The sequence below is a fragment of the Elaeis guineensis genome, chromosome 1 (assembly GCF_000442705.2).
Source record: "Elaeis guineensis isolate ETL-2024a chromosome 1, EG11, whole genome shotgun sequence".
NCBI lineage: Eukaryota > Viridiplantae > Streptophyta > Magnoliopsida > Arecales > Arecaceae > Elaeis > Elaeis guineensis.
The window spans coordinates 19,299,611-19,361,751 of record NC_025993.2 but is presented as its reverse complement, the minus strand read 5'-3'; the positions used below and the strand labels follow the sequence as shown (position 1 = coordinate 19,361,751).

At 38.6% G+C, this 62,141-nt stretch overlaps 2 protein-coding genes across 4 annotated transcripts; one reads left to right on the top strand and one right to left on the bottom strand.

Annotated features, from left to right (window-relative positions):
- The first annotated feature begins 15,416 nt into the window (after window positions 1-15,416).
- Window positions 15,417-19,011, top strand: LOC105035063 (probable glycosyltransferase At5g25310). The gene is made up of 4 exons (XM_010910459.4): window positions 15,417-15,860; window positions 15,973-16,145; window positions 16,849-17,209; window positions 18,093-19,011. The coding sequence occupies exons 1-4, from the start codon at window positions 15,639-15,641 to the stop codon at window positions 18,759-18,761; spliced, it is 1,425 nt and encodes a 474-aa protein (XP_010908761.1). The 5' UTR covers window positions 15,417-15,638; the 3' UTR covers window positions 18,762-19,011.
- A 404-nt stretch (window positions 19,012-19,415) lies between these two features.
- On the bottom strand, window positions 19,416-50,907 carry LOC105035061 (flowering time control protein FCA). Of its 3 annotated transcripts, none has more exons than XM_029261819.2 (18): window positions 50,530-50,907; window positions 47,673-47,743; window positions 45,670-45,748; window positions 40,137-40,267; window positions 40,002-40,053; window positions 38,539-38,600; window positions 38,088-38,154; window positions 37,919-37,998; window positions 37,770-37,834; window positions 37,625-37,687; window positions 22,686-22,878; window positions 21,614-22,042; window positions 21,166-21,366; window positions 20,863-21,069; window positions 20,748-20,786; window positions 20,366-20,428; window positions 20,226-20,271; window positions 19,416-19,773 (listed from the first exon to the last, which is right to left on the bottom strand). In XM_029261819.2, exons 1-18 carry the CDS (start codon window positions 50,828-50,830, stop codon window positions 19,763-19,765), a joined length of 2,160 nt encoding a protein of 719 aa, XP_029117652.1. In that variant the 5' UTR covers window positions 50,831-50,907; the 3' UTR covers window positions 19,416-19,762. The 3 variants fall into 3 exon arrangements, with proteins under 3 accessions (XP_029117652.1, XP_019702756.1, XP_010908759.1); XM_019847197.3 differs by having other exon boundaries at window positions 38,539-38,606; window positions 50,530-50,906; XM_010910457.4 differs by having other exon boundaries at window positions 38,539-38,606; window positions 40,137-40,219; window positions 50,530-50,905.
- Between the last annotated feature and the right edge of the window lie 11,234 nt (window positions 50,908-62,141).

The following is a 62,141-nucleotide window of genomic DNA, read 5'->3' as shown; positions in this document are numbered from 1 at the left end:
TGCACAGATCTTGATGGAGATCGAAGGAGCGAAATATTTGCAACGGCCTCCGCCTCTAAAGGCAAAGGGCCGTGACCGGAGAAAATACTGTCGATTCCATCGGGGCCACGGTCACAACACCGAGCAATGCATCCAACTCAAGGATGAAATAGAGACCCTCATACGACGAGGATATCTCGAAAAGTATCGAAGGGACCCACCGGCTCGACTCCTTCCCAACCGACTGAAGAGGTAGCAAACAATCAGCCTACTGCCAGAGTCATCAACGTAATCTCCAGACGACTGGACTAAGGGATGACTACTGAAGGAGAGTCGACGAAGGCAGAAGTCTCGAAGCCTCAGGATCAAGGAAAACTGTCCCTGAACTGGGAAGGACCCTACAAGATAGCGGACACCTGCAGGCCGGACGCCTACCGACTCGAGACCCTGGAAGGGATGGCTATTTTCCAGACTTGGAATGCCGACAACTTGAAATTGTACCTTCAGTGAATTCTGTGTGCCCGCTTGGAATACAACTCAATTTTGAAACCTCAAAGTCTACAAAGTTCGGCTCTCCACCGTGGGTCGACCCTTGCCAGATGTACGAGCCCCGACACCCCGACTTGGGCCCAATGTCTCGTTGGAAACCTATGGCTCGATCGTCGAACCGACAGCTCGATCATCGAACTAACGGCTCAATCGTCAAACCGATGGTCCGATCGCTGAATCGATGGCCCGATTGCCAAACTGACGGCCCGATCATCGAACCGACGATCCGATTGCTCGCAGGCTAATTGAAGCTCGACCTTCGAGGCAGCTAGGCCGTTGGTGAGTCAGAAAATCTTCTCCTCGAGCCTAGTCTCGCGATCGACCGACAGCTTCAGCTGGTCCACCAGCATCGTCTTCTCGGCTTCGATGGTTTCGGCCCTATTCTTCCAGGCCGCCCGAACGTCACCGAACCTCCGGTACCCAGCCTCTGGCTCGGACATGTTGTAGATCAGCTGCAAGTAGAAGGCCGATCGTCAGGAAAATAATAATGAAGAAGAAAGAAAAAGAAGAAGAGCTCACCTGGATCATGGTCGGGTAAAAGGAATAGAGCATCTCGGTCACCGGCCGACTCTTCAAGAGCTCCCAGTCGGCCAGGAGAATGGTTGCCTGACACAACCTCCGAGCCAAATTATGGTTGGCCAGGGCCGACGCTCCTTCGGGAACCCGAACATCGGACGATGCGACGTGGTCCGCCGACCTTGTGTCGTCCGCCGATGCCATCGGAGCCTTCCTTCGATCAGTCACCCAGACCCGAAGATCGGAGAGAAATGGGAAGCTTGAACTCGACTGTGTTCCTCCCGAAGATGCGACGGGAGCCACCGCAGGTCGTTCGGGCTCGTGCTTCGGCCCAAACCTCTTCCATAGGCGGGGGCACTGATGCTCCTTCGGCTGCCCCCTCTGCCGCCCCTTCCTCGGATGGTGCCTCGGGTGGCACCATCGGTGCCGACAGGGTGATGATCGGTTCAAAGCCCGATGCCCGTTCGGGGTCGGGCTACACCGCCGCCATCGCAATGTCGGTCGGGGATGATGTCTGAGGCCTCTTGGGGGGCCGCGAAGGTCCGGCCCCAGGCGCCGGTCTCTTCCTCACCGCATGCTGCCGAATGTCGGCATCTGTCAGTCTTACTCTCGGCGGCATGCCTACAATTTCAACAAAAAATTAGCACAAGTCCGAAGATGGATGAAAAAGCCAAAAGATGACCGACAGATCGAATAGTACCGAAGCGGGGAATCAAACTAAGGCCGACGTCGTACAGAGCTTGCTTGGTGACGAGCTCTCTCTGCTTCGGCACCGACACATCCTTCAGTTGGTGAAAGTCCTCTCGGTCTCCAGCCTCCACCCAACTATTTTCATTCGGCTGAGTCCGAGGGTCGCCCCAGTGAGAAGGGAACCCACAAGGTAGCGAAGAAGAAGTAAAGAAAAATTAATTTTTCCACCCGTGGATCGATGATGAAAAATCGATAATGAACGAAAGATCATTCTGGAGATTGAAGAACCACCACCCTCGGGCCTTCGGGTGGGGTCGGAGGATGAAGAATGCCCGGAAGAGAAAGATGCGGGGAAAGGTCAGCAAAAGCCGACACAATAAAGCAAAGCTGATTATTAACCGGACTGAGTTCGATGCCAGTTGCGCCGGACAAAGCCTGTAATAATCCAGGACATTTCGGATGAACTCCGAAATCGAAAAGTGAAGACCTGCCCGAAAGTCCTCGACATAAAAGGCCACCTGGCCCGGAGGTGGGTTGTTAACCTGACCCTCAGCCCTAGGGGCGAAAAGTTCGAACTGCTCCGAGATACCGTATTGCTCCCTGAGTCATTTGACATTCAACCTCGAAAGTGAAGAAGCCTCCACCTCCGGGGTCAACCGGGAATCATCGGTCGGGTTCTCCGACTGACTTTCTCGAGGAGAGGTTCTAGCCATAACGCTAGCCCCAAAAAGGAGAACAAAAAGAAAAATACTAAAGGAGAAAGGATGCAAGGAGACAAGAATGAAAAAAACTTCGAGAAGAGCTTTCAAAGGAGGACGAAAATGACTATCTAGAACTGGGAGACAACTCGACAGAGCTTCAATGCCAGAAACAGGGCAACAAAAAGTGAAGTTCTGGATGTAAGTGGCCGCATATATATAAGGTCCTTCGACGATCGAGATGAAAGCACGTCGAACGAGGATTTTTCGAATGTCGACACATGGCAGCGCCTGGGCCCTTCCTCGGTCTGACGGTTCGACGCACCTGCCCCAGATCGAGCCACGTTGCCTCCATCCGCATGAGCGGTTCCGGCCCAATAGCCCCCTGACACGTGGCGAAAAAATTATATCTCGAAATTAATTAACCGACGGTGGTTTGCGTTCCCAATGAGACGGCGATCTGCGTTCCCAATGAGACGGCGGTTTACATTCCCAAGGAGACGTCTGACATCCGATCGTTCGTTGGTACGGTCGCCAGAGTTAGAGCATGACGTGATGGAAAACCACTCTTTTCGCCTGAAGCCGTCATCCATGTGGAAATGTGGGCCAACACGACATCCGACTCAGGAGTGGGGGGCAACTATTGGGATATACCGACTGACCCCTGTATGCCGACTTACCCTCGGACCGATCCAACCGATGCCCGACTCTACCCACCGGACCGACGGACGACTCCAACAATGACTCCGACAATGGCTGCCGATAATGTCCGACCGAAGGTATGCCGGCCAAACAGACCAATACTGCTTCCAACCGGTCGAACAGTCGAACCGACATCACCGACTCACTGTCGGGGGTGGCAGCCGACGTCCGACTTCTACAAGGCACCAGATCAGCCGACAGTGCCTCCGAGTTACCACCTGACGTCTCGACAGCCAAATACCGACATATAGTCGGCCAACCCGTCCGAACGCTGTACAACCGCTATGGGCTGTTGCCCCGCCAGGGATATGCGGTACGGCCGCCCTGGGCATTATCCTGCCAAAGACATGGATTAATTTCAATGACTTGACAACCCATGATGATTTGACAGCCTCCGATGATTTGACAACTCTCCAGTTGTCTGCATCATTAATGGCGAGACCATACCGCATTCTACTATAAAATAGGGTAAGGCAACAGTTTTGGTAAGCACCTTTAAGCTCTTGAGCTCTCTAGCTCGCTCTCTCCCCCACTGAGCTCCTGATTTTTCACTGTTGCCTAGTCTCCTCTCTGACTTGACCATCAGAGGGTCCCCACCGGAGGCATCTCTGGTCAGTGAGGACTTTTCTTGCAGGTGCGCGACCCCGACGATCGGACGATGGAGGGATTGGCCGCAACAGATACATATATATACACACACACACATATGTATATATATGTACGTATATATATATATATATATATATATATATAGACACACACACACTGATATATATATATAGACACACACACACACACACACACACACACACACATATATATATATATATAGACACACACACATACATACATACATACATATATATATACATACATACATTGATATATATATATATATATATATACATTCATGCATATGTATATATATATATATATATATATATATATATACACGCATGCATGCATACATACATAGATATATGCATATACTTATACTTATACATACATATACATATACTTATACATACATACATAGGTATATATATATATTTTTTATTTATTTATTTATTTATTTATATATTTATATATGTTTGTTTGTATGTATGTATGTATGTATAAATTTCTAATCTTTTTGATTTATTTGCTAAATTTTGTTACAATATTTTGTCAGAAGATGATTTTAAATTTTTATATTTAACAGTCTATTCTTATTAAATGTTGGTGAGGAATGACAAAGAGAAAAGGTTTTTGTCATAAAATTTTTATTATATATCTTTATTATATGAAGTCACCAAAAAAGGAAATGCTTTTGTATATATTTTGTTCATAAAATGTTTTTGATATTTATCTATTTATGCTCACAAGATGAATTAAAATTTTTATTTATTCATTCATTTATTATCATTAAACATTGGTGAAAAAATAATACAAAGAAATAATTTTTTTTCATATGAAATCACCAAAATATAACTACTTTATTATATTTTACTTTATGTATTTATAGTTGGTATTTTTTATTTTTCTTATTTTATTCTCATAATTTCTTTTGTTGTGAGCCTTTCCTTACATGTTTATGACTGGTTTTTTTTATTTTTTTCTTATTTCATTGGCATATGAGATTCTTTCTCATTATTTATTGCTACAATTGTGATTCGATGAAATTTCTTTATTTGTCTAAAATGGTGTTTCAATGTCATTTACCTTTTTATATGGCCATGATTGTGTACGTAATCTAGAAAAAGTGGAAAGATATTTTAGGGATAAAAAATGAGAGGAATATGCATATATTTTAGAACTCATATTTATATAATAAAGATATAGATTAATTAAAATCATTCAATCCATAAACTATTTATGGGTTGTCTAATTTATTCAATATTACAAATTATAAATAAGTAACATAATACTAGGACTGTCAAAATGGGCTTGGCCCACAGGGTCGGCCCGACCCAACCCTGTAAATAGGGTGGGCTGGGCTGCTATATGAATAGCCCAAATAACAACCGAGCCTATTTGATAGACTGAATCAATGATAGTATCCTTTTGTTTATTATATTTTATAATTTTTATTTAAAAATTTTGAAAAATCATGGAATCTCAGTCGTCAGAAATTTTAATCGAAATTGAAATTAAATCTAATATTTCTGGATCAATGTTTAAGAAGTAGAAATAAGAACATCAGATGTTTGAAAATTTTTCACAAAAATTAGTAAAGCAAAAGATGGAATTGAAAGAGCAATATGTAATGGTTGCAAGCATGAGTATAAAGTTGGTCCTAAACCTGGTGGTTCAAATTATGAAACTTCACATTTGCATTGTCATTTGCAAAATTGTAAAATGGTTGAATATCATAATGTGAGAGAAATGATCATTGATCAAGTAGAAAAAATAAGGTCTAAAAAAATAGATCAAATGATTTCTCATGAAATACTTGCAAAAGCTATCTTTAAACATGACTTGTCTTATAATTTTATTGAATATGATAAGATTAGAGCTTGGACAAAATATATAAATCCAGATGTGGTGATAAATTCTAGGAATACTATTATGGCTGATGTTCAAAAATTTCATTTGAAAGAGAAAGAGAAGCTTAAACAAGCTATGGCTAAGATTTCTAATAGAGTATGTTTGACTTCTGATGTATGGATAGTATACACTACTGAGGGTTACTTTTATTTAACTGCTCACTTTGTTGATAAAAATTAAAAATTAAATAGTAAAATTCTCAATTTTACTCGCATGGAACCTCCCCACACTGGAGTTGAATTGGCTTTAACTATATATGATTGCTTGAAAAAATGAGGTATGGAGAAAAAATTTTTTTCTATTACCTTCGATAATGCTTCATCTAATGACAACATGATAGATATTTTGAAAGATCATCTTCGTTTGCAAAATAGCTTATTGTGTGATAAAGAATTTATTCACATGCATTGCTCTGCTCACATACTGAATCTCATTGTTCAAGAAGGTTTGAAGGTGGCTAGTGAATTTCTATATAAAATCAGAGAGAGTGTCAAATATGTGAGGGGATCAGATGGGAGACTGAGAAAATTTCAAGAATGTATTAAGCAAATGGGTCTTGATGTAGAACTTGGTTTAAGGTTAGATATATCAACTAGATGGAATTCAATATATTTGATACTTGATAGTGTACTCAAATATGAAAAGACTTTTGCTAGTTTCTAATTGGTTGATAGAAATTTCATATATTGTCCAACAGATGATGAATGGAGGAGAGAAGAGAAAATATATAAATTCTTGGAACTATTTTATGAGACTACTAATAAGATCTCTGGCTCATCTTATCCGACCTCCAACTTATATTTTTTGCAAGTTTGAAAATTTGAATGTATGTTGAATGATAATTTGTATTGTGAAGATGGGATTATCAAGGACATGACTCAAAAAAAGAAAGAAAAGTTTGATAAATATTGAAAGAAGTATAGTGTAGTGCTTGCATTTGGAGCTATTCTTGACCCATGCATGAAGCTTGAATTTTTAGAATTTTGTTACTCAAAGATTGATCCTCTATTGCTGAAGAAACAAGAGATTTTATGAAGATGAAATTGTATAAGCTCTATGAACAATATACAAGCAAATCCAGTGCATCATCAAGTGCAAGTGCAAGTGCAAGTGATTCTCAATCCAATATTTTGCCTAGGCCAAGTGGAGAAGCTAAAACCAAAGATACAAAAGTTTTTAGTATAAGTTTTGAACATTCTTTAAAATTTATTGTTTTAAAATTTTAATTCCTTTTCAACTATATATTATTTGATATCTGATATCTCATCTGTTTTTCTTTTTTTGTTGTGAATGTGTTAAAATTTTTTAAGAGTTCAAGAAATATAGGAGTGTAATTAAATCTGAATTGGATCTTTATTTGAAAGAGCGAACACTTGATTATGACTACTTTAGTAATTTGAATATACTCAAGTATTGGAGGGATACTACACAATATCCTGATCTTTTAATTATGGCATGTGATGTGCTAAGCATTTTAATTACTACAGTAGCATCTGAATCTGCCTTTAGTATTGGAGGTCATATTCTGAACAAGTATAGAAGCTCTCTCCTTTCTAAAAATGTCCAAATTTTTATTTGCATGTGAAATTGGTTGCATGGTTTTGCTTCAAATGATATTTTTTTTATATTTTTTGAATTTATTTTAATATCTTGACAAATGATTAATTTTTATTTTTCAATTGGATTGATTATCTAATTCTTTTATTATTGTGAATTTTAGATGAAGAGAATACCTTGAGACAAGTGTATCAAAAGCAGATTCAAATATTGTGCAGCTTGAGGAAGAGGCCAATGAAGATAGTGAAATATGATTTGTTGTGGACATTGAATTTTAGTATTTTACATAGTTTAGTGTGATAAATTATTGAATTGGTGGTGTTTGAAACTTTTAATTTCTACTTTATTAATGTTTGGGTGGAATTTTTGAATTTTAGATGTTTAAATTAATAATGTTTCAACTTTTAATTGAGGATATGTTGATTTTTTTTATCGGGTTATTGATTTTTACTTTGAATTGCAAGTAGATAAAATACTCAATATATGTTGGTTTTTACTTGATAGTGTTATCAATGCATAGACTATGTTAGTTGGTTCTCTGCTTCAAGTAGGCCATGAAAAATGAATTGAGTTAGGAAATATTAGTATTCAAAAACTTTATGTAACAAAAGAAGAAAAGACAGAGAGTCATCAATAATCACGAGCAATTAGCTTTTTTGTCACTTGAATATGCAACTTTCATTTTTTCCATAGAACAACAGAACAATATCTATTTAACTAAAATTCTACAAGCAATTCACGCATCAAAGATTAGGAACAGTCAAGTTTTGAATATTTTTTTTTCACTCTTCACTCTTCAGTCATTTGAGATTCAAGGCCCATGGACTGGCCCAGCCCGGCCCACAGCCCTTAAAGGGTTGGGCTAGGCCAGTTATATTGTGTCCTATTTTTTGGCTGAGCCGGCCCACGGCCCTTAAAGGGCTGGGCTGGGTCAGCTATATTGTATCCCATTTTTTGGCTGGGCCTAGTCCTGCCCAGCTCATCAAATTTTAAGCCCTTATGGGCTAGGTCGGGCCGGACCGGCTAGGCCCAGCTCATCAAATTTTAGGCCCTTAGAGGCTAGGCCGGGCCGGACCGGACCAGCCTATTTTGATAGTACCACATAATACATCGGTGTTGATGGTCTAGTTTTTGTTATTGTGCAGTCTCTTGCATCATCATGCTTATATTATATAACAAAAAAAATATTTTAATAATCTTGTTGGTGCAGAATTCCGTCGAAGCCAGAGAAGCTGGAGTTGGGATGACCGCAGTCGCCACCAGGACCTGCAAGAGAAGTCTAAACCAGAGTTGGGGGTGCTCCAGCAAGATCCTCCGACACTCAAGTCAGTACTCTGCTTTAACAGAAATGGAGTGCTCGAAGAAAATTTTAGTAGAGTTTTGAGATAGAGTTTAGAGCTTCCAGAAGAACGTATCTGGGGATCCCTTTTTATAGACAGAGAGCGTAACTGATTGACAGTGACGTCTGTAATCGAGCCACGATCATTATTGTGTCGTACCTAGAGCCATGCTCCAGTGAAAATTCTAAAAAAATCTTTTCGGTTCGCCTTGATTTGAAAGGACTCCAGCACCAGTGCGCCAAATGCCAAAATATCTGGAAACCACCGAGTGCGAAAGTCAAGGGAGGCAACTTCGGCTGTAAGAATTTCTCTATACTTCCTTCATTCAGAATTTGAACTCAGAAGTAGGAGAACTGGTGTTGGGTATAAAATACCCCCAGCCGAAGTTTGCAAAAAGCCGATCCTTCCAGGGTTTTACCGGCCTCCGACCTTATGTGACGTCTTTCTGAACTCCCTCAACCATCCAGACTTCTCCGACAAAGAGCTTCTCCATTCATCTATCGGGCCGCTCCAAAGGCTCTCTGGACTTCACTATCAGTCGATCTTCTATAGTGATCGACTATTCTCCGAATTCCTTCCAGACTTCTTCCGGCCACGGACGACCCTACTACGAACTTCTCCCAGACTTCGTTAATAACCGAGCTTCTCCGACAACGAGATTTCTACAGTAACCAGACTCTATCCAAGTTTCTACGACGGTCGGCCGCCTTCCGAATTCCACCCGAGCTCCTGCGAGAACCGAACTTCTACAGCAAGCAGTCTACTCCGAACCCCTACTGCAGGCGGTCTACTTCGGATATCTACTCTGGATCCCAGACGAGCTTCTACAATGGGACAGGCTCCATCGGCCAGGTCACTACTCTGAGCTTCCATGACAACCGATCTTCGATCGAGCTTATACAATAAGCGGCCTCCTTTCAGCCTTCTGCAAGAACCGGACTCCGTCCGAACTTCCATAGCGGATGGATTCCGGACGAGCTTCTACAACAGACGGGCTCCAGCAGTGAAATTTCTATAACGACTGATCGCCTTCGATGTCTGTCGAACCTCCCCAGCCATCAACCTTCAATAGCGTCAGCCGGGCTTCAACAACGCCACAGGATCTCCAAACTCCTCCAGCGGACGAACCTCCCCAATGTCATCCGAAGTCCACCACCGACCGACCCTCTGCCAGATTCTTCATGAAATCGGACTTCTCTAACGAAAAGTCTCCGTCTGAGCTTCTACAGTAGATGGTTCTCGCCTGCAGCATCAGTGCTCTAGGCACCCAACAACTGTAAAACCGTCACAACCTCAGAAACATCCGAGCTTCTCCTGGATCGACGAGATAGAGAGCCATTCCACTCCATCAGACATCCCAGCCGAGCTTCAGCCGACAGATCCAAACTCTCTGGCAAGTCACGACAACAGTTGCTACCCTACCCCACACTCTGTAGCGGATTCTGCATGGCTCCAGCACTCTCTGGCAAATCGCGACAACGGACACCACTCCACTCTCCGTAACAAACTCCACGTGGCCCTGAACGACCTCTGACGCCACTACTCTCCATAACAAACTCCACGTGGCTCTGAACGACCCACTGCCAGGCGGTTACAGATGTCACTGTCAATCAGTTATGCTCTCCATTTATAAAAACGGACCCCCAGATACGTTCTTCTGGAAGCTCGAAACTCTATTTCAAAACTCTGCTAAAATTTTTCTCGAGCACTCCATTTCTGTTGAAGCAGAGTATTGACTTGAGCATTGGAGGGTCTTGTCGGAGCACCCCCAACTCCAGTTTAGACTTCCCTTGCAGGTCCTGATGGCGGTCGCGGTCATCCCAACTCCAGCTTCTCCGACTTCTAGCGCCAATTCTGTTGGTGCAGAATTTCGTCGAAGCCGGAGAAGCTGGAGTTGGGATGACCGCGGCCGCCGCCAGGACCTGCAAGGAAAGTCTAAACCGGAGTTGGGGGTGCTCCAGCAAGACCCTCCGACGCTCAAGTCAATACTCTGCTTCAACAGAAATGGAGTGCTCGAGGAGAATTTTAGCAGAGTTTTGAGATAGAGTTTTGAGCTTCCAGAAGAACGTATCTGGGGGTCCCTTTTTATAGACGGAGAGCGTAACTGATTGACAGCGACGTCTGTAATCGCCTGACAGTGGATCGTTCAGAGCCACGTAGAGTTTGTTACGGAGAGTAGTGACGTCAGGGGCCGTTCAGGGCCATGTGGAGTTTGTTACGGAGAGTGGAGTGGTGTCCGTTGTCGCGACTTGCTAGAGAGTGGTGGAGCCATGCGGAATCCGCTACAGAGTGTGGGGTAGGGTAGCAACCGTTGTCGTGACTTGCTAGAGACTTCGGATCTGTCGGCTGAAGCTCGGCTGGGATATCTGATGGAGCGGAATGGCTCTCTATCTCGTCGATCTAGGAGAAGCTCGGATGTTTTCGAGGTTGTGACGGTTCTACAGTTGTTGGGTGTCTAGAGCACTAATGCTACAGGCGAGAACCATCTACTGTAGAAGCTCGGACGGGGACTTTTCATTGGAAAAGTCTGGTTTCATGAAGAATCTGGCAGAGGGTCGGCCGGCGGTGGACTTCGGATGACGTTGGGGAGGTTGATCCACTGGAGGAGTCTGGGGATCCTGTGGCATTGTTGAAGCCCGGCTGATGCTATTGAAAGTTGATGGCTGGGGAGGTTCGGCAGACATCGGAGGTGATCGGCCGTTGTAGAAATTCCGCTACTGGAGCCTGCCTGTTGTAGAAGCTCGTCCGAAATCCATCCGCTATGGAAGTTCGGACGGAGTCCGGTTCTTGCAGAAGGCTGAAAGGAGGCTGCTTATTGTAGAAGCTCGGTCAAAGATCGGTTGTCATGGAAGCTCGAAGTAGTGACCTGACCGGTGGAGCCTGTCCCGTTGTAGAAGCTCATCTGGGATCCGGAGTAGATATCCGAAGTAGACCGTCTGCAGTAGGGGTTCGGAGTAGACTGCTTGCTGTAGAAGTTTGGTTCTCGCAAGAGCTCGGGTGGAAACTGGAAGGCGGCCGACCGTCGTAGAAACTTGGATGGAGTCTGGTTACTGTAGAAATCTCATTGTCGGAGAAACTCGGATATTGACGAAGTCCGGAAGAAATTCGAAGTAGGGTCGTTCGCGGCCGGAAGAAGTCTGGAAGGGATTCGGAGAATAGTTGATCACTGTAGAAGATCAGCTAATAGTGAATCCCAGAGAGCCTTTGGAGCTGCCCGGTAGATGAATGGAGAAGCTCCTTGTCGGAGAAGTCCAGATGGTTGAGAGAGTTCAGAAAGACGTCACATAAGGTCGGAGGCCGGTAAAGCCCTGGAAGGGTCGGCTTTTTGCAAACTTCGGCTGGGGGTATTTTATACCCAACAAATCCCATTTTCTTTTTTTAATTGTTGTTATTTTAAATTTTAAGTTATTTGCATTTTTGAGCTTCTTAATAATTTTCTAAAAAATTTCTTGGGCTCTAAGTCTTTATCCCAAGCCAAGCCAAATTGTTCGTGATTTTAAAAACTTTTTTGCTAAAAAGTCACCATGACCAATTACATTTAACAATCAAAAGCACTTATATTTAACAGCTCATCAGCATAAATGGATTCAATACATTCAAGAATTATTTGGTGACTTCAAACGGAGGGACTGGTGATGTATAAGACAATTTTGGCAAGCATACCAGTATACAGCGAAACCCTTACATTTGATGGGCGGCAGAATCGTTCTTGGGTGTAGTAGAACCTAGGCTTGAGCAAGAAATAGTAGAAATTAAGAGATTGAATAGGAAAAGGAATCCAATAATCTTTGTATTGTTTCCTCCTAGATTTTGTTGAACAACAGCACTTTCCACTGCTATCACCGGCACCAGATTCCGACCTGAACCGATCTATGCTTGAAGCAGGTGGAATACTTGGGAATCCGGAAGCATTTCGTGGTTCAAGAAAATTCTTTGCAAGTGAAACGCAAAGCCACCGCTTATCATGAAATTTGGGGACCCTAGCTTGTAAGGTCACTGGCCTCCTTAAGTCTGAAGTGCAAACATCATGCAAATTACTCCCCATATATCTTTTTTTTTGAAAAAATTATTGTCTACACTGTATGCACCAAGTGGCCATGCAAGCAGCCAATCACAATCACTGGTTGTTATAGACTCCATTCATCAATCACATATCTCAACACACCATCACGGAGACCAGCGGTCATGATTTGCTATGTGCTCAACCATGTGGTGCATACGGTGAAGACAATAATTTCTCCTTTTGTTATTTCATTTTGGATTTGGTGCACATGAACATGTCAACCTCCCAGCTAAATTTCATTAACTCTAAGAAGAGCCAAACTTGATCTGAAATTTTTTAGCTCAGGTTTGGTTAGGCCTTTGAAATACCATGAGTTGAGCTCGAGTTAATATGCTCATCAACCCTATTTAGAAACAACATGATCAGGTGACCCATCCTAACTTACCCCGGCTAAAATATTCGGTCAGATGACTTCTTGGTGAGATCATCCACCCAAGTTGCAATCCTGTAGTAGTAATTATGAAGTATGATAACATAAATGTTGAAGCATTAGATAAACTATAGCTAGATAATCTTTGTGAAGTTTCATCATAACTGGAGGTACATTCTCTTCCTTTGAATAAAATCAGGTGGCCACTAGTCTTGCACCATTAGTCTCCTCTTTTCATCAAACCAAAAAAAAAAAATCTTTGTGGGTTGTTACCATAACATAAGCTGCATTTAATTAGATGGAGGGACAATTCAAGAGGTGGACCTACAAAGCAGACAAATCATCTTTGATGCACAGCCCCACCCATGCAAGCGAATTAATTCATAGGATTACTCTCACATCGTGCATAATCCCCAGCCTATGCTATTAATTTTGGTATAGGACATGTAATTGAGTTCTTTGGAAGCCAGTAAACCTAATTTTGAGCAATCATCTCACCTACAAATCTTTCAAGCATATAGGAAACTAATATTTAATTGCCTCTGCCCCCCATATTTTTGGTATTTATTATTGTTTTAGCCATTAGTGTTTCTAATTTCCAACGACAACTCACCCGAAGGGCCAGATAGAAATAACGGGGCTTGTAACTTGTCCGTAAATATAGTTGAAGCAAAGGGCGGAAAAACATAAGAATCTTCGATGCTTATATTAGAGGTTACTTTGCTAATAATTTGGAAAATAGTGAAGTAGGCATTGGGGTGGTTGGGCCCCTCCAACGAAAAAGAGGCAGATACGGGTTCAATTTGCCTATAGTACATTCTCTAACAAAATTAAGTAGATTGGAAATGTTCATCATGTAGATAATCCACCAAGTCCATATTTTGAAAAAAAAATATATGGATATTGTATTAATATAAAATACATTTATAATACCATGTCATATTACACTTGTTTTGAGCAATATTTAGATAATCCAAGAAAAAGCTCCAATAAATATCTCTTCGACTGCACATAGAAATAAAGAGTACAGCTTGAGGATTGCATCATTAACCCCTATTTTGGGAAAGAATCAAATTATATAGGTCTTTGAAGGATTTCTATATACTTCTAATAGGATTCATAAATCATAGCTAATTAATAATTTTCATTCATTTACATATCCTATGAAAAAGATACCTAAATAAAAGATGAAGGTGGAGTGACCCTCTATGTTCTTTTTCCTAGTTCTTTGGTCTAAAAAATATTTCTTAAAGAATACAAATAGAAAAGGATAGACTTGACATAAAGCTACGATGCCTATGGCCAAAAGAAGGCCAAATTCAAATTCAAAAGCCCAACGCCGTACAATATCCCAAAATATGATATAAGAAATATTTATTATCAAGATAAATAAAAAATGATCGATCTAAAAGTGCAAATGAGTTGAGCAATTCGTAGCTACTCAAATTCGACTCATATCCAAGATCAGCTATTATCGAGCTCCAGTCGAATTCAAATAGCTAGAATAGTTTTTTGAGTCGAATCCGAATATCAAAATACTCTATTCAATTGCTGGCAAGCCTAGTAGAATATATACACGCACACATAAATATACATATATATTTTTAATAATATTATATTTTATTTATAATATATTATAAATTTAATATTTTAAAATATAATATCTTATTTTATTTTAGTAATATTTTTATAATTATGATCAAGATTCGGATTCGAGCTTAAACTCAAACTTGAATATTTCTTGATTGATATTCGAGTTGAACCGAATCAATTTTGAGTATTATTCCTATTAAGCCGAGTCCGTCTTTAAATATTAAAACTCATCATTTGATCCTAAGTCTCAAGCCCAAATTTTCAAAATGAGACGAGCGTGAGCCTCTAGCTATCCAATTTGACTTGGCTCTATTACATCCGTAGATCAATTAATAAAAATCAATAAATATTTAGTGAGAGAGAGAGAGAGAGCTCACAACCATAGCGCGAAATCTACCTAGGTTGAATTCAAGCCCATAGCTTGCTTGTGTGATCGTCCCTCCATCTTCTTCAGCGAGTGGCATACCTGTAGATTTATAACATGATTTATTCAAGTCCATAGCATTTGTGCGATCGGCTCTTTATCTTCTTCACGTAGTGGCATACCTGTAGATTTATCAGACTTGGCGGTCAATAATTTACCACTAAAGAATGAACTCGAATCATCATACACTTCAATACAGCTGGCTCAACCCTCTCACCCGAATTCGGTTATCCGTCCTTCTTCTCAATGGCATATTTGTAATTTCACCGCATTTAACGACCAATCACAAAACCATGAACAACAACGTCGGCCTCTCCCCTTCCCCTCTCTCCCTTCAAAATAACTTAAACCAACAGCATATATACTCTGCCCCCCGCCCCTCCCCATCCCCCTACGTCTCTCTCTCTCTCTCTCTCTCTCTCTCTATTATTTTAATATATAACGTGAGAGAGCCCCCTCCTTCTTCTTGTCTCCATGATGGCGGCTTCGAATCTCTGAATTCGTGCAAGCAAAGAATAGAGGTAGCCAGAGATCGAAGGGAAACGAATCGAATCCTCTCTCTAACTATTCTTAATCCTGCTCTCTCTCCCTCTGACTCCCCAGATCCATCTCTTTCTAATTTGTTAGAAGAATGGAATGTCAGTCTTTTGGTTCATGGAATCGGACCCTCGTCCTCCTCCTCCTCCTCTCCTCTGCCATCATTCTCTTCTTTGCCTCCGGCCGCGGCGGCGGCTCCGCCACCTTCGATCTCACCTCTTCCTCGTCCCTCCGATTGCTGGCCAGGAACCCGAGGCCCGTCCTTAACCAATTTCCCCGCGCTCTCCATCAAGAACCCGATCGCCTCGTCCTCCAAGTATATCTGCATCTACTTCTACTACTACTACTACTACTAATACTTTCTTTCGGTCATTTGATCTTGCTTTTTTTTAATGGATGAGCTTTTTTAATGGATGAGCGGGTTTCAGAGAAAGAAGGCCAAGGAGAGAACGCGAAGTAGAGTAGAGGAAGAGCTCGCGAAGGCGCGACGCGCGATCCGCAAAACCTCCTCCTCCTCCAAGAGAAACGTGTCGGGAAACGTTTTTCATGGAGAAGACGTCCCCATCGCTGGCATCTACCGCAACCCCGCCGCCTTCTTCCAGTATCTCTCTTAATCCGCACATTCTCGCTTGCTTTCTTTCCTTTAATTTTTTTTATATTTTTAGCAAAAGAAAAGATATTTGATTTTAGAAAAATTTATACCTTTCTCATAAAGTGGAGCTACGAGGGCCCATTGGCATGCACACGTGTCACGTGTGGGCGGTACAAAAATGGGAAAAGGGAACCAAATGAAGAGAGAGAGAAGGGGAAGGAGGGGGGGGGGGGGGGGCTCAGCACGCGCGCCGGGGGGCGCTTGCGACCACACCCTAGCTGGCATCATTTCACCTGACCGCATCGCTTAGGATCATCCGCGGAGCAACGAAATGTAGATGAATCCAGTTCCGTTGTTCATTCTGATTCTCGCCTTATTTGAACCAGAATTATCAGATAGACGTTGAGCTGGCAGACGAGTATAACGGAGTGGTTCATGATTCCACGCCACCTTTTAATATTTAATCCTTGTTCTATGGTTGGAGGTATGGTTGGAGGTAGGGTGGCAAGCAGTAGTACGAGTAGGCTCGTGGGTTTAACTAGCGCCTAAATTTTCGTCGGCTCTTTTTTTTTTTTTTTTTTCTTCTGGAAAAAAAGAAATTATGATCCTTATTAGAAACGTTGCAATGGTCATTATAAATTATGATCTTGTGGAATAAATGGGGGTATAACGAAAAAAATCGGAAGTTAATTGCATGCACCTTGGCATGCAGGAGTTACGTGGAGATGGAGAAGCGGTTCAAGGTGTACGTGTACGAGGAAGGGGAGCCGCCGCTGGTGCACGAGGGACCCTGCAAGGACATCTACACCACGGAGGGCCGCTTCATCGAGGAGCTCGAGCAGCAGCAGGAGGAGGTGGGAGGCGTGAGGACGTGGGACCCGGCGAGGGCCCATGCCTTCTTCCTGCCCTTCAGCGTGGCCAAGATGGTGCGGTACGTGTACAAGGACAAGAGCTGGGACCACACCCCCATCAAGCGCTTCGTCACCGACTACCTCCGGGTGATCGCCTCCAAGCACCCCTTCTGGAATCGCACCGCCGGGGCCGACCACTTCATGCTCTCCTGCCACGACTGGGTAACGTTGCTTCTACTCTTTACTTCTCCATGATGAGTTGAGATCATGAGATGATGGTGGTGGTAAGATTAATTTTTTACAATCATATAAACTAATTATGGGTAAAATAGAAAGTGGACTTGTTTCGATTTTTCACAATGAAAAACGAATGAATTAACTGGTTATAAAAGTGGATAAGATATGAATAGGTGAAATATTTATATAAAAAAAAAAGAAGCATGCTAAGAAATCCGTATATTCTGTTAGGATTATTGAGTTTAGTCGCCAGTTAATCAGAAGTTTGTATATCTAAGTTCAATTAGGATTTTTACTTATCCAATTCTGGTAACGTGATCTCTGAATTGATTCCGTGAAACCCAAACAATAAGATAACGTACAGTAATTTCAAAATATAGATAACTACCTAATCATTATCTCAGATCACCGATTTCAGTTTTAGTCTATCTGAATTATTGTATAATATTCAAATTACATCTAAAGTTCTTTAGCGACAAACTGGAGAGAAACCCAGAGAATACCATATCGCATACAATGATGCCTGGTTTCATGAGGTGAACATGAGAGCTTGAAATCCTTCGAAGGAAAGCAAACTCTTTTTGACTCCCGACCCCATCTAGAGTGAGTCATTATATGACGTCATTCACCCTAGCTATTATATGGGGTGCCATCTGGATAATTCCATACCCGGTCTCAAAGGCATTTCTTGTCTAAGTTTTTGACTCCAAGAAATTTTGGGAAATGACTGAAACAGTGCTAAAATTATAGAAACACCAACGATAACAACTTGCATAACGTTATCTTTGGGAAATAACTAGAACACCTATGCTACTACGCAACAGTGTGTACGTATCTCTAATAATAATTAATAAGCGTTAAAACGCAGGGTCCTCATGCATCCAGAGCCAACCAAGAGCTTTACCACAACTCCATCCGGGCCCTCTGCAACGCCAACACCTCGGAGGGCTTCCTCCCCCACAAGGATGTCAGCATCCCGGAGATCCACCTCCACGACGGCAACATTCCCCGCCAGCTCCTCTCCCCTCCCTTCCCGGACCTCTCCGACCGCCCCTACCTAGCCTTCTTCGCCGGTGGCAACCACGGCCCCATCCGCCCCCTCCTCCTCCACCACTGGAAGGGCCGCCACGACGACCTCCCCGTCTACGAGTACCTCCCCAAGGGCCTCGACTACTACTCCTTCATGCTCAAGTCTCGCTTCTGCCTCTGCCCCAGCGGCCATGAGGTGGCGAGCCCGAGGATCGTCGAGGCCATCTACGCGGAGTGCGTACCGGTGCTGATATCGGAGAGCTATGCGTTGCCATTCAGTGATGTCTTGAGGTGGGAGGCGTTCTCGGTGTCGGTCCCGGTGGCGGAGATCCCGAGGGTGAGGGAGGTGCTGGAGAGGGTGGGAGAGGAGGAGCTGAGGCGGCTGAGGGAAGGAGTGAAGGCAGTGAGGAGGCATTTTGTGCTCAACAATCCGGTCAAGAGGCTTGATGCGTTCAATATGATACTGCACTCGGTGTGGCTCAGGAGGCTCAACGTTAAGCTCGATTAATGTAGTCCGTTCGTGGTATCAGCTGGTACAAGGAGAAAACCTTCCGTTTTTTGTGGGTTGTTTTATTTTGATGAGAAATAGTCGCCTTGTAGTCCTCTCTCCCCGCTTTTTCCTTTCTTCTCATCTTAATCTTGATGTCGGCGTTTGCACATAATTATGAAGCTAATATATCATTCGAGGAATCGTAATTTTATGCCCCTGGGAATGTGGCTGTGGCACATCATTGTCTCCCAGTATGGTCTTTACCTTTTGTAATGATTCTATGGGACATTTTCAAAACGGGTTCAGACACGAAGCTGTTCATCCTAAAAGCAACGAGTACGCAAAGAAGAAACCTTGCTCCTTGGTAGCTTCAGTACGATTTAATTGCTAGCTTGAGTCAAGAAAACAGAGAACTCTATAATAGTAGCTCAAGCTCAATTCAGACTATGTTTCCACACAGAATCATGACGGAGCTGACACCAAACACATCTCAAATTTACCTGAATACTGAAAAACTCAAAGCCCGGTCATTAGTAAACATCATAATGTAAACATCATGACGAAAGCCTAGTTCCCCAATCCCACTGAACTGTAAAGAATACCTTTTCCTTCTATCATAAATTCAGCACCTTGTTAAGAGGCTAACAAAGTTCAAGAAACACAGGCAAGAGATGTTAGACATGTAGAAGGATGATCACATAACAGAGTAGATCCTGGGAATGTACCCATAGGAGAATAAATAAACAGAATTCTTATTGATCTATATGTTTGAATTAAATAATTATCCTACAAATTCTATCACTAAAAAAAAACAAAAAAAAAAACATTTCCACTCCTTCAAAGTTAGTTAAGGTGCAGATGAAATGCAGCCCCCATCCCTTCCTCTTCAGATTCATCACACTTCTCACTCCGCAAGCTCATCTTCTTGATGTTTTATGGCATCGATATACTGCTTTACTGCACCTCTGATGGCACTATCAAGAACCTAAAGAGGACGCCAAGCTCGTGTCATGAATGAACTACTGGTTGCCTGATAAACGACAGCAACTTAATTAAAAAAAAACCGCTGCATAAATCTTCCAGCTTTAAAAAGAAAAAGAAAAAAAGTGCACTCAGCAGTATTGTAATCAAGTGTATCCACCAGTTGATAAAGCAGTTAGATAACATTTATCTAGAACTTGCAATTAGGTTAAGCAATTCAAGAAGCTATTAAGAAGAATAACTTCTCAAGCAATTCAAGAACTACGTAACTGGACCCACAAGCACCAAATTTGTGACCCCTTACACGGATGTGAGAAATTAATAAATCTCAGACGTAGGCACCTTAGTCAAAGCAAATCAAGTTAGGGGATGAGAAGAGTACTCATTTCAAAGAAACAGACAGTGAGTTTCGTGAAACAGGGAGAACTAACTACTTACAGATACACAGGAATATAAACTAATGAGCATAACGTTAAGGGTGGCAAAAAGAATGTAGCAAACCTGGGCCCATGTTTTTCCACATCACCTCCTGTCCAGCCTGCATTGCCTGCAAAAATTGCAATACAGGAAGAAAATATGGCAACAGAAATAGGAAATGAATCTAGAAGCCCAAGAAAACAGGCTGATTCACAAGTAAATACCTGGTGGACTCGAGCTGAATCATTGATTGAATTGGCAGCTTGAAATTGTGCATAATTGAAATCCTAAAGAAGGGATTTTATAGGATCAGTCCTAAGCGCAGTTGTAATAGTGATAATCAATTCTATCACCACTAAATGTTTGTGTTTGTTAAGCCCTTGTTTCATTCTACAAATGGTAACTTTTGGTCACCATTAAATGAGAAAGTGATTCAACATTGACTCCTGAAATATTCTCAATAATCAAACTGTCATGAGGGATTATTTGGTTATGCAACACCAGATTCCCTAGCATATGTCCACATTGGATGGACATGATGCCATGAAAGCAACCATGAAGTAATATAATTATACAAAATTAGAATAATAAATCATCAGAATTTACCTGATTGTTTTGCTGGCTAGCCAAACCAGAAGCTTGATACTGTGATAACAATTTTCCGCATTAATAAATGAAGTGAGTTTTACATTACAACTGGACCGAGTAAAATGCCACTGACCGGCAAAGGCTGAAGGACCTGCACTGATGCCTGCTGCCTGAGCTGCACTTGAGATTGTGTTTGTTGTGTTTGAGACACTTGGGTAGACTGTATTGGTGATTGTGACTGGGCTTGAGATGGTGGCTGAAGATGTTGTGCAGCTAGTTTCATCTGTTGTTGCGATTTCTTCTGTTCTTCAAAACGTGTCAACTCCTCGGGTTTCTCCCACTATAAAAACAAGAAAATACATTTTCTCATATCTAGAGAGATACAAAGAATAATATGATGGACCAACAAGGCAACAAAAGTAATAAGAATGATCACCCTGCTTTCACGAGTAACACAGTTGTAGTAGTATTTATATCCATCAGGAGAGGTGTGCTCTGACCAGTCACAGGACATTGGAACTGCAGATTGAGTAGCTACTGGAGGCGGAGTTGTGGATACATTTGAAGACGTCACAGCAGTAGGTGTACTAACAGGATTGCTGGGAGCTGATTGAGATACAGCTGCACTCCATGGAGACTGTAGAATGCAATTAACAAAATTCTGTATCAGTCAAAAAGAGTGCAACATGAAAAGTGACGATATAGGTAGCTTCATGGTTTTTCCAGAAACAGTGGCATAATGATAGGAAAAGCATGTTCAAGCAAATGTGATGATTAAAACACACTGCATAGAATTTTTTACTAAGATATCAGTGAAAAGCCCAAGTCTAGCGCACACCCGCCCCCACCCCCCGCCCCCCCCAAAAAAAAAAACTAAGGATGACCTGCTGTTTCGTAGTCTGAGAATTTTGCTGCTGACTTGCACCTGAGGGCTGTATCATCTGCAGCTGTTGCTGAAGCTGGGAAATTGCCTGTTGTGATGATTGAAAACTTAATTGTAAAGCTTGTGCCTGTTGTTGCAGAAGCGCCTGTGTGAGTTGTGATGGCAATTGTTGGACAGGCTGCTGAAGCTGTTGCTGAGAGATGGTAGATGCAGGCATCTGCTGTTGGCTAGAAGCAGCAGCCATACCTGGCTGCTGTAGATTTAATGGAATCTGCAGACCATTGGCAGTGGCAGTCTGCGGGAATAAAGCTTGTGAAGCAGGCAGTTGTGCACCCAAATTAAGTAACTGCTGGGAAGGCAGGTCCTGGCTAATGGAGGGAAACCCCATAGTTTGAGGGATTTGAGCCTTGCCAAGCTGCTGTATCGGCATCTGCAAGTTTATATCAGGGAATGAGAAGCCAAGTTTCTTACATATTAAAATGCATTGGCCTGTAAAGGAGATTGTGGGGCCCTCCTGTTTCCACTATGAAGTCCAAAACTTATGCACATGCCCGTCCAAACCAAGTGTTGAGTAAGGATGTGAAATTCCTAATTGATGCTGGATACCTCAGCATATGCCAAGAAGTACATGTCCAGTTAATTATTGGCTCAGATGACTTGGCAAAAGAGGAAGAGTAAATCATGTTTCATATGCACATTAAATTTTTGTATCTTTTTAATTTCCACCCATATAAATTTAACTTTTCCTGCAACAAAATATGCATATAATCACCATCTTTTTTGGATGTACATTTAGTTCTGTTCTTATTCCTTAAAATTTTACTTGCCCGCACATATTTCATATATCTGCTGTTGTGCATCTGAGTATCAGGTTTCGAACTTTTTGTGTGTCAACTTTTCCAACTGTTTATAATAAATAATTAATGAAGTGATAATTAATTTTTATGAATATAAGTAAACAACAGATCTATTAAAGATTTATGCAGTAAGACTAATAATTAATGAATAAAAAGCTTGTTCCACTGTGCTACACAAAAAGGTTCACATAATCAAAAAGAAACTGAGAGACTTACAGAAACTGAAGATGTTGTCAAGTCACCAAGTTTGGCAGCTAGATTACTGCCAAATCCCTGACCACTAGCTTGAGGAGATGGTTCCATTGACTCACGACTTGCTGGGTGCCAAGTATTAGGTCGCACTCCTCCACTCATTGGCTCAGCAAATTTGGGTGGTCCACCAATTGGCTCACTGATTGTAGGTACTGGCCTGCATAAATAGATTATGGAACAGACAAGAATAAGAAATTTGAACAATGAACAAAAGAAAGATACCTTTACATATATGGCAAAAATAATTCACGCTTCTCTTTTGAAAAGGCAAAGACAAACGAAAGAATTCAAAATTCTTGGATTAAGGCAATAAATGAGCCTCAAGACCATAGGCAAAAACCACACACACACACACACACGGAGAGAGAGAGAGAGAGAGAGAGAGAGAGAGACTACACTCAAATCGATCCGGAAGCAAACCTATCGCTTCCGGAGCCATCTGATACCACATCAATCCCAAAGTAATAAGGGCACTGGTTAACATGTTAACAGGAGCTGTTAAGTGGGGGAAAGGCATTAATGAGCCGCTCGTACACTCTCCCCCTTCCTCTATATTACAGCAGTGACATGTTTCAGAGAAGAAAAAAAAACACTTCATTAATTGTTGAGACAGCAGTGCTATGTTTGGAAAAAAAAAAAACACTTCATTAATTGTTGGGACCCATGTCTCTAATATTTTTGTAGTGTTTTTTTTTTTTTAATTGCCACAGACTGGGTGTTTATCCTTAAGCATTTATGTTTACTGACAAGGGCTTAGTGTTTATTCTCCAAGTATTTCTGTTTATCTCTAGAGGGAAGCGCAAGAAGGTACCTCACAAGTTTCTGCTTATCATGGCCTGTTTGTGTTTATTTTAGACTGCTTTATGTTTATTGCATCCAAACTTTATGTTTATCCTTCGTCCTTATTGTTTATCATAAGCAAGCCCTGACTTGACCAAAGGTGAGGGGGTCGAGTTACTGTTTGTTTCTACCATGTTTCTATTTATCGGCACAGACTAGATGTTGATCCTAAAAGATTTGTATTTATCCTAAAGGGGTTAGTATTTTATTCTTTAGATGTTTCAGTTTATTTCTGCACGTGCAGGTTTCTGTTTATCCACGACCAGTTTGTATTTACTCTTAGAAATTAATGAAGGGGATCCCAACAATTAATGAAGCGGCCAGTCTGCAAGAGTGAGCGGAGATCATACACCCTTTTACCCTCTCTCTCCATTATAGCAGCACCACATTTACAAGAAAACACTCCCCTGCAGCACGTGCCATCCCATTAATGCTCTCTTTTTCCCTTTTTCCTTGGCAGCTTCCATTAATCTGTTAACCGGGGCCCTTGTTACTTTGGGATTCGTCCAAGATCGACAGCTCTAGAAGCAATAAGATCTGCTTCCAAATCCATTCAAATAGTCTCTCTCTCTCTCTCTCTCTTCTCTACCCCCCTTTCTCTCTATCTATCTATCTACCTATATGTAGATATAGATATCGATATAGATATAGATATAGATATAGATATGAATGGTTGCTAATATCTAGATAAGCCTATATTATGAAACTTGTATTTAGATTCACCTAGTGTACCAAACTGAGGTAAATAAATTTCAAAAAACTAAATCCCAAACAATGACAACTTTGGTTAATATTGTGTTAGATGTCCTTCAAATCCTAAGACAAGATGGATATCCTACAAAAACTTAAGTGTACCAAATGAGCCCGTCCTCATGCAAAAAATAAATAAGTTCATCCCTCTCCTTTCCTTGTTCTTGACCATTGACATTACCAAAGGTTGATATATGACTTCAGCATGACTCCATTATAAGGCAATAATGGTATCTTGAATAAGCTTATGGGATGATTATGCTTCATTTCATATGGCATCTCCCATGATCCTTCGTTCCTTGCTCTGAAATTTTGGTTGAAATTAAAATATTTTAGCCTAAATAGATCAATCTCCACTAGAACCAAAACAACATTATTTGGTGTTAAGTCATGTATCCTTGACACATCGGTCCTTGCTTTGAAATTTTGGTTGACATTAAAACACTTTAGCCTAAACAGATCAGTCTATATTAGAACCAACTACAACATTATTTGTTGTTAGCCATGTTTCAATTGCTATTAGGTCTATTGGTCTCATCTTCAATCTAAAGTGGAAGCTTATTTATTGGGGACATATTGAACATCTAGAAATCCCATTGTATGATGAGTATGGATGCCATTCTATGAATTTTTAACTCATCTTTGGAAGAAGTTTTTAAAATCAGCAGTGCTTAAACTATCTTCAATTTAATGAAATCCTCACTTTTTCATGTTATTGTTCTACTTTCGAAAAGAAATATGAATCAAGGATTTCTAGAGTCTTAACATGAACAAACATACTTTGGTGTATAAGCTAGCTAAATCAACAGATGTAGTAGTTTTTGTAGTAATTGCATACATTTTTAATTCATATATATGGAACAGTAAGAACTGATACATGCTTTACAAATAACTTATCATTTGTGTTTGTTGCAGTTTTAGAGATTGCCAAATCAGGGTCATTCCTTTGCAGTAATTATACTTCTTAGTTGATTTATAGTCCTTAGTTGAATTAACGCTTCAAATAAAAACACACTGTTTTAACCATTAATGGGCAAAAATTATTATGCCTGACTCAAACAGCTAACATGTCACACCACTTAATGGTGATATGTTGTCAATTTCACATTAAAATTTTTATTATTTTCTATTATTTCTCTTTTTTTCTTACATTTTTACTTAAGACTTATCATTTTATTATCTCATAGCAAAGCTGTTAAATGTATGTCCTAGAAGCCAATATGACTGATACATTGTAATATATCTAGGGTACAAATTTATACTTAATATATTGATATGATCAATAAAAGAGGTAAGTTTTTTTTCATTCAAGTGTAATATGTCCTTGAATCGTCTATGTAATTAGCTTCGATACATATTCTCAAAGTGTTGAGAATTGAGACATGTATTTCATTCCTAAATGCTCCCGATCATAAGATCATCATGAGAACGATGATGGATCCGGACAAACTGGCGCACAAATCACTTTTTTTGAAAAAGATGGATCTCTAGTCTACTGTGTAGAGACACAGAGCGACAAGTGCGGATGGTTGTTAGAGAACAACTAACACTGAGCGTGACCATACGAGAGATCACTTGGATTTCTATTCGATCATCAGTGATTATCTCGATGCTATAGTTGTGTGACTGGTCCTTTGACTTGAGATGGTACTGCTACTCGCAGTGAGGCTGCTGGAGTTTGATTAACACATAAACATGGGTCTCAATGAGCCCTTGTAGTGGATGTTGGCGACAGTTAGTCCACTGTAGGAGCGGGATGCACATCAAAATAGGATCTATCGACCTTGATAGAGAGAAGTAGTCCTATGAGATTTGAGAGGCTAAGTCCAAAAGTCTGTGGCCACAGCAGTGTGATTGATAGAAAAGAATTTCTATAGAAGTCACAACTAGACTTGAGCTAATCAATCTATCATATGATTGATGTTGAGGTTTGACGATTTATCCATGATCTATCATCTAGTCGGGACTCACAATAGAGGGACTAAATCACATGTTAACTACACCTAGAGGTTCATTTCAGTTCTACTAAATTGCCACTACATACTGCTAGGTGTCACTGGTGGATTGTGAGAGCTCACCAGGGTTGTTCCAGATCAACAATCCTTGTTGAGTTAGAGTAGAATTATTCCGATTCATTGAAAAGAGTTTCAATGATACGATGATAAAGATCATTGTATGTCTCACTAATAGATAGAATTGAATCTATGAGGTCACGTAACAAAGAGATTAGGCCTGAAATAAGTAATTGAGCTTATGAAGTATCCATTGAGTTTAGAAAAACCTATTAGGTTCATGGTAACCTTGCTAGCACATGATTGGACCCAATTTCTCTTTCCATTAGGATTACTTATTTGATAAGCTAATTCTAACTTAATTACCTGTTAATTACCTACATGAATAAGATTCATGAGACTCCAATTATTGGGTGTCTAAGGTTATGAATCACATAAATTAAGGGTGCAAGTCTCTTATGAATCTCCTTGATAGTTATTATGGGACGCCACTTTGATTTGATCAATTTGTGCGTGTCCATTAATTAGAAAGCCTTTGATTTTCATATAGGATGTCTCTTGGGTGCAAAAGATGTCTAATTATGGATGCAAGGGCTCCAATAGTTGGCACCTAATGGGCTTTCTAATGTAAGTTGGATAACTTAAGTTAATAGGAATCTTAATGCAAGTAGGACTTGTATTATGAGATTGAATAGGATTCAATCCTTATGCCTATTTAAAGGAACCTCCTCTTAGATCCCTAGAGCATCAAAACCAGCAGCCTCTCACACCCAAAGGTTCTCCCCACGCCCTCTCTTCCTCTCCCTTTCTCTTCTCTTGGGTGTTCTATACACTCCTTCCTTGGGACGCACGTCCCAAGGAGTTCCATGCCCAAAGGAGTTTGGGTGTCTCTTTCTTGCGATTTCTAGCATCTGATAGCAGCACATAGCAAGGAGAAACTCTAGAAAAGTAGAGAAAAAGAAGATCAAAAAAAAAGATCAAGTATTGATCGTGATCCAAACTTCGTTCAGATTCAGCAGGCTAAATTTTGGAGAATCAAAATTCCAATTACAGAGCGCTATTCCAGACTTATCCCGAGTGGATACTCATAGAGGCTGGACACTTGTGCGGCTAACAGAGAGCTTCATCTCTTTCAGATCCAGTTTTGAAGAAAAAGATTGTGAAACAGGTATGTAATTTGATCACAATCTGAATTTCAGCACATATCAATTTCAACATATGAAATAGATCCATGTGGTTTTATATTTTTATGTATGCAAAATTCAGATTAAAAGTATTTTAATCTTATTCTCCACTGCGGTGTTTAGAAAATAAAAGTTTTGAAACACATGCATGCACCAAACCCAAAATTCCAACAGTGATATTAAAGCCACGGATTTTCATATGCTGAATTTTGACATACATGTTTTTAAAAAAGTTTCAATCAATTTTTTCCTTGATACATAAGATATATGGATGGATTTTCAAATCTGAAATTTGATTTTGGATTTAATTTTAGAACATATAGTTGATATGTTATAGCATGCATAGATCTGAATTTTGATTTAGAAAGAGTTCTAGTCCATGTTCATGTAATACATATATGCATGCATAAAATCTGAAATTTTTATATGATCTAAATTTTGATGTATATATATGATATATGATGGCATTTTTAGATCACAAATTTATTTTTAATCTGATCCATGATTAGTATATGAGATATATGACATTATGCTAAGATCTGAAATTTTGTTTAGATCTGATTTTACATGCATATATATATGATATATATTTGTATGCTAAAATCTGAAAATTATTTTCATGTTCTAAAACTTACTTTCATGCAATGAATTTAAATTTGAAATATGATTTTAGAATCTGAAATTTGTGTTTGTGCATGAGAATTTTTGTCATGGAAAAATCATAAATTAGGTCATGTAATAGGATTGCATTTAATGTTTTTGATTTGAGTCATATGGGTCTAATTCGATTAAGTAATTGATCAAACCAAGTCAAGTGTTGATAAGAGTCAGATCAATTAAGTTAATGATCATACAATTATTGTTGATCAAATCGATTGAATCCCATATGTAGAATCGATCAACCTAAGGACCTAATTTGGCTCGTTGGTTTGAGCCTGATTTGCTTGAGCTAACCAATTATGTTCAATCGACCTATTGGTGTTTAAGGCAAATTAATGAGATGTGATTATTTAATTGGTTCCTTTAGCCGACCTGACCAATTTATTGGTGTCTTAGGAAAACAACAGGGGGACCCCACCGATCTCCACTTACCTGGCCAATTTGAAAGATTGGGACTTGAATTAGATTGCTTAGCAATCTGATTTAGCCCATGCCACTTAGATCGGTTATACGATGACTGATTAGATGAGATCTAAACCCAAACCTCTCCACAAATATTAAATCCGTAAGTTTCCACCATTGTAGATGTGCGGATGTGTTACCAGCATTGATTGTTCTCGACTGGTCACAATGGTTCAGTGCATCGGAAACACGCAACCACTCTATTAGCAAAGAGTTGCTCTAAGGTAGGGATAAGGTTGGACCCAATAACTGTTAGGTGAGGGACCCAATGACGGCCTTGCACCTGCTTGCGAACAGTGGGTCGGGCTTAACTAAGAAGTGTGGGCAATAACTGTTAGATGAGCCCACATGACTTAGAGACCAAATGGCTGCAACATGCTTAGTGAAGCATCTGGACAAAGAGTCGCCTACAAATCGGTGTGCATGTTATCAATAACTGTTAGGTGAGATGCATGTCATCGGTGAGACCGCAGCACCCACTAAGAATCTTTTATCGCGTTAGGATTTTCATTTTCTTCCAAGGGAGTAGAAGGACCGAAAAATTAGTGTGAGTCATTATTTGCATCTTAAAGTCCCTATAAGCAAATTAAAATATTAAGTACAAAAATCTAACTTGAATCTCTACTCTTATAGTTAAATCATCATGTCAGCCTCAAACCCTCTATCTCGCATCCTTGAAATCAATCGTTTGACTGGTAATAATTACAAAGGCTAGCTCAGAAACCTCAGGATTGTCCTGACCTCAGAAAAATTAAGCCATGTGCTTGATCAAGATCCCGTTGTGTTACCAAACCATCCTACTGCTGAGCAGAGAGTTGCTTTCGAGAAGTGGACAGATGAAGACAATCGGACCAAGTGTTATGTACTGACGTCCATGTCAAACGAGTTGCAAAGCCAGCACGAGCATATGCCCACTGTCCGGACTATGATCACTCACCTGCAAGAATTGTATGATGAGTAAAGCCATACTACATGTTTCAAAGTGTCCAAAAGACTCTTTAACCTGAAGATGCGCGATGAGCAGTCTGTCCATGAGTACCGTATAACAGTGATCAAGAACATTGAGGAGCTTGGAAAGCTCGGGCTAGAAATACAAAAGGAATTGCAGATGGATCTGATCTTTCAATCCCTTACTGGTTCAAATAGTCAATTCATCATGAATTTTTATATGAACAAACTTGACTGCACTATTCTCAAACTAGTCAACATGTTGGTCACTACGGAGGATACCTTGAAGAGTTCAAGGGACATTGTTCTCGCTGTGGAGCGGACTTCTTCTTTCAAAAGAAAGTCTGTTGAAAGGAAGAAAGCTAAATCCGCAAAGAAACAGAAGAGAGAGAACAAGCCAAAGAAGGATGGTCCTAAGACGGTTGAAGCAAAGAGAAAGTGTTTCCATTGTCATGCTGAAGGCCACTGGAGGAGGAATTATCCGAAATACCTGGAGAGCCTAAAGATCAAAAAGGATGACAAACCTTCTGAAGGTATGCTCATAATTGAATTTAACCTTACGGTTTCTTCTACTTTTAGTTGGGTATTAGACTCTGACTCGAGTGCTCATATATGTACCTCAATGCAAGGTCTGATAGAAAGTAGAAGGTTAAGAGAAGATAACATGATCCTTCGGATCGGCAATGGAACAAAGATTGCTGCAGAGACCGTTGGCACTTACCCTCTTCGATCACCGTCTGGCGTTAGATTAGATTTGAAAGACTGTTATTATGTTTCTGTAGCTAATCAGAATTTAATTTCCATGTCTGTGCTAGCACAGGAAGGTTTTGAAATTTGTTTCAATAAAGATTTTTGTTCCATTTATTTACGAAATAAATTGATTGCACGGGGTATTTTAATTGACAGTCTTTATCACTTGCATGTTGATGCGAATGTGAGCCTAAACGAGCAAATAGTGAGTGCCGTAAGCCAAAAGAGACCCAGAGATGAAATTAACTAGAAGTACTTGTGGCACTATAGACTAGGCCATATTGGAGAAGACAAGATAAACAGACTGGAGAAAGATGGAATCCTTGGCTCTCTTATCCCAAAGCCGTATCCAGCTTGCGAATCCTGCCTTCGAGGAAAGATGGCCAAGTTGCCCATTGTAAGACATGGGAAAAGGGCTACAGAGCTACTTGCCCTGGTACACGCCGACGTGTGTGAGCCATTTGATGTGCAGGCCAGGAATGGTTACACCTACTTCATTACCTTTATCGATGATTTGTCTAGGTACGGATGTGTTTCTAATGAAACACATGTTTGAGGCCTTTGAAAAGTTCAAAGAATTCAGACATGAAATAGAGAAGCAGACGAATAAACCCATTAAGGTTCTTCGATCTGATCGAGGTAAATATTTTAGTCGGAATTTTCTGGAATATCTTAAGGACAACGGCATAGTCTCTCAGTGGACCCCTCCTGGAACACCTCAACTTAACGGGATATCCGAAAGGAGGAACAGGATCCTGTTGGATATGATCAGGTCCATGATGAGCTTCACCGATCTACCTTTATTTTTTTGGAGACATGCCTTGTTAACTGCCATTCACTTGTTGAATAAGGTTCCTTCAAAGTCTGTTCCTACTACACCGTATGAGATATGGTTCGGTAAGAAGTCGAGTCTAGATTATCTTAAGACTTGGGGATGTCCGATCTATGTCAAAAGACGGAGAAAAAATTGAAGGATAAATCTATTATAGCTCGCTTTATAGGATACCCAAAAGAATCCATGGGATACTACTACTTTCCACAAGATCACAATGTGATTGTGAGTTGTGTTCCTAAAAAAACAGTTTATCCAAGATGACGGTAGTGGGAGGTTAGTGGAACTCGAAGAGAAGGTCTCTGAAGAGTCTAAAGCTATAGATCCTCAGAAATTCGTAGTCCATGAGCTAGTAGTTGATGTTCCTCTACCACCTCGTAGATCTAGCAGGATCTCCCGACCTCCTGAAAAGTACATAGGTATATTTACGGAGGAAGTAAAAAAAATATTCTTTATGGGAGATAGGGGTCATGGTGATGATCCCAATACTTTTGACGAAGCGATGTCTGACATCGATTCTGAGAAATGATTAGATACTATGAAGTCAAAAATTGACTCGATGCACTCGAACCAAATCTGGAGTTTAGTGGATCCACCTGAAGGTATTGTACCTATTGGATGACATTCTCCTTATTGGGAATGATATTCCCATGCTGACCACGATCAAAAGATGGTTGTCCAAAAAATTCTCCATGAAAGACCTAGGAGAAGCATCCTATATTCTCGGAATAAGTCTATAAAGATAGATCTAAACGGATGCTTGGCCTATCACAAAAACTGTACATAGAGAAGGTGCTGAAGAAGTTCAGCATGAAAAACTTCAAGAGAAATCTTTTATCTCTTAAGCATGGTATTCGTCTCTCCAAGACAATGTGTCCGACTACATCTGAGGAGATTCAGTGCATAAATAGGATTCCTTATGCTTCGACAATAGGAAGCCTCATGTATGTCATGCTATGTACTCGACCTGATATTACCCTTGCCGTGAGTGTCACGAGCAGGTATCAATCGAATCCAGATGAGGAATACTGGATAGCTGTAAAGAACATCCTTAAGTACTTAAGGACTAAGGATCTGTTCTTGATCTTTGGAGGTAATTCTGACTTGCGATTCGAAGGTGTATTCTTGTTCGATATATTAGAAGAGTTCTGAATATACGATCAATGGAGGCTGAATATGCTGTAGATGTGTATGATGAATTCTGCCTCTAATATTAGTTGTAGAATTGAATGTCATGCCATGACACAGTATTACAAAGACAATAACACTATAGCCCTTGCTAAGGAGCCCAAGATCTCACCAGAAGTTCAAACACATAGAGCAGCAGTGTACGCGACTACCTCATATCGAGGTGCGAAGAGTAGACTCCGCGAATAACGTGACAGACCAACTGACTAAGCAGTTGAGCCAATCAAAAGATGAAAGTCCACCTTGAAAAGAAGGGACTTAGATTTGTGACCAATTGACTTTAATCCAAGTAAGAGATTGTTAGATGTATGTCCTACAAGCCAATATGGCTGACACATTGTAATATATCCAAGACACAAATTTGTACTTAATATATTGATATGATCAATAAAATGATAAATTTTTTTTTATTCAAATGTAATGTGTCCTTGAATCATCCATGAAATTAGCTTCGATATATATTCTCAAAGTATTGAGAATTAGAAACATGTATTTCATTCCTAAATACTCCCGATCATATGATCATCATGAGGACGATGATGGATCCGGACAGACTAGCGCACAAATTACTTCCTTCGAAAAAAATGGATCTCTAGTCTACTATGTAGAGACACAGGACGACAAGTGCGGGTGGTTGTTAGAGAACTAACACTGAACATGACCATACGAGAGATCACTTGGATTTCTATTCGATCGTCAGTGATTATCTCGATGCTATAGTTGTGTGACTGATCCTTTGACTTGAGATGGTACTGCTACTCGCAGTGAGGCTGCTGGAATTTGACTGATACATAAATATGGATCTCACTAAGCCCTTGTAGTGGATGTTGGCGACAGTTGGTCCACTGTAGAAGTGGGATGCGCATCAAGATAGGATCTATCGACCTTGATAGAGAAAAGTAGTCCTGTGGAATTTGAGAGATTAAGTCCAAAAGTCTGGCCACAGCAGTGTGATTGATGGAAAAGAATTTTCATAGAAGTCACAACTGAACTTGAGCTAATCAATCTATCATATGACTGATGTTGAGGTTTGACGATTTATCCATGATCTGCCATCTAGTCGGGATTCACGATAGAAGGACTAAATCACACGTTAACTACACCTAGAGGTCCATTTCAGTTCTACTGGATTGCCACTACATACTGCTAGATGTCATTGATAGATTGTGAGAGCTCACTAAGGTTGTTCCGGATCGACAATCATTATTGAGAGTGAAATTGTTCCGACCCATTGAAAAGAGTTTCAATGATACAATGATAGAGATCATTATATATCTCACTACCAGATAGAATTGAATCTATAAGGTCACACAACAAAAAGATTAGATCTGGAATAAGTAATTGAGCTTATGAAGTGTCAATTGAGTTTAAAAAAACCCATTGGGTTCATGGTAACCTTGTTAGCACATGATTGGATCCAATTTCTCTTTCCGTTAGGATTACTTATTTGATAAGCTAATTCTAACTTAATCACCTGCTAATTACTATGAGACTCGAATTGTTGGATGTCTAAGGTTATGGATCACATAAATTAAGGGTGCAAGTCCCTTATGAATCTCCTTGATAGTTATTATGGGGTGCTACTTTGATTTGATCAATTTGGACGTGTCCATTAATTAGAGGACCTTTGATTTTCATATGGGGTATCTCTTGGATGAAAAAGAGGGTGTCTAATTATGGGTGCAAGAGCTCCAATAATTGACGCCTAATGGGCTTCCTAATGTAAGTTGGATAATTTAAGTTAATAGAAATCCTAATGCAAATAGGACTTGTATTATGAGATTAAATAGGATTCAATCTTTATGCCTATTTAAAGGGACCTCCCCTAAGGTCCCTAGAGCATCAAAATCAGCAGCTCCTCACACCCAAAGGCTCTCCCCACGCCCTCTCTTCCTCTCCCTTTCTTTTCTCTTGGGTGTTCTATACACTCCTTCCTTGGGACGCGTGTCCCAAGGAGTTCCATGCCCAAAGAAGTTTGGGTGCCTCTTCCTTGCTGGTTTCTAGCATCTGATAGCAGCACATAGCAAGGAGAAACTCTAGAGAAAAGGAGAAAAAGAAGATCAAGGAGAAAGATCAAGTGTTGATTACGATCCAAACTTCGTTCAGATTCAGTAGGCTGAATTTTGAAGAATCAAAATTCAAATTATAGAGGGCTGTTCCAAGCTGATCCCGAGTGGATACTCGTAGAGGCCGAACACTTGTGCGGCTAACAGAGAGCCTCATCTCTTCCAGATTCAATTTTGAAGAAAAATATTGCGAAATAGGTATGTGATTTGATCACAATTTGAAATTCAGCATATATCAATTTTAGCATATGAAATAGATCCATATGGTTTTATATTTTTATGTGTGCAAAATTCAGATTAAAAATATTTTAATCTTATTCTCCACTGCGGTGTTTAGAAAATAAAAATTTTGAAATATATATGCATACACCAAACCCAAAATTCCAACAAAAGCTACTAAAATTAGGCTCAAACAAAATACTAATCGCAAAAATAATCAGCAAATCATTTTGTTTAACTTGTATTGCTTTTATTTTCTTTAATTTCTTCCTTCATCGCTGAGTTCTTCAATATTTTTATATTTTTCTGTAAATATTGTTGTACACATCTTTCTAATTAAAGACAACAAAGCCTGAGCCCAAGTTGACAAACCACCCAAAGAGTTCCGCTTTGGACTTGAACAAAAACTACAACCAAGTATCCAATCCTTGCTCCATGCATCTTCCCAAGTGCCTCAAGCAAGGATCACCAACTCGAAATCAGACCACACGCCGGCTGACCAACGATACAAGTCAGTACGCCTCTGTATTGGACCATACCAGACCCAAAATAACATGAAAACAAGAGATGAACTCGAAAGAAAAAGAGAGAAGGGGGGAGGGAGGGAAAGGCCAGTGGAGATGCCAGCGGTAGCCACTGAGGCCTCTCGGGATCACGGTCCTCCACCAGAGAAAATGAGAGCAGAGAGAAAGGGAGAAGGGAGAGAAGGGAGGGGAAGGTGGCGGGGAGATCGTCGGAGGGCCACCCGGTAGCCACTAGATGGTCGTCATGGCCATCGAATGGTCCAAAATAGCCTACAGCCGCCACATATTTGAAATAGAGGCGAAGCCCTTATTTTAAGTAAATTCGACAAACCCATTGCCAGCTTCACTGTATATCATGTTTTTTAAAATATACAACAAAACAGGGGTTTCGCCCCTATTTCAAACCCGCAACCGCTACTAGCTGTTTTGGGCTACCAGCGGCCTCCCCGCCACCTTCTCCTCCCTATTCTTCTCTTCTTTCCCCTCTTTCTATCTCTCTCTCTCTTCTCATATCTCGCAGAGGATCGCGAAAATTCGGAGACCTCAGCAGCCCTCTGACAGCCTCGAGAGGCCACCGTCGGCCTTTTGCTTTCCTTCTCTCCCCTCCTCTCTCTCTCGTACTCTCTTTTCTTCTCTCTCGCTCCATTTTCTCCGGAATTCCGAATCAAATGTCCGAACCACACTGATTAACCGTCAGTGCAGTTCGGCATACCCAAAACTGCTGGACCGTCTAGCTGTCCGGCCCCTAGTTCAAGGTGGTTCGGTGAACCTCAAGTTGAGGTGAGGTAAGCAAGCCTTAAGCCTTTTAAATAATTGTCTTTCAAAAAGTTTTAAGGGCATATATAAGGAATAAAAAGTACCACAATGGGCATGGCAAATAGTGTTTAGCATCAGAAGTATGAGCACCACAACAGTTCTCTAAGTCAAGAGCAAGTGCAGTGTGAACTTTGGTGAGCTCTCAAAATTTAGAATGGAGAAGTGACAGTGGACTAAAAAAATTATAAAAACTACTCAATGATTGTAATTTTAAGAATTGCATCATATAACGGCTGAAAGAATGATGAAGCAATAAATGGTGTAATTACAATTGGAAAAAGATTGACTTTGACAAAATGCAACAGAAAAGATCCAAAGGAAGATACTTGAATGAAAAGGGGCTTGATCACATTAGAAAGAGCGCACCAGCAGGGTCTGGAGCAGGTGCATGACACCTAGATGGAAAATTTTTGGCTACTAAAAGTCTTTCAAAGTCTGAAGCATTACTTGTATATCTTGCAACTTTTACTTCATTGGTTGAAGTTCATTTTTGTCACAGATAACTAAAGAGAAAGGAAGTAATGCTTTATGAGTATATTTTTTTAATATTCAGCTTTGCATACAAGCAAATGGATCACTTGTGAAACATGGCAATGAGAAAACAACTGGCACTGTAGGTTCTGATTTGGTCAGGTAAAGGTTTTACAAAATATAACAGGGGATCCAGGCCAATGCTTCCAACCACTGCTCGACATTTCTCAAAGGAGTAAATCTATAAATGGACAATTCACTGTTTCACCCTTCTTGGATGCCAAGAGACAATAGAGAAAAGCATACATATTGTGTGCAAAATAACATATCAAATTATGGTGTGAGAGAATATCAGAGCACAACATAAGCTATATGCAAGTTTTATAACATAATTATGTAGATCCCAAGAAAGATTTTATGTAATTCATCCTCTTGCATGTGGAGAACAATTCTAGTATACCAAAGATTGACACTTAACTGCAGATTCATTCTTGGTTCAAAGTACTAGTAGTGACACGTGTTATGCACATAACCGTTCAACAGAGAGTATTTGATGGTGGCTGCAATGCCATAAACCAGTAAAATGTCAGGAATCTTAAATTTCTTGTCACAATCTCTTTCTTTTAATATGTGTTTTACATAAGCTGTTAGCTACACCTCTATTTCAGAGCAGCAAGATAACTCTCTCTATTGTAAAATTATTATTTCTAGATGTAAGTTCACAGCTGAGAGCACTCCAGCTATTTATGTTGCCCCTTGTGTGTATCTCCTTCCAAAATTTGGTAGAGTCATGTCTAATTCAGCTGTAACAAAAGGAGAGTCAATGTATCCTTTTTAGATCAAAATATCTAAGGTTTCCAGGCTGCCCTTGGCATTGGTCAGATGAAGGTGAAGTCACACTCCAGAGTTGAAATTATAACAAAGAATTTAAATTAGCTTCTTTTTCTTGACATTTTTCCATATATAATTCATTATCCTCAACATTCATGGGGAAAAACTACGGGAAACCATGAAGCTTATGCCTTTTCTTTTATATAAAAAAATACAGATATATCAAACAATATCTGTCAACACTACCAAAAAAACACACCATCTCCCATGTCACATCATGAAGCTTTTGGTTATGCCCCCACCTTCTAATTCAGAGTTATAAAATGGAGCACATAAGTTTCAAAACATACCTGACCCCTATTGGTGCTTGCAGTTGAGGACCAAAACCAGGGCCACCAAATGCAGGACCACCCCTGAAATAGAAAACAAACAGGTGAATTTACAATAGTATTGTTAATAAATAAGAAAGAATATAATCTTGAAAGCATATGAGACCTTGACTCGCCAGGCCTAGGCCTTTTAGGATCAGCAAACCGAACAATCAATGGCTGATTGCAACCCTAGCAGAAAATGAAACAAATTTGGGCACTGTCCGTAAGCTCAAGAAATGTACCTTTTCATCATGGTATAAAAAGCTAGCTTACCCTCATCACGAAGGTTCCATTAAGGCCATTTATAGCTGCTGCTGCCATCTCTCGATTTGAGAATTTCACAAAGCCACATCCTTCATAAATTATTTAAATATAAAAATAAGAAGCAAGAAGTTACAAATATTTAAGAAAGCTTATATACTTATACTGTGAAAGGACGCACCACGGCTTTGCTTCCTATCATCTCTCATAATGTAGATATCTTCAACATGACCATATGGAGAAAATATCTGCCATCAAAATATAACACTTAAAGGATGTGACAAGAAGTAGAAAGCAACATTTCATGCTCAAATGTTTTATCAAGCATAGGATTTTCTGTATTGCCATATTTCGCAATTTGCTAAAGATGTCTAAATGACCTATTTTTGCATGGGAATAATATCAACCAAAAGAAGGAAATGCCAGTGGAAACCTTAGTGCCCGTATCACTTTATCGGGACCATGTGCATGCAGCATATGCATGTACAAAATACAGAAGAAGAGACTTAACTTTAGTCAAAATTTACTGGATTGCCCAATCCAATACAAAGAATTGCTACACTAAAAAATGTACATATGTTGAGCTACAATATCATCTTCCTCGTGAAAATGTTGTGCAAACAAAAGCTTACTTCCTCAATTTCCATTTCTGTGGCTTGCTTATTAAGTGATCCAACAAACAACTTGTGCTCAACTGCACCTGACATAGGGGAAGAGGTCAGACTAAAAAGCATAAACAATTCCAAATAGTGAATCGGAGCATGTGCTGATACAATATAACAGACAAGCAATATATTTCTGGAATGCTATCGGTCATCCAAACATGCATCACAAGAAAATATTTTTGTACAAGCAACATAAACATCTACATACATGTAAATTAAGTACAGTCAACAGCATTCACTGAATTATTGTCTCTAGATTCAGGCAATTGCGGATGATATAACTAATAAATATGTTCCTCCTCATGTCAACATATTTTATTGTTTAGGGGGGATCACACTTACTTGTTTTTTAGTACAAGTAGCTACAGGTTTTGCTATGACTTTTTACCATCATCCAACCATTACAAAAGCTCTTTCCTCTGTTCAATACATAATGACTGAGGCCAATTTGCTGTAAAATATGTTATAAAGTTCGCTATGTCATATTTGCCATATCTCGTATTGCATGCTTTCTGAGTCTAACTTTTAGGAGCCTATGTACTTTGACATCCACTTCCGTGTGTGTGTGCGCGCGTGTGTGTGAGAGAGAGAGAGAGAGGGAACAGTGATACCAGAATCTTATAACCAACTGGATTATCCCATTATTGACTAGTGGTGGGAAAAATATCGATAACCTTCTATTTGTCCTTGCAATAAGAGCTGTAATCTTATGACTTCTTTTACAGAAGTTTTTCATGGATGCAATTAAGCATTAAGTAAATCAAATCCATTGTGTTTGAAATGATCAGTAATGTCTCCCAAGAATAAGGATGCTTAACCTAGGGATTGAACCAGTAACAGGAAACCAGCACCATCAATAACTTGTAGCAATTTGTGACCACAAACCTATATGCTAACCTATAATTTGTGATGGCATCTCAAATGGTCAATCAGCAATTCCAAAGAATTCTACATATGAAGCATTTAACGTCTTGAAAGCTAAATTTAGATTTTTAGATGCCAGAGTTTATTTTCACATGAAAATATTTCTGATTTGAAAACTTAACCCTGCACAGCAATGAACCTCGACTTTCATGCAAAAATGACTTAAATTCATGACTAACTGAAAACTTTTTTCCATATGTTTAGCCACACAAACACAATCTTAAGCCAATAAGGACTGTAACTAGCTACTCTACAAGTTCTGATTTAGATTTATGATGACTAAATTTTAGTAGATAAACCTACAGCGACAATATATACAAAAGGACCACTGCATGCAGGCATATATTCAGAACATTGCACATACATTGAATAGAAAGCATGTAGATAGGGAGGGCAGTTGCACGTTAACATACTTAACAATCTTTCCTATCACCTAGACTTGATATATAAATAATATTTACAAGCTCAAAGAAGTGCAATAAAAAACTAACAGCTCAGGTAATTACCAAGGCGTTCCCGTTCCCCATCAGCATATCTTACTTGAATAGGACCTGATCCCTGACAAAAAAACAAAAAGATAAATCTCTCAGATGAAATATATTGCAGAGAGGGTACAGGACACAGAACAGATGCAAACCCACCCCAGGCAAAGTATACTGATTATGCAAAGCTTTGATGGCTCTGTCAGCCTCCTCTGAAGTTGCATATTTTACAAAACAACAACCTGCATATGTCAAGGTTCTGCATCTTGATCCACTGTGTCTTTGAAAATCTTTTGCAGTGATCATACAGCATGATTACAGTAAGTTTCTTTTACTTAAAATAAGAGTGAAGAACAATGAACAACTAGATAACGAACAAGATTGAAAGTTTATGAACAACACAATTTTTTTTCTAAAAAGTGTCAAAATGAATGCTATATTTTCAGTTTTGATTATACTATCGAAGTTAAGCACCTCATTCTCAGAAACCAAGAACCTTGTAACACATCACAGCTAACTGGACTTAAGTCCACTAATAAGCACCCTCCACCTCAGTGCATGTGATGGGAGGCAAATCTGGGTAGATGGTTCAAACCAAGAAGGGGGCGCACCTACCATTTATCTCAAAAATTATCAGGATGTTATGCTTAGAGGAACATGCATGTGGATGCTCATACATAGATACCAGAAATGCACATCTAATTCAGAACTCTGCCAACAGATTCCTTATGTTGTACAATTTAAATCCATATCAACATTCATTCTGTTGTTTCATAAGTTAAACAAATAGAAATCTGCCCTTTTAAACCCATAAATGATGGAGCTTGGAATTTGTGTTAGAAACTTTGACACATGTCTTAGAATGTGTATCATTCTAGATTTTATATGGCCTGCCATGCATTGTGCTTCCCAGGTCATCAATGCCATCCATTAAATGTCTACTTCATCACTACCTTATAAGGTGCAAGTCACAATCATGATCGATTTTGTATTCTCAATTTCAATGGACCACCTTATCTTTTCCACTAACAAGATCAGTAACTTATTGGAACATGTTCAACCAATAACATTAATTCAGTGACTTAGATAAGACAATTTTTTTATCAGGGTAGAAACTTCCATGTTCCATTGTATAAGCAAAAGACATTAGACAATCCTCTGACAATGTCTGAGAGGATTGTCAGATCAACAGTCCATCTGGTGTCATTGGATCCTATACACCCGTCTGCATTTATGTCTCACAGATAATTTTACCAATTAAACATTTTATTATGAAGAAAAATTGAAAAACAATTATCTAATAGTAAACTATATATTATCTGTATTAAATATTTCACATATCAATACCTATGAATGCAAAAAATGTTGTTAATTGTAGTGCTTATCAGGCAATAAAATATAGCATTTATAAAAATTTTTTAGATGCTTGCTAAGATCTTTTACCACAACAAAAAAATATGTTGTTATAACAAACCATGTAGAATCAGCAATATATAGGACCACACAAAAGGTGTCGGTGGAGAAGGATTGCTTATTCAATTCCATCCCTAAAAGAAAATGCCCTAAGCACCCTCACTCATTGCAATTTCTCCTGGATTCCCAAAGTAACAGCAAGACAAAACATTCCAAGAAATGCTAGATTCGTGTTCCCATAATCAACTAAAATGTAATTTATTCTTGTGGTTACATGTATGAGGATATGAACTATTATGCATATATATTACATGTACAAGTTACGTTTTCCAAAAGAATCAATAAAATTCCGGAACATTAGACATTTTCATGATGCATAGTATGTTAAAAATGAAAATTTTGGAACTTAGAATATTCAATCAAAAAAGCATGTAATACTATTGACCCAAAAAAAGAAAAAGAAAAGGTAAGCGACATCTCCTGAGTCTTCTCATTGTCGCACAAACATTCAAAATTGGAAGAAAAAGATATAGTGACTAAAATTAGATGCCTTACTAAGTTTCAGTTAATATGTCAGCCTACCACAAATATAGATAAATCCTGTCTATTCCAGTCATATCTCATCTTACCATAGATGCACTCGCCTCTCCTATATTCAGATCAAAGTGGGTTGATATCCCATATAACCATAAGTTTATATGCCTCGCTATCCTGAACAAGTTAGGTTAACATCTCTTATTAACGAAAATATAGAAGGCTCACATCTATCACAACCAATTTTTTGCCTTATCACAAAAATAAATGCCTCTCTATTCCATCCAAATTGGTGATGTAGCGATCCATAAAGATCAGATAATGTTCCAAGTTTCGTTATTTATCTTCTCTTCCTTGATTTTTTCTCGTAGGGTAAGCAGAAAGATATGAAAAAACTGTAAGACAAGGAAAAAAAGAGTGTATTTTGAAACAATTCATATATACATAGAAGTAAATAAGTGATTCTAAATATGACAATTCTTGATGACATCACAGTCATCTATCAAATTTTTTTTATTTTACTTTTTTTCTATTTTATTCAATTTTCCATTTTCATTCTTGTTTTGCATTTATGTTTATGTTTTATTTTTCTGCAATTTTTTGTCTTTATGCTAAGTTGCTTTTGTTCTCTATTTCCTATTCAATTTTATATTTTAATCATTTCCTCTGACTGTATTACAGATATCAGCTTAGTAACACATAAAATACAAAGTTCTCTTTGACCATGTACAAGTTTTTATGCCATACATGTGCCATAATAGAAATCCTTGAGATAAACATCAGTGTTATCGAATATCAACTTGCAAAATAACTAGAGATTATGAATGGAATGCAAACTTGGCCAAAAATGAAAAAAGCACTAATAAACAGAATTTATGATATAAAACCAGAAGAAAAATGTCACTTTGGGGGAAGGATGAGAAAATGCACCAATGTAATCCAGAAATCAACTTAATATTTTGATAATATGTGAGGTTTGATAGAAAAAAACTCCAATGTTTGTGTGTGTGTGTGTATACATGCATGCATGCTCCATTGATCTAGCAATCTACACATAGAAAGGCATAAAGACACACTAAATGTTTTCCCAAAAACAAAGACAAAGTAAATGATGTATTGGAGGCAGTGAAAGTTTATAACAAGTAATGGCATTACCAGTGATGCCCAACATAAAGCCAAATAATTTTAAATCAGTTCCTGTCTATGTCTTGGACCATTCTGATGATCCAAAACAAATTGTTCTCGAATACAACGAGACTAAGATCTTATTAGGCATGAATTAACTATAACAATAAAGCAATAGAAAATCTGAATAATATGGCAATGCATCATCATTTCTTATAATGTGAGTCCAAAAATATAGTATTATCTCAAGCCACAGTTCGAATTGCCAATAACTTGAAGTTGTACAAAATTTCATTTCTTAAAATTCCAGGCATACAATGTCCAAGATATTGGCCTCCTGAACCTTCAACGGACAATGCAATGCGTCCATTAGCAAAATTGCACCAGATCGCAGGGATAAAAATGAAACAAACAGGAAATAAGCAACTCGATTGCCAGTAGAACAAATATAGGTGCGGGAACAATGAGGATAACATAGAAGGCCTTTGATAAACACTTGAGAGGTTTCTTTTCTCAAAGCATATCCAGATAAATTTTAATAAATTGGAGAAACTGAAGATCACATTCCTGCCCACGAATCATGAATACAACTTGTGAACTGGAAGCTGGACAACTTGACAGGAGCTGGCAAAGTATAAAATATGATTACCAATAGTCTAGAAAAGCTATCAAATCAACGAGCAGTTAAGCTCTCCTGTATGCTTATGAATTGTTGCTGTCGCAATTTTAATGCATTGTAAAATTATTCACAAGTATATTTAATATTCATTATGGGACTGACTGACAGGAAATTATGTGAGAAAATAAAGCATTTTATATGCTGGTGTAGCAACAAATAAACTGTAGTAACCCTGGAACGATGAACAACCTATGAAGCAAAGGTCACACTATCCATGTCCCATAGTAGAATCTGTGCAGGATCTCATTCTAAATCTCCCAATCAAAAAAGTCTCAAAAACAAGAGACAACAAAACTAACTAACAAGAGTGTCATATGGAATTTGCATGAGCAAGCAATCATTCACAATACATTGATAGCCAACTTAAAGTTGGCATATAATGCAATGTATGTCATCTCCATGGTCAAGCATTTGACACAATATCACAAATGCATGCTATGGCAGACCAATTTTCAGGTAGCAACATTATTTGCAATTATTAATGAAAAGGAAGAACTAGTTTAAGCTCAACTCATCTGTTCATATGTAAAGCATTTTATTTAATTTAGCAATTTGGAATTGTGGACAATGACCTTGCAGATTTACTCAAAAATAGAGGGGGCGGGGAATGGGGTGGGCCAGAGATAGAGAGAGAGGAAGAATAAAGAGAGGAAAATACTGGAATTTGACCCACAGGGATGCGCAAACACCTATATCATCATTTGCAACACACGATACTCATGAATCAAAACCATCAATTTCACAGAAAAAGTAATCAAAACAAAACCAGAAACATCCCTCTGCACAATATAGACAGCATTCTATGAGTAAAAGGCAGCTTTAGCAGGACTGGCTCTTTTTATAAGATGATTGCATCAAGCAAATCCAGCACCATGTGTCATCTTTCATCAAAATGCCAACATAAGACATATTAATCATCAAATATCATATATCCTTACCCATCACTTTCCACAATCCACATAATGAAGGAAATTATGACGAAATATGCATAACTGTGACTCTCAAGTGAACATCGCATAGAAATACAATCCATCCATGCCCAACAAAGATATTAGAAGCACATATAATCACCATTGATCTGTCTCCAACTAAAGTTGTGAATGCAATGCACATAAAGCAACAACCATCCATGCAAACTCCAGAAAGAAAATATCACATGCACAACAAACCACATTAATCTATTTCATTTTCCAAGATGTGTTATCCACAAGACATGCCTAACAGGGAAAAAAATGGACGAAACCATCGTACTTTGAAATGTTAATACAAAAGATACTTGATGTCCTCAGTTTATCTTAATTTCATCAACATAAGAGAAGAGCCTAATAGGTGGAGACAAAAACAACCATATCCATAATCATAATTAATCAACTCAATGATAGTTTAATGACCTCAAACCATCCAACAATATTATCTGGGTGTAGAAATTCCATTTCAAAGACATGAATTGAAACCCTGGTAACCTCGATGATGAGAAATATACTGGTCATTGAGATCTTCCACACTCTGGCTATGGTGGTTAACATCCCACTCAGAAACATCCATGGCATTCCGCTTTCACTTGCAGTACAACAATTTCACAGGACTAAATACCATGCTATTACTACAAAATTTTGAGGACTTAATTATTGTTCAGAGACTCTCTTTGGTAACGCTGTCAAAAATTCGAAGATGCACTAAGTGGCACTGGAGAAAGATTATTTTGCATTCCAGAATTTCGCTGCTATTTGCAAATGACTTTTATCATTTCTGTAGTCTTGAGTTCTTCAGAATGCATAGAAAGGACAAAGTAGGAAGGTTGCCAACCAAAAACCAACATGATTTCGACAATGGTCCAAAAAACTGAGGAAAAATGACCTTATTGCTCCTGTTAGCCCCTCAGAGGACCTGAAAAAGACACAAGTACCAACATATTAAATCAAAAGAAGCATTAGAACATACCTTGTTGTTGACCAGTTCTCTTGTCCTTGATCAAAGCCACTTCAATAACATCTCCATGCTCCTCAAATACAGGTCGGATCTGAAGCAAAATAAAGAAGCATAGTATTATATCATCAATAACAATATTAAATGAGGGACATTACATATATATATAAAGAAGAAGAACCCAGTTGAGACAAGCATGTGCATCAGTGCTCAAGCAAGCTAAAGCACTGGCAAGACACCTTAAAATAACGTGAGTGAAGTGACCTTAACAAGCATCGCATAGGTGAGCACCTTAGTCAAGGTGAAAGGCGCTGCAGCATTCACCTCAGTGGAACATTCTTCTTTGAAACTTCTTAGATATCCCTTTTTGAATTAAGCTTCTTAAAATTTTAAATGGAATGCAATTCTATCCTGCTTCATTTCATTACGAAAGATCTCAAACAATTGAAAATAACAGCCCAAGTCCACTCCCAGTGTTTATTATCCAGGTACGAGTTTTGATGCCAAATGAGGTCTTTATGTAAATATGCATGGATGAGGGAAAAATCAACTTGCCTAATCAAGAAGGAGAAAAGGTGTGCTGCCTCCACCACCGCCTTGCTTCTTTATTTTTTTTTCCTTCTCCTTTCCCTTTTTTTTCTTTTTTGTTTTTCAATATCTGGTTTCTCCATGCATTTTTCAGATTCACAGATTCTTTTTTCTTTAATTTGTTTCTTCTGTTCCTCTAATTCTAGTTCTAAGTTTTGCAACTAAATCCTTTCTTTTACTGCAGTTATCCATGCAGTTGTATCAGTTTTATTGTTACACTTATGAGTAGTCTATTTTATGGTTTCATAGAAATTTGTGAATCAAATTCCTTTTTTATATTACTCGTATGAAGTAATGTTTTTAATCTAAATTATAGCCTTTTAGTTTGCTTATATGCTTGAATAATTAACTTACTGATAAGTTTATCCTTCAAATTAGATACAGATATACAATTAATTTCTAATAAATTTACCAAAGATCTTTATTAGCTCATTTCTTTCTCCAGTAATCGACTAGTGGCACCTATAGCCCCACATGATATGAGTCCTAGCACCTCAAGGGCACCTTTCGCCCTTAATTATACTAGGGTAGTCACCAGTATAGTCGAAATGCCAGAAAAGATGAAAACAGTAGGTATGAAGAGATCCCTGAAATGTAAGATATATACAAGGACACATGTATCTAATGTTACATGTAATCTTCACTTTTTCTCAATCTGAACAAGAAAAAATTACTCATCTAACATACTCTTATCAACTGAACACATAAAAAACAACATGAGTTTACTTGATTTGACAAGGATAAAAAGCATTTCGAGCAACAATCCATACTTTGCAAGGGATAGGGATTCTCGGTCATGTTTTTCTGTCCATTTCCAAATGACATACGATTTAACAAGTTAATTGCAAAAGCATATGCCTATTGACTTTATCATTCATGAATCTCAGCAAAATATGTCTGCAATTTCCTCGAGAACATAGGGTTCGCACATGCACTTTAAGACAAATATGGCCCAAAATTTTTTGAATTTTTGAAGGTGTTTAGATGGATATTCCAAACTTGATAAAACAGAACAGAGAACAAAAGAAAAGCCTGCTAGGACTATAGGTGTGTGCACATACAGATACACATACACCTGTATATACCTGCATACATACAGATACATCCATTCATGCATGCATATTAAAATCCCTGTCCATGCTTATTATTTTGTGTTTTCACCAAAAGCCATACAATTTCATTATTTAATTATTCAACATTTTGACATTGCGATCATGCAATTCCCACCAATCACTTGAACAATCTAAAAATATACAAAACAGTACCAGTGAAAATTTCAATTATATAGAAGTTTACAGATTTAACAGTAGAACAAAGTTTTAAAAGATGACAGGCATAAAGTGTGGATCATTATAAATAATTGTTGGTGCAAGCACGTAGCATGCTCAAGCCATATGGGGGGAATTAGTGCTAGTGCAATAACAACTGACCTCTTCTTCAGTTGCAGTCCTTGGCACTGATCCAATAAAAAGTTTGGCAAACTTACTCCTGTCAGCATTATCTGATAATAATAAAAAGGAAAATAAGTCATGAAGATCCTTCTCCAAATAAGTGACAAATAACAATGGCGAGGAAGAAAAAAAGAACATGTGGCTACACTAGAGGATCCATATTCTAATCATGTCACTTGCTTATTTCAAAATATGTTTTATGTCTGAACTAAATACTAATAAACTATCTGGCAAAATTTTAAAAAGTTTAAAACAAGATATGAGATAAATGTCTTCATAAAGTAAATGTTTGTTTAAGAGGGAAAGAATTATGGTTTTTTAATGATACATACTGGATTTTATATTCCTCATTATGCGGCCAATTATGTCAATATCACCTCATTAGACAATGATTGTGTATAAAACATGACAGTATCAACTAGATGACAGCTATCCTTCCCATTAATATATTGACAGATCTTATATCTTCCTTGGGATGTCTGATCAACTTTTACAATGTACGCTTAAATTTTATGAGTTCTAAAAATTCAGGATCCCTTCAAGTTCCACAGTAAGAAAAGAATATCTTAACAATGCTTCTAGTTCAAAGAATCTCAAAGAATATCCACTAAATTGAAAGTTCTATATGTCAGTATACATGAATTTCACATAACAATTTCAAAGAATGACTGTCGACTAAATAGCAGAAATTATCATCTAGCTATCCATACTCTAATTATAGATGCCAATTCAACAAAATATCCTCAAGCATGAATTCACGCAACTGCAACTGACAATGATGGAGTCCAGTAAAGCTGGAAAGAGCTTCTTGAAACCTCTAACCTTTAAAGCATGATCTTTAACTGATGCATCATCACAATAGGGTTAGTTCTTGTAGTGCAGCTTGGCATTTAATACAGATAGCCTGAAAAGGATTTCAAAGTCTTGTGAAGGAAAAGCATGGCATTGGGTCAGTCCAGTTGCTCTGCTGCCACTTCACACAGGAGGAAGGAGCTCTTTTTTTTGGCATACTAATATTTGAAACCTCCTTGCACACATCATGGTTATCTCTTTTCTTCAGCCATCCTGAAGGCTTTTAAGTAGTCAACCTTCAATATTAAATTTTAAGCCATTAGCAGAGCTAGGCCAAGAGGAAAACTTGCCCATACAGGTGATGGTCGCCATAGTAGTATCTCAGATGAGCTAAAATGTTAAGTATTTGATTTTCCCTTCTTCTCCTTCCTGCATCCTTCCTCCCCGTTAATCTTTGCTATTCTTATCTCACACATGGTATGAAGTTTAGGCCAAGGCAAAATTTACCATCTGAAGTTGACATAACTAAGGGCAGCTACACTCATTAAGGATGCTTCTTCAATGTTTTAAGTTGGAACAAGGGGATGTTGTATGTGGATCATAGATTAGCTCTTAAGTGTTGCAAAATTAAACTTAAGTTAATGTTATCAATTTTCATGTTACTTTTAGAAATCTAGACTCTCAAAGATTCAAGGGAAGCATTAAATTTGCTAATGATGAACTAGTTTTTGTCATTTTTGTCGGTACTTGATACTTTAGTGATTCATACTTCTATAATAAACAAAGCTGATTTTTCATAAATAGTATCGCAGTGATTCATATCTTTTTGATCATATTTAGCAAAATGTGATGGGTCTACTAATGATGAAACAACTTCCTATAAGAATAAACATTCCTTTGAGGTCAAATTTTATTTCTTCAAATTCTTATTTTCATAGCTAATTCAGATCTTTCATACTACCCTAGTCACTCTAGTCAGTTCTGCCATAAAGACAAAATTTTCCCAGGATTAATCATAATCAGGTCTATATTGGAACCAAAGCAAAATGAATTCAGTAATAAAACCACAAATAGTCATACGACCAAAAGCAGACTGTGGTATGTGATAGTTCATGGCTATGTTCCAGAGCTCAAATAACCACATTACATGCACATGAGGTGAACAAAGAGAGCATCACCCTACCACATATGCTTGAAAGCAATTCCACAACATGACTACTTTTATGCCCTGTTTGGATGCTTGAAACTCATGTCCGCACATTATCCCTTATGGAAGTAGTGACAGTGAAATAGAGAAAGCTATTGAAGATGGAGGTGCGGCACAACAAGAGCCTCCAAAATTCTCCAAGTTTTATGCCACCAAAGTCGTCTGTATCCTGATATCAGATTTCAAAATTTCACGATTGACAGGTCACGATCAGCTCCAAAACCCACTATCGAAGTCTTCTGTAAAGTGATGTCTGGTTTCTCTAAAAATTTCGGGATTGGCGGATCACCACCAGCTGCCACACCCTCCTCCCTCCTCCTGCTCTCTCTTCATCCCATGCCATCCATCATGGAAGCATCACCACTTCACTAAACTCAGGCATCCAAAATGCACTTAAAACGGTCTCTCCCCCGCCACCTCCATATCAGCTGACGCCGAAATACCGAACTCTTTAATTTAGTTCCATAGAAGAGATTGAGATACAGCTCAAATTCGATTTAGAAACCCTAATTCTTCATTAGTTATGTTAAAAGGGGAAGACAACCCTCGAATCGTTGCACCTCGGGAGGTAAATCATCAACCCTACGGGGATTTTTTTTTCCATCAATAGGTATATCATCAACAGTAAAGGGTGAAAGCCTCGATTTTTAATGCACGCATTGTGTAGAACCACATGCTATAACTTATTCACCTGATAGGTATCTCATGATTCCTTTATTTTCCAACCAAAAAAACCACAAACGATGCCCAGAAACAATGAGGGCAAAACCGCTAAAGCAAAAAAGAGCTGCAACAGCGAAGGGAAATCAATCAAGAAAAGGAGGGAGCTTTACGAACCTGGGGAACCGCCGCCTCTGCCGGAAAAGCCGCCGCCACGCCGCGGACCAGCCATCGGCATCTGGTGGCCAAAGCCATCCGGTCCCCCACGGAACCCTCCTCTGCCGCCGGGAGGGAAGTCCTGAGAGCCTCGGTAGGGGTGGTGGCGACCGCCGGCGAAGCCCTCGCCTCCGCCGCGGGAGTGGTCGGGGTAGCGGTGGCGCTGTTCAGCCGGCCCGGCGGACGACCACCGCGACGCCATCCTCGGGTGCCTCCCGCCGACTTCGCCGCCACCGTCGCGGTCGCCTCTGTACTTCTCCATCTCACTCTCTCCCCTTCTCCCTCTCTCGAGTCTCGACCGCCTTCGGCTTTTGGAGAGGAAGAGGGAGGGACGGGCCTGGTCTTCGATCAGTTGTGTAGCATAGAACAGACTTTACATCTTTTCCCTCTTGATTTGGCGCCACGGGGTGAATAAACCATTTAAGGTGGGGCCCAGGATGAGCAATTTGGCCCAAATTGGCCACCCGCTGTAATGCCCGACTTGACGTTTGCGTGGACCGGTGCCAAGGGCGGGGTGATACGCGTGAGAGAGGAAGGGATTATTTTTCTTTTTATTATGGGATTTATGGAATATACTTTTTGCCTCTGCTTTCGAACTGAACGAGAATAGGACATAGGCCAGATATCCGTACGTTTTTACTACTTTATAGCATGATATTTGTTGATTAATTTATTTTTTAATGTAAAAATTATGGAAGTTGAGACTATTTTTGGTTCTAAATGGCTGCATAGGAGAGTAGGATATTAATTGATCTGTATTTCTCTCAAAGAATACAGGAGGAATGAGTTCATGTAATCAAATTGGTGACGAGAATATAATTAACGAGATCTTTATTTGTTGACATAAAGCCCAAGATAAAACCTTCAGTGGACAGGATTAATTGTTCTTGTCTTTGATGCATATGCATTGATGCAAAGTTGATTGACTACTGACCCATTATCTAGTTGCCATATATGGAGCAAGAGAAATAAAATTTAATGTAGATACATAAATCATTTATTATTATAATATTTTTTCTTTGTTTTTTTTTTTTACATAGCAACGTTATTATTAGGGGATATGTACATGTGCCCCTTTCCTTTATATAAATTCATTGGCTACATTTAATTTTCTAGCTCATCTGAGGCCTAGATAGACTGCAGCCCTTGAGAATTAGATTTCAATATGCTTTTTTGATGTGAATCTCTTTTCATATTCATACTTTAGTTTTTGTTTTAGATCTATGAGTGGGGTTTATATTGATCTACTTGAGTTATGATAATTAGATGGTTGTGTTCGGTTCTCGATCGGAATTAAATTAGAATCAGAATCAGAATAGATTGAAATAGAAATGGAAATAACCATATCTCATGATATATATGGTTCATGGTCAGAATTAGAATGAGATTTAAAATCAGAGATAAATAAGGATTTGATTTTGAGAAATTGAGACATTCCTATTTATCTTAAAATTAAAATGAGAATAAAATTCTCTCCAACTAATTTGCTGAAATAGAAGTTACTCATTCCCTCTCGTTCTAAAGTTCAGCTCTTTGTAGCTAAACATATCCTAAATTCTATATTCTCAGACCAGGTATCCCCAGTATTATTAAGTCCTAATCACTAAGCCTTTGTCTGGGCTAAAATTCTACCGCTCGTCTAATACCGAGGTGCTCTATGATATGCTTGGCAAACACCGTCAAAATTAGTCAAAGCACAAGAAGCCTGGAAAGAATTGCATAGTTCATGACAAGCATGTATGGATTGCAAGGATTCTAAGTGTTTTGTGTATCCATGAGCAAAAGAGGCCTCGCTTGTGGGGATCTTTCAATCCACAAACTTTTAAACATATTTATAGTTTTGGAATTTAGCATCAATCTGATAAGTAAAAATTAAAAGAAAAAGCTCAAGGAATTGCATGGATAAATAAATGAAGAAGAAACAGAAGGATTTCAAGATACTAGTATTTCTTTTTATGTAAACATTAATTTATTGTCAATCCAATTGAATCTTATAATATTTTTGATAAGCTGCCTGTATCATGAATTGTTCCTGATCTTATCAGAATGAGTAAACAAGTCATATAAAACTGGAATCTCCAGTTATGATCAAGATCATCTATTTTGTCCATGATCACGCAGTCTAGACTGTGAAGAACTTTTTCTCATGTAAAATATATTCTATGGGCACTTAAAAATAGATGGTGAAAGGTCCATGACAGAACCCATCTTTGCTTCCTTTTGCATCACAGTGATTTATTATGGTATGTTCATGCACTAGCGGACTTTCCAAAATACATGGCACGTGCACCCTTGTCATATTATTCTAGGTGCCTGCTATTAATTTGCACTTGTGCTAAATGGCATTGTCATCTTACTGTAATTCAGTCATTCCTTACTTTATTCTATCCATGCTAGCTTATATCAGTGGCTAGTTTATTTCTGTGCATGAAGATTTCTGTGACCTTCGTTCTGTAAGCGATCTTAATGGAAATAGCTGACAGCAAAATATTGAGATATGGAAGACCAAGAAATTATTTGTGCTGCGAGAATCTGCAAGAGCCAATAGGTTACTGTATACAGATGATCTCTCTCATCATACCACTTTGTGATAAAATCTCTCGAGTCATTGTAATGTTGGATGATAAGTATGCAAATTCTTTGAACATAAAAAAAGAGTCAATTGAGAATCTATGTTGACTGGCAGGAGTAGGTACTTTAGAGCAATCACTACTACAGAACAGGCTTATGACAGCACTTACTACGACAACGATTTAAAAATCGCTGTCATAGCAAGTATAGCAGCGATTATTCATAATCACTACCATATATTGGACATATGGCAGTGGTTATAAATAATTGCTGCCATAAGCCTGACCTATAACAACGGTTAAACGTAACCGCAGCCATAGTCCCGACCTATGGTAGCGGTTACAAATAACCACTGGAATAGGTTTTAGATATTGTAGTGGTTGACTAACCGCGGCCATAGATTTGAAATATAGCAGCGGTTACAAATAACTGCTGCCATAGGTTCGATCTATAGTAGCGGTTATGTGTAACCACTTCTATAGGTTCGACATATAGCAGCGGTTAGACATATGGCAGTGGTTATAGTAACTGCTGTCATATCTCTGATCTATGACTACGGTTAGATGTAACCACTGCTATAGGTCAAACTTATGGCAGCGGTTAATAATAACCCCTGTTATAACTGATTATAGCAGTGGTTTTGTACATCCGCTACTATATAGGCTGAATATAAATTTTTTTTATATTTTTTTTTGAATATAATATAATTTTAAAATTTAAAGTCCATCTTCACTATTCATTATATAAATAATTATCGTTAGAATGTGGTCACAAAAGACTATCTCGATTCGATAACCCTAGCTATATCGATTAATAAAATTTGATTTCGACAGTCATGAACGATCATATAATGATCTAGTAGATAGAGATTACCGAAAAATTCGAAAACTTGTAACGATGATCTCAGTAATGTTTGTAGCATACTATAAAAATTTTACTTCAACCGAACATCATTATTATGGTCAATTTAGCATGGGATGATTTCGATCATTAAATAAAAAATAAGTGATGAAAAGGCTAAACGACGTCCGATTATAAGATGATTTTTTAGATAAATGATCTTTGTACTACTTTAATTATTTATACAGTTGTGATCATAAAATCTAAATCATGTCTATATGAACTGTCCACGTTAAGCAGATCTTACAAAAATACAAGCATAATTACTAAAGGACTTTAAGAATGAGTATCAAGAGACATATAATTTTAGACCGTTCATATATGCACGGTTTGAATTTTACGATCATCATCGTACAAATGATTAAAGTAGTAGCAAAGATTATTTATCTAAAAAATCATCTCATAATCAGATGTCATTTGACCTTTTGATTACTCATTTTTTATTTAACGATCGAAATCATCCTGTATTAAATTGACCATGATAATGATGTTCAATTGAAGTAAAATTTTGATAGTATAATACAAACATCATCGAGATCATCGTTGTAAGTTTTTGAATCCATCGATGGTCTCTATCTATCAGATCATCATGCGATCGTTCGAGACCGTCGAAATTAAATTTTATTGATTGATATAGTTAGGGCTATCGAATCGATACGATCTTTCATGATGACACTCTAACAATAATTATTTAGATAATAAATGATGAAGATAAATTTTAAATTCTAAAATTATATCATATACAGAGAAAAATATGAAATTTATATTCTACTTATGGCAGCGGTTATTCATAACTGCTGCCATATGTCTATTATAGCGGTTATGCTTATGCTACTATAGATCACGTATTACAGTGATTATGCATAACTGTTGCAATAGTTAGCATATGGTAGTGGTTTTTAAAACCACTACCATAGGTTATGTCTTTTTCTCAGCTCCCGCCCCCTCTTCTTCATTTCACGCCAGCATTTTGGTTTCCCTTCTCTCTCTTTCTCCTCTCTATTCGAGCTCTACCCTCTCTACTGCTGGCCCACCCCGATGTCGCCCCCTCCTTCTAGTGCCACCTGTTGCCCAGCTATGCAACCCAAGAGGGGGGGGGGTGAATTGGGTTTCTAAAAATTTTAAGCCCAACAGATTACTTATGAAGAACAAAACAAAGACTTTAATTCAATATTAATTACCTAAAGCAGGAATGCAAGAATATAATAAAGAAATAAAGTGAAGCGATAAAGCACACCACAAACACAAGGATTTATAGTGGTTCGGTGCTAACCTTGCACCTACATCCACTCCCCAAGCTCCTACTTGGGAATTTCAATCCACTATACTTGTATTCAACCTGAATACAAAACGTCGGAAACTCCGACACTAGCTATCCCAAGCTAGATCACTTATTTCCCGGATACAAGTAAACCCAAAACACTCCGATTTCAGGTTCAGATCAACCTTTCCTTGTTTTGAAAATCCTCCAAAAACAAGAACAAAAACTCACAAAGAGTTAGAAAATTTTGAGCACAGATTAATACAATAACAGCTCCTTTAAATGAGCGAATATAACAATAAAAGCTTTACTCAAATGAAGAACCCCTTTTCGGATTTTCTCAAGATGGATGAACGGTTGAACGAATGCTTGAGAAGAGGTTGATTGTTGATTGAAGATCTCTTGAAAGCTTTGGAAGATCTTTAGATCAAGGTTGAACAATAGGCTTGAAAGATCCTCTCTTTGAACGCTCTTATTTTTCTCTTTCACAATCTCTCTTGTATATTGTGGATCCTCTCTCTTTTTCTTTTTGGATATTTCGTTGATCTCAGGCTTTTTCGTGCAGATTTCGGATCCTCTCTCTCATTTTTTTCTTTTTTGATTTCACGTTTGATCTGCTATTTAATCTGCAATTTCTTTCACCATTTAAAGCATTTTATGACATTAGAAGCAAGAGAAAACAATTTAGGCAGATAAAGAGCCGTTAGAGCAATTTTAGGAAGCATAAAAGGCAATTAAAACGGGCAAAAAAATAGCCGTTGCTGATATTTTTCGTCGCAGGGGTCGACTCATGCTACAGGAGTCGACTCATGAGTCGACTTCTGTTGCACAGACCAGACAGTCTTGATTTCTGGATTTTTCGGCTCAAATCAGCAGAGGTCGACTCATGAGTCGACTCATGCCTTGTGGGTCGACTCATGAGTTGACTCACAGGTCGTGCCAAGTCAAAAATCCAGCGTGCCATGGAAATTTTTTTGCGTGCCAATCAGCTCATAGTGCCATGAGTTGACTCATGAGTCGACTCATGCACTTCAAACCTTCATAACTTCAAAAATATAAGTCCAAATACAATGAAATTTTTACCAATAGTTTACAAATCTTTTGTTCTACCAAGTGATACTATCAAATCAGAATTTTAGTAAAATTACGATTTTGCCCTTGAAGAGCATAAGGACTTTTTCAATTTAAAATTATTTGTATCCCTTCAATCTGCTTTGTAATCATCAAAATCAATCTAGGAGCAACAATCTCCTCCTTTTTGATGATGACAAAACACTTGAACAAAAACATTTATGTTAATGCATTAATTTCAAAAGAATCCATTATAGGTGTATATGCTTGAAAAGAGTATGATTCTTTTGGCATGTAATATAAATAGTCATATACAAAAATAATTTGTCCATTTGCTTAAGGATTTGAAGATATGCTCATTTGATTATGTGATTTTGATGTTAGAGCAGAAAACTTGATTTTGTTATCAGATTGAACTGTATTTTGAAAATTCCATTTTCATTTGATTTTAGATTTAGCATCAGAGTAAAAAAAATACTTATGTGCTTAAAAAAAATTGTGTGCCAAAGTATGTTTAAGAGTTGATTTTGAGCTTAAGTGTATTAATTCATTTTGAGCTTACGATATATCAGAGCAAGAGAAAAGAGATAAATTTTGCAATGTATCAGAGCAAGAACAATAATTTTTACAATGTTATCCGAAAAGATTTTACAATGTATCAGAGTAAATGTTATAATATATCAGAGAAAATTTTACACTGTATCAGAGCAAATATCAGAGAAACTTTCACACTGTATCAGATTAAATTTTATCATGTATCAGAGCAAGTTAAAAGAAATTTTAGGATGTATCAGAGCAAGTTAAATTTCTTAAGATGTATCAAGGTAAATTTCAAAAGATATATCAGAGCAAGTTTGAATTTTGAAATATATCAGAGCATATAAAAAATTACTTATTTGCATTGTACTTATGATCAATTTTCTCAAAATACCATTTTTGTTTAATTTCTCAAATTTTGTTTAATTTCTCAAATTTTTGTTTAATTTCTCCAAATATTTAATTTCTCAAATTTTTGTTTAATTTCTCCAATTTTTGTTTAATATCTCCAATTTTTGTTTAATATCTCCAATTTTGTTTTGTTTAATTTCTCCCCCTTTTTGACATCATCAAACATGGTTAACTCTTCCTTTTTTTTTGAAACATTCTTTAATTTCTCCCCTTTTAGAGTTTATCACAGAAGTTTGCTCCCCCTTAATATAGCAATTATCAACAGCAAACAACAACAAAGAGAAGATAATTTTTTCACAAGAAGAATATATATATAACCATAATATGATCAACATCATTACAAAAGGTAGAAATATAAGTAAAAGTTGATTCCATTAAAACCATAATTGTTTCAATACATAGTTCATATTATAAAAGTCAACCAGCTAATTGTCAATACATGGCCCCAAGGTACAGATCCTAGAACAAGACACTAGCACCTAGGATCTAGTAAAGATCAAGATAAGTCAATGATCGGAGTCATCAGATATAGGGTGAGGAGATGATGGATCAGAAGTGCGTCCTCTACCCCGTCTGCCTCTGCCACGAGCAGGAGAGCGAGATGAACTGGGTGGCTGAGAACGCTGAGATGCTAAGGACTGAACAGAAAGGGTGAGTCTAATAGAATCAAGTACGTTCAGTGCTCTAGAAACAGATTGAAGTAGAGCAGTGAACTGAGTGGTAGCATGCTCACTCGATCCTCGGATTTCTTTCCTCAGCAATTCATATCCACCTTCTAGTGCTCCTCTGAGCCTACCAGCCTCTGCAGTGAGGTCTGTGACCTCAATGATTGACTCCTGTGGTTTGGGATGGACCAAAGCAAGGACTTGCCCCTGCAAGTCAAGAACTCTGTCAGTAAGTCTCCAAACTGTGTCCTCAAGCTGCTGGATCCTGATGGACTGATCTGATATCATCTGAAACACAGTGGAGATGTGGGGAGTAATGGTCTGATCAGAAGAGGTGGCTCCTGGTGCAAAAGAAATACTACCCCACTGACTAGACATCAAAGAAGCCACACGCTGTGAAATATGCTCGATCTGATCGTCAGCCAGTCTGAACTCTGAATGAGGTGCTCTGCTCTCTGGCTGATACACTGGTGTGGGCATCCTAGTAAACTCTGAAGGGCCAGCCTCAGTATCAGGAATGAACTGGGTATCTGGTGAAGCTGCCCTGAAGTCATGTACAGGAGAAGATGGACCTTCTTCTTCTACTCTGCCTTCAGTTCTGTCCTCAGCTCTTATTTCAGCTCTATCCTCAGCTCTTTCTTCAGAGCCTTTGATCCAACCACCATCAGTCTTTGTAAGTCCCATTCGGTGCAGGCTGTGTTGGTTGAAAGTGTCCACATGAGATAGCTTGGTAGGTGCCTCCCCCTCACAGCTAACTCCAAACCTCCTAAATACTCTAGTAAGGGCCATACCATAAGGCAAGTGTGCCTTGGATCTGTTCAAAGTTTCTCTCATGGCCTCTATCATAAGTGCAGGGAGGTTCAGGGGGGTCTGAGTGATGACATGAAACATGATACATATATCTCTGCCAGACAGTAGATCATGCCTACCACTCCTAGGAAAGAAGAGCTTTGTTACTATCTGATGCAGGACCCTCATTTCAATGGACAAAATCTTTGCTTCCAATTTGTTTAAACTTCCTGAATAAGTTTCTCCTAAGATAATTCTGATCCCCTCTTCTTTTACTGGGAGTTTCATATATGAGTATCCTTCACTAGGCAACTGAAGTATTTCTCCCAATATCCTAGAATCCAAGCAGATATCAATTCCCTTGACTGTTGAAGTCACTGACCCATTTCCATAATGTAGGTTCTGGTAGAATTCTCTAACTAGGTCAACATAGGTGACTTCCTTAAGAGAGCAATAGAGTTCCCATCCTTGGTTTTTAATTTTGGTAGCAAAAGTAAAGCCCTCATCTTCAAAGAACCGAAAATCTATATTTTTCTCGGTTTCTACTTTTCTATCAGAAAGAGGATTCACACTGGGGCTTATGGAGGATTGAGAGGGACCTTGAGCAGGTACTGAAACTGGAGTGGGAGCACTGGAAGACTGACCAGCTTGCCTTTTCTTTCTGACAATTTCTTCAGGCTCACGGATTGATTTTCTTCTTTGGAGAAGTTTCATCTTTGGAGCCATATCCACTATAGTAGCAGGCAAGGGGACTTGAATTGGGTGGAGGAGAAATCACAAGAGAGAAGAGGAATTTTGGTGGAGAAAAGAAGTGGATTTGTGAAGATCGGTAAAGTGCTAGGGCACGTTCCAACCGCGCCAAGCAATGCGAGAAAGCACAGAAAATTCTTTTCAAGGTGGCGATTTTTGGTGGAGAGGAGGAGGGAGAATTGCTTCAAGTTGGATCCTTGGATTTGGAGCAAAAAAAAAGTTTGGAGAAGACGGCTTTTGGAAGGAGGACGATGAGAAGATGAGTCGTCTCACGAACAGGGTTTCCCGTTTAAAAACAATGAACCCGATGGAAGTTGGTGGGATTTACAAGTTTGCCATTGAGTCGACTCATGGGGGTCGACTCATGAAGTTCAGAAAATCAGAAAAAATATGAATAAATTTCAGAAAAATTTGAAATTTTGAGTGAAGGAATTTTGCTCAATAATAAATTTTTAGAATGATAAATTTGAGCTTTTGGGACCAAGATAGATGTTGAAAATTGAGCTCTAATCAATTCTTTGGAAATTGAGAAATTTTAGGCAAATGGATCTAGAATTCCTAGATTTCTCCTAATTTCACAGAATCTATCCTCACTAAGGGCCTTTGTAAAGATATCAGCTAATTGATTTTCAGTGCAAACATATTCAAGAATTACATTTTTGTTTTGAACATGTTCTCTTATAAAATGATGTCTTATTTCAATATGTTTAGATCTTGAGTGTTGAATTGGATTTTTAGATAGATTTATGGTACTTGTGTTGTCATATCTTATTGGTGTTTCATTAAGTTTGATTCCAAAATCTTCGAGTTGTTGCTTAATCCATAAGATTTGAGCACAACAACTTCCGGCTGCAATGTATTCGGCCTCAGCCGTAGACAGTGCCACCAAATTTTGTTTTTTGCTAAACCATGAGATTAGATTAACTCCAAGAAATTGGCAAGTTTCACTTGTGCTTTTTCTATCTAATTTACATCCAGCAAAATCAGCATCTGAATATCCTAATAAATTAATTTGTGAGTCCTTAGAGTACCATAACCCTAGAGTTTGTGTACCATTTAAGTATCTAAGGATTCTTTTAACAGCATTCAAATGAGATTCTTTAGGATTAGATTGATATCTAGCACATAAGCAAACACTAAACATGATATCAGGCCTACTTGCAGTTAAATATAATAATGAGCCAATCATACCTCTATAGTATTTTAAGTCTACACATTTACCTTCATCATCCTTGTCAAGCTTACATGAGGGACTCATTGGTGTGCCAATTGGTTTGCAGTTCTCCATTCCAAATCTTTTGAGTAGTTCCTTGGTGTACTTGCTTTGGGTGATGGAGATTCCCTCTTTTGATTGTTTGATTTGGAGTCCGAGGAAGAAGGTGAGTTCTCCCATCATGCTCATCTCGAACTCCCCCTGCATAAGCTTAGCAAAGTCTTGACAAAGGGATCATTAGTAGACCCAAAAATTATGTCATCAACATAAATTTGTATAATTAGCATATCATTTTGATTTCTTTTAATAAATAGGGTTGTATCTACATTACCTCTTGAAAAACCATTATTCATTAGAAATTTGCTTAGCCTTTCATACCATGCTCTAGGTGCTTGTTTTAATCCATATAAAGCTTTATTTAATCTAAAGACATGATTAGGAAAAGCATGTTTTTCAAATCCGGATGGTTGTTCTACATATACTTCTTCAGAGATATATCTATTTAAAAATGCACTTTTAACATCCATTTGAAATAATTTGAATTTCATAAAGCAAGCATATGCAAGTAGAAGTCTAATAGCTTCTAATCTAGCAACATGTGCAAAGGTTTCATCAAAATCAATTCCTTCTTCTTGATTATATCCCTTAGCAACCAGTCTTGCTTTATTTCTAATTACATTTCCATGCTCATCTAATTTGTTTCTAAAGACCCATTTTGTGCCAATTATTGAATAATCTTTAGGTCTTGATACTAAGGTCCAAACATTATTTCTTTCAAATTGATTAAGTTCATCTTGCATAGCATTAATCCAATTATGATCATTTTCAGCTTCTTCAAAAGTTTTAGGTTCAAGATGAGATACAAAAGCATAATGATTAACTGCATCTCTTAGTGAAGAACGGGTTTTTACCCCATGCATAGGGTCACCAATAATTAACTCCTTAGGGTGGTTGTGAACATACCTCCATTCCTTGGGTAGGTCATTTGTACCTTGAGGTTGTTCTTGAATTTCTTCACCTCTTTCATTTTGTTCGTCTTCTTGATCCTTGTCTTTTGGAGTTGCTGAATCTTTCAGAGTGATCTCCTTCATACCTTCTATTAGTGGATCTGCATCATCAACACCCTCATTCTTTCTTGAAGAAGATCGTTAGATTCATCAAAAACAACATGTATGGACTCCTCAACTACTAAAGTTCTTTTGTTGAAAATTCTAAATGCTTTACTAGTAGAGGAGTAACTTAGAAAGATTGCTTCATCTGATTTTGCATCAAATTTACCAAGTTTTTCTTTGCCATTATTTAATACAAAACATCGGCAACCAAAAACATGAAAATATGCAATATTTGGTTTTCTTCCTTTCCAAAGTTCATAGGGGGTTTTCTTTAAAAATTGTCTAATCAAACC

Coding starts and splice junctions, on each gene's coding strand:
- LOC105035063 (XM_010910459.4), top strand. CDS start 15,639: ATGGAATGTCAGTCTTTTGGTTCATGGAATCGGACCCTCGTCCTCCTC. Junction 15,861..15,972: donor CCGATCGCCTCGTCCTCCAA/GTATATCTGCAT, acceptor AGCGGGTTTCAG/AGAAAGAAGGCCAAGGAGAG. Junction 17,210..18,092: donor TGCTCTCCTGCCACGACTGG/GTAACGTTGCTT, acceptor GTTAAAACGCAG/GGTCCTCATGCATCCAGAGC.
- LOC105035061 (XM_019847197.3), bottom strand. CDS start 50,830: ATGGAGAAGTACAGAGGCGACCGCGACGGTGGCGGCGAAGTCGGCGGG. Junction 22,043..22,685: donor TGACAACATCTTCAGTTTCT/GTAAGTCTCTCA, acceptor ATAAACTTGCAG/ATGCCGATACAGCAGCTTGG. Junction 21,070..21,165: donor GTGTTACTCGTGAAAGCAGG/GTGATCATTCTT, acceptor TTGTTTTTATAG/TGGGAGAAACCCGAGGAGTT.